Consider the following 69,640-nt stretch of genomic DNA (forward strand, 5'->3'; position numbering starts at 1 on the left):
AGGGCCACCCGCCACCCAGGGCACACCAGAGCCACCCCGAGGTGACGCTCGGGGACACTCAGGGATTGGGGACAAGAAGAGGGGACTCAGGGAATTGGGGGATGATCCCTTCCCTGTCCCAGCGGGGTGAGGAAATTGGGAACTGAGGAATGCGGCAAAATGGGGGAGAAATTAATAATTATCCACAGCTCATCGCTATCACTGCTCATCAAAACATTCCCGAGCTCCATCCCAGGCTCCTTTCTTCTCCCTGCCTCCAGTAAGTGCTTGAACATCCCTTTAAAAATTAAAGGAGGAGGGTTCTGGAAGAGATAAGGGATAATTGCCTGGCTTTGACTGCGGCATTGATGTGAAAATAGGATTGGAATTACTCACTCCGGTTGAAAGGTTAGTTGAAGGTTATTACAGGAAAATTGTTATTCATCCATTTTTTCTGTGCCGCTGGATAGCCCCAAAGATTAAATCCGGGGAGCGCATAATGACCCATCAGGGCGGACAATGGTGGGAATAATCTCCAGAGGCTCCCGAGAGCCTTCCCTGAATAATTCATGGCTCAGCAGCCCTCCCTCTCTCGCCGGCAGATTACACGGGAGTTTTCTTTGGGAAGAGATCATTTAAAGGAGCTTTAAAAACCACCGCGCTTTTGGACGGAAGTGGAATTACCGGCAGCATTCCCGAGGTTTGTTTATGCCTTAATAAATCTCCTTTCCCGCTGACCTCCGTGCCATGGGAACAAAACGCCGCGGGATAAAGGGAGCCTTTGTTGGGGACGGAGCTGGAGGAGCTCCCGTGGGGCTTTTTCTGCTTTTTCTGCTGCGGGCAGAGACAAATCGGGGCTGCTCGGTCACCTGCGAGGAGAAATTCCTGCTGGCCCCCCGTATTGCCCCCCTAAATCCATCGGGAATGAATTCCTTCTTTCCAGGAGGAGCTTGGTGATGTTCCTCATCCCTGAGGTCCCCAAAGTCCCCTCTGGTCCCCGTCCTGCTGATCCATTCCCGGCTTCTCTCAGCTCAGCAGAGCTCAGTGATGAGGAGGATGAGGAGGATGCTCAGGCCATCACCCCTGGATCCCGCTGGATAACCCAGGAGCAAGGCTGGGATGTCACTTCCCGGCCTTCCCGCTGCTCCTGTGGCTCCTCCAGCTCCTAAATCCCGGCCTGGCTCCGGTTAATCCTTTAATTTCCTCTCCTGGAAGAGCTGTTATGTTTTAAAAGCTGATTGCTCGTTAAAAATCCCAGGGTTTCTGGAGGTTTGGGGATGTGGGATGCACATCCCTGGCATCGTTGGGATCCTGGAAAATAATTGAAAAAAAGATCCTGGATAATAATTGATATTTACAAAACACTTCATAGTTATCAGATGGAAATTAAATCCTAATTAAACCTTCTCTGGGCTTTTCCAGCCAGGAGGATGAGGAAGGATGGCATTACTGCTGTGGGATGAGCAGGGAATCCTCTGGATTGGGAATTTGGGGGGGTTATCTTGATTTTGGGCAGGTTTAGCTTCATTTAGGATAGGTCTATCTTCATTTTGGGCAGGTTTAGCTTCATTTGGAGCAGGTTCATCTTGAGCTGAAGGGCTCTGTGGAGCTGAAGTGGCTTCTCCAGGCCTATCCCATCCCAGAATTAATTAAGGGAAGATTTTCCCGAGGGAATGGAGCAGGTACAGAGCTGCTCCTCCCTCCCTGCCAAGGGAGAAGGGTTGTTAGAAATAATCCTGGAGTTTAAGGATGTGAGCGAGGACTTTTATGGATTTAACAGGAAGCTCCAACATAATTTCCCACTAAAGCTTGTGTCAATAAATCATTTTTTAATTATAAGCTCCAATTATCAGCTAAGCTCGGCTTAATGATCTCTGGAGTGGTTCCTCCTTCAGAGGCCCGGGAAGGAACTTCTCCTCCTTCCTTTGGAGCTGCTGCTATTTTTTCCCAGCTCCTGGAAAATCTCCCCCCTCTGCCAGTGCCCGTGTGCCTGATGGGATCCGGGTGAAATCCAAGCCTCTCCTAAATCAGGGGCTGTCCAGGGGCGCATCCAAAGGCTCATCCAAAGGCTGTGGCTCGGTTCCACCCCTGGCACAGGCCCTGAGCCCGGGGTTGATTTAGGGCTGCTCCGGGATCGGGTCACACTCCTGAGCATGCCTGGGGCAGTGCAGGAGCGCTCAGGTGCCCTGGGGGTTATTCCAGGGTTTGGGACACGTGGCAGTGCCTGGGAATCCCCGGGAGAAGGGGCTGGATGGCTCCCAGCTCCCACAGCTCCTTGGGATCCAGCGGATCCCGCAGTTTGCACTTCTCTTGTCTGTGCTCCGGGATCCGGAGAGGGATCCTTCCCATTTTCCATCAGATCTGGGCTGGGAATGACAGCAGAGTTTGGGAGGAAGAGTTAACAAGCTGGGAAAAGAGGAGATAAATGGCTCTGGAATGCTCCAGCCTGTTCATCCCCAGCAGCTCTCAATGTACCATGGATGATTCCTGATGGGACTGAGCTGGGATTTGAGCTGGGATTTGAGCTGTGTTCCGTGGCTCCACACCCATCCATGCCTTGGGAAATGGGTCGTCTGCCATGAACATCTCGGGATTTCCATGTGGGAACGGTGCCTCCCCTCAGGCTGGATCACTCCTGACAGGAGACAGATCCCAGGGCCTTGTCCTGGTGCTTCTTCTGCTCCTGGAGTGTCCCAGTGCATCCAACATGGATCCAGAGATTGCATCCAAGACGGATCTGGAGTGTGCATCCCACATGTGCTCATTCCAATGGGTGCATCCAACGCTTGTGTCCAGCACGTGCAGCTGTGGGATTCCTGGAGTTTGCACCCAATGTGTGTCCAACTGCTCATCCATGGGAATCCAATGCAAGGTCCCGGTGCATGCATCCAAGGAATGTATCCAGCATTTCCATCTGTTGGATTCATCCAACATTTCCATCCAATGGATGGAACCAATGGATGTGTCCAACATGCACATCCAATGGATGTATCCAACATGTCCATCCAACTGATTCATCCAATGTTTGCTTCCAACGGATGCATCCAAGGGATGTATCCAACATGTGCACGGCACCAATGGATGCATCCAATACATGTGTCCAACATGTGTATCTACGCGTGTCCATCATGCTGCGTCCATGTTGTATCCAACATGCGAATCTCATGCATGGAACCAATGGACGTAATCAGCTGATTTATCCAAAATGTGTGTCCAACACGTGCATCCAACACTTGTGTCCACCTTGTGCATCCAGTGCCTGTCCCCAGTCCACACATCCATTATGTGCATGCCACTCACATTCCAGCGCAGAATTCAAGCTCTGAATCCCGCCAGGAGCATGTCCCAGTGTGGGATCCTGCAGTGTTCCCCCCTCCTCATCCAGAGGCTGGGAATTTCTGCCCACCTGCCGTTTCCAATCTGCCTCCCACCTTTCCATGCCCGGATTTCCTCCCTGGCTGCTCTGGAGAAGGATTTCCCATCTTTCAGCAGGGTCATGCCAAGGGTAACGGCATTCCAGTTTTTCCAGGATGGATGGGACTGATGGAGCAGAGCTTCTCTGTCATTTATCCTCTGGATTTCCCTCCCCTGGATTCATCCCCTCTGCTTCCAGGCCAGGAGACAGCACGGGTAGATTTTCTAAGATCCTCTCTCTTCCATAAAAAATATTGGATAGGGGCATTGACAGAGCTCCGGGTGTAAAAGGACAAGGAAATATTTCCAAATGGTTTCTCTGGCAGCTGGGAATTCCAACTCCTGTCGCTTATTGACCTCTAATTGTTTCCAGTAGGAGCAGGAGACAGGAAGATCAATAGGAATTGGAGAGACTTAAAACCCTCCCGGTGCACTTCACTGTAGTTAGGAACCACTGGAATTCATCTTCCCGGGATTTCCAGCGGTAATTGGAACATTGGGATTGCTCCATGTCCTGGATTCTGTGCAAAGCACTAATTCCTTCCCCAGTCCCGCTCCTTGCCTGGTCCCAGGGCTTGGAGCAGCCTCGTGGCTCTCCAGCCACCCTTCCCCGCTGCCTTGGAAATCCAGGAGATCCAAATTTGGGTGGAATTCCAAAGGGGCAGGAGGATTCTGGCAGCTGGAACTCCACAGGAAAGAAGGGATGGATCAGTTGAGTGAGGAGAGCGAAGATACGGGAGAGGATGCGGGAATGATGTCCTGGAGAGAGGCCTGGGGATGGAGCGGGATTTTCCCACAGGGAGCTGCTGAGTTTAGGAATGTTCTTGGTGATTTTGGTGTGGGGACCAGGTGGCCGCCACCGAGTTGGTCCCATCCCAGCCACCAGCGTTTCCCTGGGAATTGCGCTCCCCTGGGAGCTCCTCCAGTCAGTCCGTGGTGGTGCCACAGGGGCCGGTGGTGCTCCCGGCTCCCGATGGAAGCTCCCTCTTCGTGATGGAAGCTCCTGGCTCCTGATGGAAGCTCCCTATTCCCAATGGAAGCTCCCTGTTCCTCTTGGAAGTTCCCTATTCCCGATGGAAGCTCCTGGCTCCTGATGGAATCCTGGCTCCTGATGGAAGCTCCTGTTGGAAGCTCCCTGTTCCTGTTGGAAGCTCCTGTTGGAAGCTCTCTGTTCCCATTGGAAGCTCCCTGCTCCCAGTGGAAGCTCCTGATGGAAGCTCCTCGTTCCTGATGGAAGCTCCTGATGGAAGTTCCCTGTTCCCGATGGAAGCTCCCTGTTCCCAATGGAAGCTCCTGTTGGAAGTTCCTTGTTGCCCATGGAAGCTCCTGTTGGAAGCTCCTGGCTCCTGATGGAAGCTCCCTACTCCCAGTGGAAGCTCCTGATGGAAGCTCCCTGTTCCCGATGGAAGCTCCTGTTGGAAGCTCCTGGCTCCTGATGGAAGCTCCCTGCTCCCAGTGGAAGTTCCTGATGGAAGCTCCCTGTTCCTGACGGAAGCTCCTGTTTCCCACTGGAAGCTGCCTGTTCCTGTTGGAAGCTCCTGGCTCCTGATGGAAGCTCCCAGCTCCCAGTGGAATTTCCTGATGGAAGCTCCCTGTTCCCAGCGGAAGCTCCTGCTTCCCAATGGAAGCTGCCTGCTCCTGTTGGAAGCTCCTGTTGGAAGCTCCTGGTGGAAGCTCCTGGTTCCCATGGAAGCTCCTGTTGGAAGCTCCCTGTTCCCGATGGAAGCTCCGGCTCCCGGCGCTGCTGTCACCGGGAATCAGGGCCCAGCCCTAATCTGTCATTAGCGCATTCAGCACTAATTGCTGGCAGGGTGCCACGCGCCTATTTTCCCGTTTTAACAAAACATTTATGCATGGAAGATTTAATGCCAGGTATCAAGCATATCATTGTAAATTTACCACTAATTAAGCCTAATTAAAATAATTAAATGGCTGCCGAGTCACAATGTGAATGAAAATCACATTTCCTCTCGTGTGCTCGCCCCTCTCCTCGCTGGCCTCGCTCTGGATTCCTGACATAAATATTTTCCCATTTGGATGCAGGAAGAGAGGAGTTCCATCACGACCATAATGTTGGGATCTGGGGGGAAAATTCTCCAATTCCAGGACCTCTGGAGATTTTCCTTTCTGGGGATGAAGGATGGACAATCTGACAAATCTGTTCCTCTCGGAGCTTTTGCATATTCATCACTGCTCGGATTTTTAATCAAAGCCTGGGCCATGAATAATGGATGGGGATGGGGTGGGATGGGATCCAGGAGCTCCAGAGGATGTTCTGGGCAGAGGCTCCGGGGAAAGCTCTGGCTGGAGATCCAGGAACTCCTGGGGATGCTCTTGGAAGGGCCTCCAGGAGAAACAGGGACTCCAGGGGATGCTCTAGGAAATCCAGGGGATGCTCTGGGCAGGGATTCCAGGAACCCCAGGGAGGGGAAGGAGGGAGGCTGGGCGGGAGAGGGAGGGAAGGAGGGAGGGAAGGAGGAGCTCACCGCCGGGCCAGTCCCCGTCCCCGCCGTCGCCGTCCCCTGTGTGGTCCCAGTCCGGGCTCACAATGGGCTCAAAGCCCCTTTGTGCTCCGGCTGCGGCCGAGCTGCATTTTAGGCTCGGCTCATTCAAGGCCAGCCTGGCAAAGCTCCGATTAACCTTTGCTTTCCCAGGCACGGCCTCATTCTCCCTCGCGGCGGGGTCCCGGCACCCTCGGCCCGCCGGGAAGGGCCGGGAAGGGGCTGGGAATGGGAGAGTGGGGATGGGAAGTGTGGAATTTGCTGGGAATGGGAGAGTGGGGATGGGAAGTGTGGGATTTGCTGGGAATGGGGGAGTGGGGATGGGAAGTGTGGGATTTCCTCTCTGTGCCCGCTGGAATCGCAGGAATACCTGATGTGCTGCCTGCTCCTCTCCTCCTCTATGGGTCCTGAGCTGAGAGGACGTTCCTGCTTTGTTATCCCAGGAACGAACATCATCCTCCTGCCATGACATCATCATCATCCTGCGGCGACATCGTCATCATTGTAATCATTGTCATAATCCTGCTGTGACATCATCACAATGCTGTGACATCATTATCATCATAATTGTCATCACTGTCATCATCATCTTCTTGCTGTGACATCATCATAACCCTGCCATGACATCATCACCATCATCCTGCCATGAAATCATCCTCCTGCTGTGACATCACCTTCTCCCGATGACATCACCCCCAACAACATCCTCGTACCATGACATCATCCTCCACCATGACACCATCATCCCAATGATGACATCATCCTCCACCATGACGTAATCCTACACATCATCCTGCCTCTGTGACATCATTCCACCACAACACCATTTTAGTGCAATGACATCATCCTTCAGGCATGATGCAATCTCCCCACCATGACATCATCCATCTGTGACATCATCCTCCTGCCATGACGTCATCCTTGCTTTCCCATGCCCATTTTCAGGGAATCACATCCTTCCCCAAGGGACACCAGCAGGGGAGTCACTGCCCAGCTGTGCCCCCTCTTTGTCCTTGAGCCCCCCCTGGACCAAACATTGGTTTTTCCATGGATGACCATTTTTTTTCTGGGAATTGACCCCTTTGGCATTCCCAGATCCCTGGGCAAACAGAGCTGTTTGTCTCCGTGTTTGCTCATTTCATCCCAAATATTTGCCTGCCAAGCGAACGCCGTCTCCCGGGATGTGCTATTAATGGGATAATTAGGCAGCTGCTAATGAAAAGGGTTCCTGGGAATTATGGCAGGATTTGTTTTGGCATTTGGAGGCTGGAGTGCTCCAATCTACCTGAGAGTTAATTAGTTAATTAGTGCTGGTGGAACACACCTGGAAAAACAGGGCAGCCACAGAACGCTTCGGTTTATTTTCCAGGAGCTGTTGGAACGAGTTTTTCCATGGGATATTGGGGAAGAAAACCAAATCCTCTTTCTTTCAGGTGTTGGGATCTCCAGGAAAGGCTCAGATCCCGGCGATTTGGGGCGTCCTGATCCTTTTGGGGTCTCTGTGGTGTCGCTTTGGGGGTTTGGCCGGGAGCGGTGGGAATGGCCGTGGATTTTCCGGATCTTTCCCGGTTATGTAACCCCTCCCTGGCTCCCGCCGCGCTCCGGGTGCCGCCGCTGGTGACAAACCCCGCGTGGGGCTGGCCCCGCGCTGATTAATTAGGAAATTACATTTATATAACCCCTAATCCCCGGCTGGGCCTCGGGAATTACATCCAGATTAGCTCCGGGCCCGAGAAAACCCCAGGCTGGAATTATTGCCCAGGCACACATCGGCAAATTGGACCGATCCGGGGGAAAACGGCCAAAATTCAGCTTTTTTGGGGTTTTATTTTCCTTAATTCCCTCCTCCCACGGGGCCTGCGAGGGGTGAGAGCTCCGCGCAGCCGGAGCCGATTCCGGCTGAACGTGGCCTTCGGTTTTCCCAACAAAATTGCTTTTATCCTTGCCAACATGTGTTCCCAAAGATTACAGGGCTGTAATCCCACACGGCTTAACCAGGGGGGGGCTTTGGGAGAGCTCTGGGAACGGCGGCGCCGGAATTCCCCCCCTGGCTGATCCGGGACTGGGAATCCTGGCCACGGAAACAGAAAGAACCTTAAGGGATAAAGGATTGGGAAGGAGGGATTGGAATACTTGGGGGGATTTGGGAGAGCCAGGCGATCACAACAAATCATTTTTAAAGTGTTTTTGTGGATTTGGTTTGGGGTTTTGTTTTTTTTTTTTTTTTTTTTTTTTTGTGGAGGGCTGATTGGAAAATAGGTCATGGATTGATCTGGGTGTGATCGTTATAAAGGAGGAGTTTTGCCTGTAATTATAGGGACACATCCAGGAGGGAGCCTTGAGGCCTTGGGAATGCTCCACTAATGGACAAAGAGCCCTGCCTGGCTTCCCTGCTCCGAGGGAATTTTGGGATTGATCCATCCTGGAAAGCACGGGGAGCTGAGCACATCCCTGGGAATGTCCTTCAGGAGGGGTGAAATTCCCAATGGATTTGGGATAGGCCAGAAAGCAAGGAAAGGACTCGAATCCTAGGGATTCTCGCTGCTCCAGGGAGTTTGGAGCTGCACCCTCTTCATCCTGTCCTGGTGATGGGATCTGGCAGGAAGGGGATTAATTCCAGGTTTGGGATTTGCTGGAGGGAGGAATTGCGGATCCTGAGGATCCTCTTGTCTGGGATAACTACTGCTGTCCCGGGATAATTCCTGCTGTCCCGGGATAATTCCTGCTGTCCCGGGATAATTCCTGCTGTCCCAGGATAATTCCTGCTGTCCCTCTCCCTAAGGGAATTTAATCCCGTGAAGATTAAACGAAATCACGAGACACAAATTCCAGCCCAGATCTGATTTTCCCCTGGGAATCAGGGTTAAAACTTTGGGAACTGGAAACTTTTCCCGTGGCCACTCCAAAGGGGGAATTCCCACCAGCCAGGCCTATCCCGAGGTGCTCGGAGCAATTTTGGGATTCCAAACCCCAACGGGATCAGCAAACCCCCCTTGGATTCCCTGATCCCACCAAAGCGCTCACACGGGGATGGGGTTGGATTTGGGGTTGGATTTGGGGCTGGTTTTGCCCTTCCAGGACCCAAATCCTTTCAGACTCCCCATAAAACGTGGCTGGAATCTGCCCATGGATGCAGGGACACCTCCCACCATCCCAGGGATGGAGCAGCCACGGTTTCTCTGGGAATTCCACCCCAGCCCCTCCCAGGGAAGGATTCCTTCCCAATATCCTGGCTATCCCAATTCCCCATCCCTTGGGAAGGTGGGAATAAACCCCTGGCCCCACCATTCCCTCCAATCTCCGGGATTTTCCCCTCCAGCCCTGGAAAAATGTCATTTTTTGGCCCCAGCAGCAGTGAAGTCTCCGAGCTGTGGTTTTTCCTCCTGTCAGGCAGAGTAAGGAGATTATCCCACTGCAAATCTGATGGAAAAGATTCCCTCTAAAGTCACCGACAGAGCTCAAACACAACGAGCTGCGGGGCTGCTTCCAGGAGATAGGGGAGCAGAACAAACATCCCAGGGGTTGTTACTGAAAGGGAAAATAACCCCAAAAACTGCATTGCTGACAAAACCTTGGGGTTCTCCGGGTTTGGGGCAGATCCCAAATTATGGGTGGAGGTTTATCCCCATCCTCCTGAGAGGGGACAGAAAATAAAGGAGATTTAGGGTGTTTGTGGGAGAAGAAGAAGGACTTGGAGGAGGAGGAGGAGATGTAGAAGAGGAAGGGGAAGGAGAAAGAGGAAGGGGAAGGAGAAAGAGGAGGAAGAAGAAGGGCAAGAAGGGCAAAAAGGGCAAGAGGAAGGAAGAGGAAGGAAGAGGACAAAAACGAGGAGAAGGAGGAGGAGGGACAAGAGCTCAGCAGAATTTTGGATCAACAGAATTTGGGATCAGCAGAATTTGGGCTCAGCAGAATTTGGGATCAGCAGAATTTCCCCTCGGACACCGGGAATGGCCACGGGGCCACCCAGCTCGGGGCTGCCCCCGGATAATCGATGTCCTCCCTCCTTCCGACCCGCAGGAACCGGGGCTTTGGGGAGGTTTTTCCCTTTGTTTTTGCCTTTCCCCTCGCGGGCCGCCGGCGCTGCAGCTCCATTGGAAGCCCGAGGGATTTATGGCCTCTCCAGTTTATTGTTGATACAGATCTTTATCTGCCCCGGGCTTATAACTGACATTTAAATTACACTGCAAACAATGAATCAATATTTATGGATTAGCGCGCCAATGCGAGTTGTCCCGGGATTCTGGCTGCCGGCAGAACGGGACAATGAGGTCAAGGTCAAGGCTTTGTCTAATGAGGGATCGGCACAGACAGGAGCTGCCAGCCGGGTATTGACTTCCTAATAGGAATGCATTTATGGCCGGCATTTGGCCCCCGCCTCCATTTCCCGTTCCTGCCCTTTCCCCGCCGATAACTCGGGGTGGTTCCAAGCCCCGAACCCGGAGTGTGTCCCCGTGCCTGGAAAAACCCGGGGGAAACACCAGGATCCTCACAGCGCCCTGCTTTTCCAGCCCGGGTTTTCCAAGGGGAAAGAGCCCGAGCTCCATGGAGGGGGATGAGAGCTTGGGAAATTCATCCCGGGCTCCGAGAACCCAGAGGAGTCAGGATCAACCCTGCACCCCTTAAAAACCTCCTGGGATGGAGTCGGGATCATCCCTGCACCCCTCAAACTCTTCCCAGACTGGATTTGGGATCATCCCTGCACCCCTCAAACCCTTCCCAGACTGGATTTGGGATCATCCCTGCACCCCTTAAACCCTTCCTGCCTTTCAGCTTCCAATGGCAGCTTGCTCCCTTTTCCTACCTGAAATCAGGAGTCAAGCTGGCCCAAAAAAATAAAAAAAAATATTTTTTTTATAATTATTATTTATATTTTAGGGGTTTTCCCGGCCCTGTTGCTGTCTAATTCCAGCAGCAGGAATGTGGCACAGGGGACGCGCCTTGACAGTGCTGGGGGAACGTTGGAGTGGAGGCTCTCAGAGGAACAATTCCCGAATTCCACGATTTTAACCATTCCTTACAGGCCGGGTACCTGCTGCTCGCTGCCTGCCGCAGTTCCCGGCCATTTCCCTCCTGGAACAGCCGCGGGCGATGCTCCCGGTGGGATTCCTCCCCCTGCTGCCCCCCGAGCGGGAAATGGGGGCAAAAGGAGGGATTTTGGGGCCTTTTTTGGGCGCTGTTTTTGAAGCCGTGTTTATCCCCTCGTTAAAACCCAGCTGAAAACTTTCAGCGCTAAACGAGCCCCGTCCTCCTCCTCCTCCTCCTCGCCGCGTTTATTTACATTATAATCATCCCGAGCCTGCGAATTGTGTCAATTATTCTTTCCTCGGGGCGAGCCAAGGATTCTTTGTTCCTCGCTGGTTTACAAAAGTGAAATATAGGTGAGGTTTCGGACCTTTTAATCCCCCGATGTAATTACTGCTCCCCGCAGGCTCGGCCGCGTTTCGGCGGCGCTGCCGGGCTCAGATTAGACACACAAAGTCCCTGCTCTCCATCAAAGGCTTCCTTATCTGCCCGAGACAGCCGAACAACAAACGAGCCCCAAATCTCGCCGGCCCCGCTGTTTATTTGACCAGGCCCGAAATAAATAAATCGGCCGCAGCCAAACAGGCGCTTTCGCCTGAGAACGGGCGCCTGGCTGGGAATTTCCAGGAGCGCCGAGAGGGCCCGCGACTACAGTGGGCCTTTTGAAGTGCTTTTTCCACGTTTTAGGAGCCCAAAATGAGGATGAAACTAAAATGACACGAAGAAATAATCCCCCATTCAGCCCTGAAAGGATTATTCTAATTACTTTGATTATTAAAGATCAGACAGATTTTTTTTTTCTTTCTTTCTTTCCCCTCCTCCTCCTCCTATTTTTTTTTTTTTTCGGCCGGCAGAAAGTAAACCAAGCCCCGAAATCCAAATCCTCGCTGGGAATTGAGGAACGTCTTAAGTAAACAGCGGGAACAAACGGGCAGTGTGAGGGCGCGGGGGGGCCCCTTTGTGCGGCCTCAATGGGGGCTAAACGCGAGCCCGGGGCCGCGTCTCGCCCCTTTCTCATGCAAATCCCGGGGCTCGCCTTCATCCCGCTCCGAGCCGCCGCCGCCAAGCTGCGATGGCCGCCCGGGGCCGCGGGGGCTCGCCCGGGGGCGCAGATGGTGCCGCGGCCCCCCCGGCACCACGGCAGCGATGCCTTTAAGGGCTCTGTTTGTTTCTGCTGATGAGGGCTGTTAATTTGCGCGGCGGTCTCATTAGGCCTAAACCACCAATTAATTTCTTTTGTTCTCGTTAAACGGCTGATTCCGAAACATTTTTTTCGGCAGCCACAATGGATGGCTCCGAGCCGCAGCCCCGGCATCCTCCCCGCCGGAGCTGGCAGCGTTCCTGGAGCCCCGGCAGCCCCAAAATCCCTGGCACCGGCCCCGGATCCGCCCGGGTACCTCGGCATCCTTCCCTGGGTACCCCAACACCCGCCCCAGCGGCGCCAGCGTCTTCCGTGGGCGCTCCGCATCTTCTTCGGCAGCCACAGCATCTTCTCCAGGCAGCCCTGGCATCCTCCTGGCAGCCCTGGCATCCTCCCCTGCAGCCCCAGCGCCTGCCCCTGGTACCCGGGCATCCTCTCTGGGTACCCTGGCACTCCCTGGGTACCCTGGCGTCTCTTCCAGGTATCCCAGCATCTCCCCCAGCTGCTCCGGCGTCCTCCCAACGCCTCGGGCACCTCCCCTGGCAATGCTGGCATCCCCCAGGCCTCAGGGGGGGCACCCCGGGTGCTGTCCCTGCTCTCCAGCCCGATCCCCCCGGGCAATCCGGGCACCGAACGCTCCGCTCCTGCCCCAGCTGCGAACGGAGCATCCCCGGCTCCTGGAGCGAGGGATGAGCCAGCCAGGCAGGCAGGGCAGAGCCCCGAGCTCTCCCCTTCGTTTCCCAGAATCAAAAATAAGATTTGGGGTGGGTTTTGGTTGTTTTTGGGTGTGTTTTTTTCTCCTCTCCTCTCCTTTCTTTTTTCTCGGGCCGGGAGGATCTGGGAAATGGGGATTTGGGGATGTTTGGGACGGGGACAGGCAGGGCCTGGCTCGTCCCAGCCTGGAGCTGCTCTGTCCCCGTGTGTCCCCAAAGCTGGGCTGGCTGTGGGACGCTGTGTCCTCCTGGATGTGCCCCTGGTGAGGCAGAGGATGCTGCATTCCCAGCTCCAGGAGGATTCCCAGGTAGATTCTACATTCCCAGCTCCACGGGAATGTTCCCAGAGGATGCTGCTGCATTCCCAGCTCCAGGAGGATTCTGCATTCCCAGATCCATGGGAATATTCCCAGGGAAATGCCGCTGTCCCCCGCTGCACCTCCGGGCACATCCTTGGATTCTCCGAGTCCCATTAAGGTTCCGGGAGTGCCCCTGGTGCCAGCGGCTTCCCTGGAGATTTGCTGGTGCTCTGTAAATTCCATGAAAAATTTATGGTCGGGACAGAAAGGAAAAAAGGGGAAGGAAAGAAAAAAACAGAAACCAAACCAAGGCAGGCTCCAGCTGAGCCTCCCCATAAATTACCGGGATTTGCTTCCCAGGGTGGTCCGGGGAGCGCTGCCAGAGCCGCCGCCCTCAGGGGGAGGATCCGGGGTGAAGCCTTGGGAAAGGGGAGGGGAGAGCGGCGGGTTCGGGGAGGGCTGGAGAGCCCTGCATTGCACTCAGTAGCTATTTATTTGGAGGGGTTTTGTTTGTTTTGGGGGGTTTTTGAAATTTTTTTGGGGGAGGTTTTGGTTTGTTGTTGTTGGGTTTTTTTTGTTTTTTTTTTTTGTTTTTGTTTTTTTTTTAATGGCCAAACCTACAGATTTTTACTCTGAATCCTACAGCATTTCATTTCTTATTTATTTCTTTTTTTTTCTTATTTTATTTCTTTATTCAAATATGTATAATTTATTGCATCTTTTCACATCAGGTACTCACCATGGGATCTTTCCACAAGTGATGCAACAGGAGAGGTCCCTGGGCTGCCGGGGATTGTCCCCAAACCCATCCCTGTGCTCCTGGTCCCATTGGGGATGCTGTGCCTGGGAATTCCATACTGGGAATGCCGTACCGGGAGTGCCATGCCCAGCAGGTGCTGTGGAAGCAGCCCAGGAATTCCCAGTCATCCATCAGCCCCCGTTCCCCTCCTGCAGCATCCCAGGTGTGCCTGGGCCCTCGGAGCAGCTCCTGGGCTGTCCCTCAGTGTCCCCGTCCCCAGCCCCAGCTTTAACGGGGCTTGGGTGGCATTGCCACCAGCAGGAGCCCCTGGAGCCATTCCAGAGGCCCTGGAGCTGCTCTGCAGCCGGGATGGGAGAGCTGGGAATGGATCCAGGGGGAGCTCGGAGCCCTTCCAGGGCCTGCAGGGCTCCAGGAGAGCTGGGCAGGGACAGGGATGGGGATGCAGGGCTGGGATTCTCCGTTCACTCTGCCCTTCCACCCTGCATTCCCCAAACCCACGGAGCTGCTGCTCCTTTCCATCCTGGCCCTTTCCACCTGGAATATCCCACGTCCATCCCTGCACATGCCAGGGGAAGCAGAGGGGACGCGGTGCCAGCCAGGTGCCACCAGCCCCTGCCCTGGGTGCTCTCCCGGCCTGGAAACGCACAGAGTTCCATTAAATCATAAAAATCTCCCAGATCTCATTAAGGCCCAGCTGCCCCCGCAGCCCCAGCAGTATTTTAATGCCATTTTTTTATCTTTTTGATGAACACTGAACTGCTCAGCCCTGGGGACGCCCCAAAGGCCCTGGGCTCACCCCCAGAGGGTGACAGAGGCGCCTGGGCTGGGTTTCCCAGCTCGGGGCTGTCCCTGCAGCCTCTGGGGCTCCCTGGTTTTCCCGAGGAGAACAAGGCCTCCGTGTGCTCCCGGTTTGTGTTCGGGGCTGGAGCTGGCTCCGGAGGGAAGTGTTGTGTGAGGGTGTTGTGGAAAAGCCTTGGCTCCATCTGGGAGCTGTCAGGAAAAGGCTGAGCTCAATCACACGTTGTTATGAATAGCAGCGTTTGAGCCTTTAAAACCTTCGCTTTTTGTTTTTTTTCCCCTCTTTTTTTCTCATTTTTTTAATATTTTTTTTTCCCTCCCCGAGGTGAATTCCAGCTGGGATCAACACTCCCCAGGAATTCCCCCGGAGGAAGTTGGCTGTTCACCAACTCGTCTTGTAAAAAAAATATAAAAATAATAATAGTAAAAAAAAAAAAAAGATTCATTGATTCATTATTCCTGTTGAGCCGAGATGAAACAATTCCCTGGAATTAACGAGGCTCCTCTTGGCCAAGTGAGGTTCTGCTCCAATGAAAGTTTTTATTGTTGCCCAGAAAAGCCAAAAAAACCCAAAATTAAATCCCCCAGGGGTGAGAGCGGGGCTGCACTTGGGGCTCTCCAAGAGGTGCCCCCAAACCCATCCCAATCTTATCAGCATTCCCAAACCCTGCATGGGCAGTGCCAGGCACAAACCTGGGGTGCTCCGGGCTCAGCAGGATGAGGGAGGCTCGTCCCACATGGGCTGGGGACAGGAGAGAGGATTTAGGGCAAATCCAACCCCCTGAGCAGGGTGGGACACGGGGCAAGAGCCTGGAATGTCAGGGGACAGCCCTGGGGACAGGAGGGGCGATGCCAGGGACAGGAATCCAGGGAAAAGGGGGTTTTGGTGGGTGGATCATGGAATCCTGGACATGGAAGGACATCCAGGCCCATGGCAGGGACAGCTCCCACTGTGCCAGGGTGTTCCTTGGGCACTGCCAGGGACCCGGGGGCAGCCACAGCTCCTCTGGGAATGCCATCCCAGCCCTTCCCACTCTGCCAGGGAACCATCTCTAATTCCCAAAATCCCATCCCTCCTGCCCTCTGGAGTGGGATCCATTCCCTGTGTCCCGTCCCGTGTCCCCAGTGCCACCAGCCCTCCGTGCCAGCCCCAGCTCGGATTTTTCCAGCAGGGTTGGGATTTTTCCTGTTTTTTTTCCTCCTGCTGTTTCGCTTTCCCCCCCGGCTCTGCTTGTTAATGTTTTTATATTTTCCATTTTGGATGAAGCCAAAGGGGTTTTGCCCCTTCCCCGCCGCGTTCCAGCGGGATCCCGGGCAGAGCAGCGCGGTGAGGATGCGAGGGCAGGGCCGGGGGAGCCCCTGCAGGCGATGCCACCCCCGGAGCCCGAACAAAGCGGCGCGGCCCCGCACAATCGCTCATTACGGCTCAATTACTGTAATTAAAGCTGCAGAGGCAGAGCCGCCGAGGGGAGCGGTGCCAGCAGCAGCTGAGGGGGTCCCCGAGCGCCGCCACCATCTGTCCCCAAGCCGGGGTGGCACCCGGGAAACCGGGCTGGGGACGGAGGGGAGGGATGGGAAAGGAATGGGAAAGGGACTGGTAGGGATGGAAAGAATGGGAAGGGGATGGAAGGGATGGGAAGGGTTGGGGAGCAATGGGAAAGGTTTGGAAGGGAATGGGAAGGGTGGGAAGGGATGGGAAAGGGGATCCTGTTATCGTGGATTCCTTGGTGGGCAGATTGTGTGGATGTGCCTGGGCACAGCTGGATGTGCTCTGCTTTGTTGCTGGGGTGGGCATGGCTCAGCGTGGAACAGGGCACAGAACCTGGCACGGGACACACAGCATGGAATGGGACACAGAACATGGCACGGGACACGGAACATGGCACAGAATGGGACGGACACAGAACATGGCATGGGACACAGAATGTGGCACGGGACACAGGGCATGGAATGGGACATGGAATGAGGCATGGGGTGGGACACAGAGCATGGCATGGGACAAAGAACGTGGCATGGGACACAGAGCATGGCATGGGGGAACACAGCATGGCACAAGACATGGAACATGGCAGGGAACACAGAACGTGGCACGGGATGGGACACAGAGCATGGCACAGACATGGAAAGTGGCACAGGACACAGAATGTGGCATGGCCCAGCACGGCTCTGCTGCCCCCACCCTTTTCCCAATGTTCCCCTTCAGGGACACAGCCCCAGCCTGGGAAAAGCCATTTTGTCACTCCAGGCCCAAATCCCTGCCTGCCCCCACGGGAGCCCTTCCGTGCAGGAATCCCACACTCACATAAGGAAATCACAAACAAGAAGAGGGCAATGCCACCCAAAACTGCCGTGTGCCAGGCTGCCACCTTCACATCCTCAGGATCCTGGGGAATCCATTCCCACGTGGTTTTCTGGCCATTTCCAGCTCTGCCTTCCTGGCAGCGTGGGCCAGAGTACCTCTGAGAGTACCTCTAAAAAGCGCTCATGGATTGATATTTTAAAATTCCAGCATGGGTGGGAATAATTGAATTATAAAATTTGAGAGCTGAGCAGGAGAGCCCAGCAGCTCCTCCCCAGCAGAATCCACCCCACGGAATGCCCAGGGCAGCTGGGGAGGGGTGGGAATCCCTTCCTTCCCTTTGCTGGGCAGGAAGCAAAGCCAGAGCTCCCTCCCCATCTCCCAACAAAGCATTCCTCGCCATTCCGACCTGTGAATGGTGCCCGTGGCAGCCCCAGCCTGCAGCGGGATGGAGATGTGGAAATGCACTCGGGAGCACTTCCCTGCCCATTACCCATGGGGCGGGCAGAGGCTGCTCCTGCCTCCATCCCTCCCTCCATCCCCTCTCGCAGCAGGTGCTGCCAGCTCGGATCCAGCACGGGAGCCCCGCTCAGGGCAGGGCTTTGTCTGCAGCAGGGGGCTGGGGAATGCAGCGGGAGGCACTGCCCGGGGCAGCACTCCCGGTGCCAGCCCTCTCCTGCATCCCAAAATCCCGGCAGGAGCAAAGGGCCAGAAAGGGAGGGATGGGCTCTGGGATCCCATGGCACGGGGGAGATGCCGAGGGCTGGGAATTCCTCCCATCCATCCATCCTGGGCTCCATCCCACCTCCAGCATCACCCCCAAACTCGGGGGTGCCTGTCAGGGCTGTCCTGTGCCCCCCAACCCTCCCCTCTCCTGCCTTTCCCACCCCTCAGTGAAATTCCATGGATCAGAGGGTTTAGAGACACTTTGCTTGCGGTAGAGCTTCAGTACATTGACTTTTTATTCTTTTTTTTTTTTTTTTTTTCTCTTTTTGGCCCTTTTTTACAAAAACCAGTGGTAGTTATTAACAGCTGTACAGATTCTGCTACATACTTTGGTGTGAAGTTGAGAGCCTGGCTCCGGGCGGCTCCGGACACGCAATTCCTGCATTTCACTCCTGCCATTCCGGGGGGGAAAATCCGAGCTGCAGGGCCCTAAGGGGAGCCTGGGGGACACAAGCTGGGGGTGGCCCATGCCAGGGGGGCCCTGGGCACAGGGCAGAGCCCCCCAGCCCTTCCCCATCCGTGCGGAGCTGGGAATGCCATGCCCAGGGCCAGAGAGGGGCAGAGCTGCCCCCCCAATCTCAAAAACTGACCCCAAAACACCCCTGGACCCCTCCAAGGCTCTGCTGGTCCCAGGGGAGTGGTTAATCTCAGCCAAATCACCCTAAAATGCCTTTCCCTAAAAGCAGCTTTAGAGAACGTTTCCCTTCTTGGATCACCGGTGCCCCAAACTGATCCCACCCTCTCATGCAGCCACCCCCGGGTCTGGAACATTCCCCCAGGTCAGCTGAGAACCCTCCCATGATGATGGGAACACCAGAGAGGAACAGCAGGAGAGCTCTGCTCCTCCTTCCCAGCTCCTCTGCCCGCCCTGGGAGCGCCGGAGGGATGGGAAGGGATGGATCCCTCCGAGGGATGGGATGGGATGGGGGCTCCTGGGAGGGCTGCAGTTCCAGGTCCCACCTCTCCATCCTCCTCTCCCCCCTCTCCAAACCATTCTCCCCTCAACCCCTCAACAAAAAAAACATTTGTTTTCTTTTACCTTTTGGACCAGATCCAACTCGCCAAAAATAATCCATAAAAATGTGGTATAAAAATCCTCTGCCGTGTGCTACGATACAGGTGAGCACTTCTGCTACACAAATACTTTTATTTTCCCGTTAGGTCTTCGTTTTGCTTTTTTTTGTCTTTTTTTTTTTTTTTTGTCCTTTTTGGAACCCTTTAGTACAAAAGGCCTGTGGGGGGAGGGAGTTGCTCCATAAAACCAGAAGACACAAGACCATAAAGCCCACAAGGACCACAAACAGCCCCCCACCACACACAAACCCTACTTGTTAGTAAACTTTTCGCTTTTAAAAAAAAACTGTATTTTTTTTGTCTTTTTTTTTTTTCAAGGTTATCAATTCTAATTCTTTACTTTCATTTGAATACAAAACACATAAGTTTGCTATTATCTTTCGTGGCTCCCTGAGCTGAATTTTCTAAGCTTTCTTTGAAATCACTCCTCATTTGCTTCTGTCCGAAGACCAAGAAGGGCTTGCGTGGGCTTCCCCTTTTCTTCAAACATCCAAGCACGGAAAAAAAAAAAAAAAAAAAAAAGGATAAATCCATAAATCCATCTATAAAAAACAAACCCCAAGGTGATTGTGTTGATGTCCCGTCAGTAGCTGAGGATCCGAGCGATTCCCCACCATCACTAACACACGACGCACGACAGGAGGAACAACTTTTCACCAGTGGACATCTCTGCTCAGCCTGGATGGCAAAGTCCCCACGGACGCTTCCGGAGGGGGGAAGGAAAAGGGGGGAAAAACCCCCAAAAAACAAAAAAAACAAAAAAAAAAAACCAACCAAAAAAACCCCCAGAATAAAATTGCCACCACCAAAACCATCAGTGGAATACAATTACAGCAGACAAAAATACACAACTAAGTGTACTGGGAGGGTCCCCCCTTCCCACGCTATTTCCTAGTCCAGTATTTACATTTTTCACAAGTCTTATGCAGGATGCACAAAAAAAAAAGTCCCAATAAAAAAAAGGAGTCCTTTATAGTGCCACCAAAGCCAGACGGAAAGAACCGGAAAACCAAAAAAAAAAAAATAAAAATCAAAAGGAACCCCAAAACCTTAAAACCAAATAAAAATCCGTTTAGGGCTTCCATGTGTGCCAGAGTTGCTGCAGATCTCCAAATAAATCCGAGTGTGGCGGGTGGTGCCGGGCGCAGCTGGAGCTGGGCCGGCCCGGGGCCTCCCCTGGGCGTTCCCGGAGCTTTCCGAGGGCTGCACGTCCCAGCATCAGTAGATGACCTCGTAGACCGTGGCCTTCTTGTCCCCAGAGCCCGTGACGATGTACTTGTCATCCGCTGAGATGTCACAGCTCAGCACGGACGAGGATTCCTTGGACTGGGAACAGCAGGAGAGAAACCATCAGGGTGGGAGACAGAACCCAGCAGGGTGGAACAGAGAATCCAGCAAGGTGGGATAGAGAGAGAAAACCCAGGAGGGTGAGAGAGAGAAAACCCAGCAGGATGGGAGACAGCAAACCCATCAGGGTAGGAGAGAAAACCCAGCAGGGGTTGGGGACAGAGAGAACCCAGCAGGGTGGGACAGACAGAGAGAACCCAGCAGGGTTGGGGAGAGAGACAACCCAGGAGGGTGGGATGGATGCTCCATGCTCCCAGCAGCATCCCACCATTACCCCGCACCCTGACACCAACCTGGCCATCCCAAAGGAGCCCCATTCCCCCTCCAGGAACGGGAACCCGGGAGCAGCCCCCACCCCGTGCCCTTCCCAGGCTCTCCCACCTGGAAGATGCTGGCTCCGTAGGGCGTCCTCCAGGCGTTGAGCAGGTTGTCCTTCCCAGTGCTCACAAACCACTTCCCTGCGTTGGGAATTTGGGATCAGCAGCTGAACCCTGCTGGTGCCACCTCCCCAACCCTGCCCTGTCCCCTCAAGTCTGTCTGAGCCCAGAGATTTGGGAGAAATAGGGAAACCTGGAGGTTCCCTGCCCAGCCCTACTCTGCTGGGACAATCCAAGTGCTGCTTCCCACCTCCAGTGGTGCTCCATGGCTGGCTGCAGCCAAAACCAGGGTGGGTTTATGGGAATAACCCTGCCAAAACCAGGATGGGTTTATTGGAATAAACCCTGCCAAAACCAGGATGGGTTTATGAGAATAGACCCTGCCAAAACTAAGATGAGTTTACAGGAATAACCCCCACCACAGCCAGGATGGGTTTATGGGAATAACCCAGGGAATAAGCCCTGCCAAAACCAGGATGGGTTTATAGGAATAACCCCCACCACAGCTGGGATGGGTTTATGGGAATAAACCCCAAGTGCAGCATCCATGGGATGGATCCTGCTGGAAACATCCATGCTCAGCCCCTCTAGCTGCATTGAGCATGGTCCCTTCCTGCAGTTCATGGCCATCCCTGTTCCCCATCCCTGGAAGTGTCCATGGCCAGGCTGGATGGGGCTTGGAGCACCCTGGGATGGCGAGAGGTGTCCCAATTTAAGGTTCCTTCCAACCACAAACATTCCATGATTCCACGATCCCCACCCATGAGGATCTCCTGGGGTGGGGTCAGGAGGGAGGTGCCCCAGGGATGAGCTTTAAGGTCTCTCCCAACCCAGCCCAGGACTGCAGGGTGCCCGTCCCTGCCCTGCTGCTCACCGCAGTAGGCGAATTTGAGGGAGAGCACGCAGCTCTCGTGCAGGTGCAGCTGGTACTTGTCGGGCTTGGTGTGGTGCAGCACCTCCACGTTGCTGCTCTCCATGCCCACCGCCAGCCACTCGCCCGTCGGGCAGTATCCCAGGGAGAAGATCTGCGGGTGGAAGTGGGATATGGGGAGATCAGTGGGAATTCCTGGCCCCCTACAGAAGGGTGGGATGAGAGATCCTCAAGGTGCCTCTCCCAGCCCAACCATTCTGGGATCTGCTGGAGCTGCTGGCCAGCCCCAGACGGATGGAGCAGGTGGGGAGAGGCAGATCCCTGGGCTGGGACGGCTCCATCCCCATGGATACTGCTGCCCTTGCCAATGGGACACCAGGTTCCAGCTCCGCCCCTCTGGATCAGGCTCTGCTGGGAGGAGGCAGGATCCTGATCTCTGATCCCTGCTCTCATCCCACCCAAGGGCACCCAGAGAACCCTGTTACACCCACAGGTATCCCATGAAAACAGCTGCTTCCTCAACAGCAGCCTCATCCTGCAAGGATGGAAAAGAGGAGCTGGCACCAGATCCAGGCAGCCCCAGCATTCCCGGGCCACCCCGAAACCAGTGGGAACAGCCACGCTCGGAGCTCCCGGGGCCGTTTTCCCAGCAGGAAAAGGCCCTTCCAGGACCCTCTGTTTCCCATGGGGATGGATCCCTGCCCCCTGCAGCCCCGTGTCCCCTGCCCACCTGGGAGGTGAAGTCGTGCTGCTGCAGCTGCCGCCCTTCCCGCAGGTCCCAGGAGCGCACCGTGTTGTCCAGGCCCCCTGTCCACAGCTTCGTACCATCGTGGGAGATGTCTATGCAGCTGGCCCCGTCCGTGTGCCCTTGGAATTGCCTTGGGAGCAGAAAAAAAATCATGGAATTCTGCAAGGGCAGTGCTAGAAAGGGCACAGAGCTGCATTTAAGGTGCTCAGATGATGTTTATGTGGCTCGTCCACAACAAATATTTCTGAAAATCCATCCAGGAACATGGTGAGCTGAGGAGCACCAGCCTGGCCAAGGACTGGGCTGGTTTAGGGATGAGCAGCAGGAGATGGTGCAGCATCACCAGAGGGTGTTCCTGGCTTCCGCCCTGAGAGGGTGGGGGACTCCCTGTCCCTGGAAGTTTAAGGCCAGGTTGGATGGGGCTTGGAGCAACCTGGGATAGTGGAAGGTGGTTTTGCCCAAGAAAAAGAGGAAAGGGACATTGAGGGGGGGTAGAGGAAAAGGGGCCGTGACGGAAAGAAGAGGAAAGAGATGGCAATGGGGTGGGGAAAGAGGAGAAGAGACACTGATGGAAGGTAGAGGAAAAGGGACATTGACAAAAAGAAGCGGAAAAGAGACACTGATGGAAGGAAGAGGAAAAGGAATGTTGACAAGAGGAAAAGGGACATTGACAAAAAGAAGCGGAAAAGAGACACTGATGGAAGGTACAGGAAAAGGGATGTTGACAAGAGGAAAAGGGACATTGACAAAAAGAAGCGGAAAAGAGACACTGATGGAAGGTACAGGAAAAGGGATGTTGACAAAAGAAAAGGAAGCGGGACACTGACAAAGGGAAAAGGGACGTTGATGGAAGAGGAAAAGGGACACTGACAAAGGGAAAACTGACAAAAGGAAAAGAGATGTTGAGAAAAAGAAGAGGGAAAGAGACATTGATGGAAGGAAGAGGAAAAGGGACACTGACAAAAGGAAGAGGAAAAGGGACGTTGTGGAGGAAGGGGTAAAGGAACACTGGCAAAAACAGAAGAAAAGGAGCATTGTAGGGAAAGAGGAAAGCGAACAGGAACACCGACAGAAGACAAAAAGGAGCGTGACGGGATAAAAACAACCTTCAAGGCCCTTCCCACCCCATCCTACCCCCGGACCCCGAGCAGCAGGACCCGCCGGGGCTCACCTGACGAGGGTCTGGTTGTGCAGGTCCCAGACGGCGATGTTGCCGTCGCTGCAGCACGAGAAGCACACCTTGGCGTCGGGGCTGATGGCCAGCGCGTAGCAGGCGGGCGCCGAGGACGTCAGCTCGGCCTTGATGCGCGGCGTGGGCGACGCCAGGTCCCAGATGGTCAGCGTGCTGGCCTCGCCCCCCACGATCAGCGTGCGGCCGTCCGGCAGCAGCTTGCAGGAGCGGATGTAGTTATCCCTGTTCTGGGGACACAAGGGACCGTCAGGGACAAAAGGAAGAGGAAAAGGGGTGCGGAGAGGGAAGAGGAAAGGGAGCGCAAGGGGGTGGGGAAAGAGGAACAGGGACGTTGACGGGGAAAGAGAAAAAGGGACGTTGATGGGGAGAAGAGCAAAAGGGATGTTGGTGGGGAAAGAGGAAAAGGGACGTTTGATGGGGAAAGAGAAAAAGGGATATTTCATTAGCTAAGAGGAAAATAGACGTTGATGGGGAGAAGGGGAAAAGGGATGTTGATAGGGAGAAGAGGAACAGGGATGCTGATGGGGAAAGAGGAAAAGGGACGTTGTTGATGAGGAAAGAGGAAAAGGGACATTTGAGGAAAAGGGACGTTTGATGGGGAAAGAATAAAAGGGATGCTGATGCGGAGAGAGAAAAAGGGACATTGATGGGGAGAAGAGCAGGGATGCTGATGGGGAAAGAAGAAAAGGGATGTTGATGGGGAAAGAGGAAAAGCGAAATTTAAAGGTAGAAAGAGAGATAAAGAGAGGAGGAATAAGACAATAACAGAAGACAAGGAGTTGGCAATGGGAAAGAGCAACAGGATGTTAAGTGGGGAAGAAGAAAGGGAGGGCAGTGGGGGTAAAAAGGAAACAGATGGCAATGTGGGGAAGAGCTGTTGGTGTTACTGGGGCAAAGATGATTAACAGCATCAGAGGTGAGTGGGGACAGGGTACACAGTGGTGACGGGGGCTGCAGCCCTCACCAGGCAGTCCAGCTGTGAGATGGGGCTCTTGCTGCCGGGCTGGCTGATGTCCCAGATCTTGACGCAGCCCTTGCCGCCGGTGTAGACGTGGCGGGTGGGGTTGCTGATGGTGACGGCGCACACCACCTCGCCGTGGCTCAGCGTGTTGATCTGCCGCGCGTGCCGCGGGATGCCCGGCCCCGCCAGCGCGTCGTGCGGGAACGGCACCGGCTGCATCTGCCCGTCCGCGCTCACGTGGAACGAGTACGCCCTGCCGGGGTGGGAGAGGGGCTCAGCGCCAGGGATGGGGCTCCTGGGGCTGTCACACCGTGCTCGCGGTGCCAGCCCCGGGTGAAGGCTGCCCTCGTCTCCCTCCCGGCCGCTCGTCCCCTCCGAGCCCACAAAAATCCAAGCGGGACTTACGGTTTCCCTCCGGGGATGGACGCCAGGCTGGAGGGCAGGCCTGGGGCTCGCATGGGTGGGTGAGGGTCAAACCCGACCTGCCAAGAGATGCACGGACACGGGTGAGGCCGGGAATGCCACACAGCTTCCCATCCATGACCCCTGGGGACGCTGGGCAGCTCCTGCTCTTCCCCTGCTGCTCAAAGCTGATTGGCATTTCCCCCTGGCAGGAAGGGGAACCAGCCAAAGGGGTCTGCAAGAACCAGGTGAGACACGCTCCCTCCTCCCTGTGTTGTTCCCAAGCCCCTGGCGATGGGATCAACCACCTTGTGCCTGGCACCCTGAGGGTAGAAACCCCAATCACTGCTTTAATGGCAGAGACCCCCGTCTCTGCTTTAATGGCAATGTTTGACTCCTTGTTCTGCCTTAAAAGAGGAGTTTAGTGAGAGGAATGGGAAGGGGGTTGAGGAATGGGATAAGGGGCCAAGGAAGGGGCAGGAGAAACCCCAACCCAGCGGCACATGCACATCACCCCATGAAGAAGCATCTCCATCCCCACCCCTTCAATCCAAATCACAGCTGGCTCTGAGGAGCAGCCCCAGCCTCCCAGCCCCCAGGAGCCCCCCCAGGCCTCCCCCCAGCGAGAAAGGAGCTAAAAGTGCTACGTACAGCTCCAAAGCTCACCATTGGCGACCGGCCGTAGGCAGCGGCGGCGGCGGCGGCCGCGCTCATCTGCGGGGGGAGGTTGTGCAGCCCCGCGTAGGCGCCGGGGCTCGTCAGGGACCCGTTCATCTCGTGGTGCCCCATCATGGCAAAGGGCGCCGCGTACGAGCCCGCGATGGAGATGGGCGTCCGCAGGGCCGAGGCTGTGAGAGCGGGGACACGGTCAGGGCTGGGGACAGGGGCAGGGCATGGCTGGGGACACACGGGCAGGGAACAGAGCACAGCCACAGAAAAGCCCAACACCGCCGAGTCCAATCCCTGGCCCAACACCACCTTCCTCCCATCCCAGCGCACTGAGCGCCACATCCCAGGATTCCCTTGACACCTCCAGGGATGGGCTCTCCACCACCTCTTCCTGGGCACCTCTTTCTCAAAGAAATTCCTCCTGATGTCCAACCTGAACTTCCTCTAGCACAGCTTGAGGCTGTGTCCCCTCATCCCAACACTGCTCACTCCATGACCAGACCTCCCTCTCCACCCCATTGGATTAGGTCCCCCATAAACCTGACTCCCCATAAATGCAATCCCCCCCAGAGCTGCTGCTCCCTGTGGACAGGGACGAGCCCAAGCTGTGCTGGGGACACTGGTGACACTGCAGTGACACTGGTACCCACCCAGGGGGTCCATGCCGCTGGGTTTGCCGGGCATGGGCCGCAGCCCCGGGGTGCTGCTGGTGCCCGGGGTGGGAGCGTCGTTCCTGGGCGTCGGAGTGTTGGACTTGAGGCCGGGCGTGGAGGATTTGTCGTTCTGCGGGGAGAAGGGATGGAGAAGGAGGGGTGAGCTCCAGCTGCTGGGAGCCACAGCCTGCCCCAGGCACCCCAGAGGGGACGTACGTGGCCCAGGTCCTTGGTCTTGGAGGAGGGAGTGCTGCTGGAGGAGGCCACCGAGGCCGGGCTGTTGGGAGCGTCGCCCTTCTTCAGCCCGCGCGCTTTGTCCAGGCCGTTCTCCGGGGGCGAATGCGCCGGGCTCACCCGGGGGGTGGCAGGGTCCTGGGAGGGGGGAAAAGCCTTGGAATTGCCACAGGGGGAAGGAAGGGCTCCCTCCTTCCCTCCTGGCTTCCCCTTGAGGCCGGTCACCTCCCGCATGCCAAACCCAGAGCTCACCTCATTGGAGACATCGACCACCAGGTCATCGCTCTTGTCACCATCGCTGTCCTGGAACACAAAGCGTGTCACGCCCCGCAGAGAGCTCCAAAAACTACTCCCCTGAGGAGCCAAACCACCCCCAACAGCAGCAGGACACTTGGGCTGGGGATCAGGGGGAATTCTTCCGTGGAAAAGGTGGTCAGGTGTTGGAAGGGGCTGCCCCGGGCAGGGTGCAGTCAGCCAGAGGAGTGGATGTGGCACTTGGGGACGTGGATTATGATGGCCTTGACAATGCTGGGGGGCGGTAGGACACCATGGTCTCCAAGGCCTTTTACAGCCTGAATGATGCCACGGTTCTCTGCCCCAGCTGACCCACATCACAGCAGGAAAGCACCACCCCAATCCCGCTTTCTGCCCCCAGGTGCTGCCCCAGGTGTCCCCGTGGCCTCAGAGCTGTCCCTGTCACTCACATATCGGCTCATGCTGTCCTTCTCCTCCGCTTTCCTCTTCTTGGAGTCGATGCTGTAGTCTGTGGAGCTCCGGTGCTTCTCGCTGGCCCGCAGGCTCTCCGAGGGGGACACGGAATTATTCTGTGGGGATGGGAGAAGCTTTGAAGGGGAACAGAAGGAAACGAGACTCCACCAGCAGCACAGCCCTGTCCCAGCAGGGATGAGACCCCCTGGTCCCCCCATGCCACAGGATCCAGATCCACAGGGGACAGCTCAACATCAGCCTTGCTGGGAGCACTGGGAATGCTGTGAGGATGCCCAGGGACACCTGAGCTCCTTTGCTGCAACAGCAGGAAAATGCAGGAGAAGGTTGTTTATAGAAGCCTGGGAGACGCCAGCATTCCCAGGGAACAATGAAGGAAAACACAGCAGCACAACAAGGAGGATGCCTGGCCCTGATCCTGCACATTCCCCCTCCCCAGTCCCCGGGAGCAGCAGGATCTATCCCCATTCTCTCCCTCTCCCCTCAGTCCCTGGGATCAGTAGGATCCATCCCTGCTCTCTCCCTGCACATTCCCTGCTCTCTCCCTGCACATTCCCTGCTCCCCTGCCTGCCAGCCCCGCCGTGCCCGCCTTTCTTCCCCTGCTGAAAGGGAGAACCAAAGCAGTTCATGTTTCTCCTCGGTCCCCACTAAGCAGCTTTGGATAACACGGAGCTCTTTCTTCCCAGGCAGTCATGCTGAAAACCCTCGCAGCTCCCAGAGAATCATGTCAGGCATTTAGAGGCATCGATCCATTCAGCCCCGCTCCTGGCCCGCCGCCAAGGAACTAAATATTTTTTATTGCACAGGCAAAGGCTGGGGAAAATATGAATGACTAACGCTGATTATCGCACACATTAAACCTCCACGGGGAATACCCCGGCTCGCCGTTTATGGATTGGGAAGCTGCCCGGCTCCGACGGCCCCCTGCCCGCCCCAGGAGCGGGTTAATGATGCCCAATTCCCCTCTGCCTCCCCCCCTTGCAGAGCACTTCCCTTCCCCGCGCTCCAAAGGGCCGTTTGTGGGCTCGGGGCTGGCAGGAAATCGCTGCCAAGCCGCAGCTCGGCCGCCCTTTGTGTCCTGGCAGCTTTTCACACGGAACGCTGCGCTGGGGAACGAGCTCCGGCATGGCCCAGCCCCACCTGGACCCGGCCCCACCTCACCAGCGGCACAGAGAGCTCAGGGACACGGCCAGGCCCTGCTTGGACACCTGCAGAGCCTCCCTGCGCTGCCCCTTCCCACGTGTCACAGCCCTTTCCGTGGAGGAATTCCTCCCGATGTCCCATTTTCCCTGACACTGGGCTGGGAGGTGCTGGCTCAGCCCCATTCCAGGAGCAGGGCAGCTTCCACCTGGCTCCTGCCTCCCTCCACATCCTCTCCATCCCAAGAGCAGCACTCCCTGCTCCCAGGGAATCCATCCCAAGGGCAGCCTCCGAGGTGGCTCCAAAATCCAGGGATTTCCCTGGTTGGGAGCTGCTTGAGCTTCCAAGTCCTGCATAGTTTGGAGAAATAACCAACCCCCTCCCAGATTATGGGGGAATGATCAGGAATGAAGCAGCTCCCCTGACCACCCAAGGGATCTGGTCTGACCACACTCACTCAGCCTAAATGATGGAATTTCCTGATGTTCTTTGCCACAAGCAAAGGGATTTAAATCACATTTCCAAACCGCCACCACGGAGAAGGTGACTCCTCTCACCCCAGCACAGCTCTTCCAGGCAGGACGAGGGATTTTATTGCCTGGTTTATTATTTAATAAGACCTGTGCCAAAGGCAGCCCTGCAGCTCCCAGCCACCAGGTGGGTTTTTAAGGGATAAATAAAACTCAGCCAGCAGAAAGTGGGAGCAAAAGGAAGGAATGGCACTTACTGCACTTGAGTCTCGCTCTTCAGGAGATGCCAGGGCACAGGGGAGGGCACGGCCAAAACAGAGACAGGAAAATAAAGCAAGTTAGGATAAGCCTTAAACCAGAAAAATAAATGCAGAACCTCCTCGTGCTCTTAAACCCTTAAACCCCAGCCCTGTCTGGGCTCTCTCCAGCTTTAGAATCACCCTCCATCCATCTCTCCCAACCAATTCCTGCCCTTTTTGTCCATGTGATTTATCTGGCCAAACACAGCTGGAAATGCCCTGGATGCACAGGGAAAGGCAGCAGCCCCAGGTGTCTGTCCCTGGAGTCACAGCTCCACAGGCAGGAGGTGGTTCAGCCCTTCCTCTGTACCCAAACTGCCCATTTCCCCTGGGATCTCTGCAATCCGAACCCGCGCAGGAGAAGGAATGGAGCAGGAGCACTGCTACCCCCAGTTCTGTCTCACTGCTCTTTTTCCACCCCAAATCCCCCAGCAGAGCCCAACAGCTCAGAGGGGCTGTGGGAACCTGCCCTGCAATGGGAGAGTGGAAATATCCCAACCCCTCCTGTGCTGGTGGGCAGGGGGATCTGCCAGGACAATCCTGGTTTGCAGCTGGATCCACAGATCCTTCCATCCGCTAACAAATGCTCAGATCCCAAATAATGGGAAAAAGCACCAAGCTCCTGCTGCACAGAGCTGGATCCCTCACCGTGAGGGAGAGGAGGACGGTGAAGGCTGCTTTCCCATTAAGGCACAGCACAGGAATTGCAGCTGGGCTCCACCAAAGGCTGAGCATCGTTTTAGGGAATTCTGCATCCCTATGAGGGCAATCCCATGATCTGAAGGCAGCTGACCCGAGGGATGGGGTGGTGGGAAATGAGTCACGACACGACCAAGGTGATCCCCCAACATCTGAGGGAACTGGAGCAACTCCTGAGGAGGGCACAGAGCTACTCCAAGGGCTAGGAGAGCTGGGAATGCTCACCTGGAGAAGAGAAGGCTCCATGGAGAGCTCAGAGCCCCTTGCAGCGCCTAAAGGGGCTCCAGGAGAGCTGGAGAGGGACTGGGACAAGCCAACCTCACAGCAGGGCCACCTTCTCATCCAACTCATCTCTACAGCCCTATTCTCCACAATACCAGCAGTTTCACTCCGAACTCTACGAGTTCTCTTCTTACTAACTATCCTAGAGGGACTGGGACAAGGGACAGGAGACCAGGAATGGCTTCATAGTGGAGAAGTGGAGATTTGGGTGGGATATTGGGAATTAACTGTCCCTTGTGAGGGTGGTGAGACCCTGGCACAGGGTGCCCAGAGCAGCTGGATCCCTGAGTGTCCAAACCCTGTTTTGTGGAGATAACCAAAACTCCACAGCTTTGTGGAAGTTGTAAAGCTGGTATTTTTATTACAGTGCTGGAGGCATGTGGGAATCGTTCCCCTAAAATGACTTGGGTACCCCTGGGAACTTCAGGCCCCTTTTTATCCCCCTCTCAAATACATATACATGCAATTTCACAACGGGGTCATACATATTCATTTTTATGAATTTTGCGTGACATTTGCTGCTAGTTCTTTATCAGAAAGAATTCCTAGGTCAGGCTGGCCTGCTCTCACAGCGGTCCCTCTGTCTCTCTTTATCACCCTCTGTCTCCCCCTCCTCCATCTCTGTCCTTCACTGAATCAGCATCCCTGAGCCTAGGCCTTGCACTCAGGCTACATAGCTACGTTTTTTAAGTACAGACTCAAAGATTTCACCTAAATCAAAACGGATTTCTACTCCGGAAAATTTTCCCTTTGCCTCAAGCCAGCTCGGAGCCCCCCCGGTGTCACGTTTAACCTTCCCCTCCCTTCCAACCCCCCCACCCCACGGCTGTGACCGCAGCTCCAGCATCCCCCTCCTCACCTCTGTGGTCCAGGTCGTGGTGGTTCTTCTCGTCCTTGACGGCCAGGTGTGCCTGGCTGCCCAGGGCGCCGAGGGCCAGCAGCCCCGAGCTGGTGCCGGTGACGGGCGGGATGCCGGGCGGCTGCAGCCCCGACGGGTGCGGCGGCAGCTGCACCGGGGGGCCGTGGGCGGCGTGGGACAGGTGCTGGGCCTGGAGCTGCTGCTGCTGCAACGAGAGCACCGGTGAGCTGGGGGGGGACGGGACGGGGGGGATGGAAGGCGTGCTCCGCGATGGGACGCACCGGGAGCCGCCCCGCCGGACGCCTGCAAGGAGAAGCCCCGTTAGCAGGAGGGCACGGGGGCCCAGGGATGTACCCAGGCCTTACCAGGAGGGCCCAGGGGCCCAGGGATGTACCCAGGCCTTACCAGGAGGGCCCAGGGATGTACCCAGGCCTTACCAGGAGGGCACAGGGATGTACCCAGGCCTTAGCAGGAGGGCACAGGTGCCCAGGGATGATCCATGTGGTTAGCAGGAGGGCACAGGGATGTACCCAGGCCTTACCAGGAGGGCACAGGGGCCCAGGGATGTACCCAGGCCTTAGCAGGAGGGCACAGGGATGTACCCAGGCCTTACCAGGAGGGCACAGGGGCCCAGGGATGTACCCAGGCCTTAGCAGGAGGGCACAGGAGCACAGGGATGTACCCAGGCCTTAGCAGGAGGGCACAGGGGCCCAGGGATGTACCCAGGCCTTAGCAGGAGGGCACAGGTGCCCAGGGATGATCCATGTGGTTAGCAGGAGGGCAGAGCCACCCAGCGATGTCCCCAGGGGTTGGCAGGAGGGCAGAGCCACCCAAGGATGTCCCCAGGGGCAAGCAAAAGGGCAGAGTCACCCAGGGATGTCCCCAGGGCTTAGCAAGAGGGCAGAGGTGCCCAGGGATGTCCCCAGGACACAGCACAGCCCGTGGCAGAGCACACACAGCCCTCTTCCCAGGAAAATCCTGCGTTCCCGGAATGCTCATCCCCAAGGACATGGTTAGTTTGGCTTTTCCAGCAGTAAAAAGGATAGAAACCCCCCCCCCCCAGGGATCCCACCCAAAAGGCAGAGATACACCATGGCTGGAGGGCAGCAGCTAAACCAGTCAGAGGGAGGAAATTCCAGCAGGCAGGAGCCTCCCAGGCAGCTCAGCACAGGGAAGTTCTGCCCACTTGGTCAGGAGCAGCTTCCAGGTGCTTCATGGGGGGAGGAAAACTCCACACAATGGCCTGATCCCATCCCAGGACCCTGCTGCTCCCAGCCCCTTCTGAAACCAGAAATCCTGCAGGGATCCCCCATTCCCACAGTGGGGTTGGATATAACCCCCCACATTCCCTGGAGCTGCAGCCCAGCCAGGATGGCTCAGGGCTCCCAGCTGCTCCCAGGGGATTTTTGGGAGTGAATCCCGTCCATCCCAGCACTCCCCCAGCCATGGAGATCCACTGCCTGCTGCAGCTGAGCTGGGAAAAGCTGAACTGCAGCTCTGGGGAGAGAAGGGAAAAACAGACACACTCCCTGCTTCACACACAGTCCTGGAAGAAAACCAGCTGGGATCCAAGGAGCCACTTCAGAGAGCCCCCAGGCCTGCCCTGGTGCAGCCAGGAGGGTCCTGGAGCTGCTGCTCCTGCCTGGGACCCTCCTGCCTGCACCCACAGCCCCTCCTGCAGCATCCCAGGGAAATCGCATTTGGGCATCTGAGCACAACGGGAACCACGGGCTGGGGACACCCAGAGTGAGGGGACACCCAGAGTGAGGGGACACCCGGGCTGCAGCAGAGCCCCCCAGGTGCCCACAACCAGCCTGGATCAGGATTTGTCCCAGGGCACTCTGAGGGGCAGGGATGGACAGCAGGACCTGCTGGCACAAGGGCCAGCCCAATGGACACCCCCAGGAACACCAAAAACACCTCCAGGGATGGAGGGATCCCCAAAACAACATCCCAGGGATGCAGCCCAAAACACCCCAAAGCAGCACCCCCAGGGATGGAGGGCTCCATCCGTGTTCCCACCAATTCCATCACAGAAATTTCCAGCACATCTTGCCCAGAGCTGCAGAAGGTGCACCCAGGTGCCCCTGGATGCCTGGCAGTGCCCCAGGCCACGTTGGACACTGGGGCTTGGAGCAGCCTGGGACAGTGGGAGGTGTCCCTGCCACGGCAGGGGTGGCACTGGGGGGGCTTTAACCCCAAACCATTCCATGATTCCATGATAAGTATCCCCACATCAAGTCCAGGTTTTGGAGGAACAGCCCTGACCCGTTCCCGATGCAAGGACCCATTTTGGGCAGCAGAAGGTGACGTCCTGTCCCACTCCACGGACACAGCAGATGGAGCAGGCCCTGGCTGGGTCACCCACCCCTTCCAGAGCTGCTCTGGGATGGAGAGGGAAATCCCCATGCAGAAGAAGACTCCAGGTGGGAGCTGAGGGCAGCCCCAGGCACAGCAGATCCACGGCAGCAGCTCTGATATCCCAGCTGCAGCAGGAGCCACACGGAGAAGGCCATTGGCCTCTGCTGCAGAAATCCATAAATCCCTTAGCCTTCCAAAGCAGGACTGGTTCTGCCAGCAGGATGGGAAGCATCCTCAGGACGGACATTCCACAGTGTCCCCAAACACGGAGCAGAGCTGGGCATGAGGGGCACAAGGTCGGTCCCTCAGTGCCAGGATCAATCCTCTGGCACCAAAACAAACGGAACAGATCCCTGGGGCTCTTCCCAATCCCCATTTCACAGCATTTCCACCCATCTGAGGGAGAGGCAGGGCCATTGGAGCAGAGCAGCATCCCAGAGAACGGCCCCGGGTGGTTTTCCAGCACCTCCAACATTCCCACACTGCTCTCCTGGGAGCTCTCCATTGGTATTTCCATATCCCATCCCTGGAACACACCAAGATCCACTGGTTTATCCTCAGCCATCTCCAGCTTCCACAAACATCTGCAGGCTGTAACTCATCCCAGCAGCTTTCCACCCAAAAAAAGGGACGCGGCCTGGTGGAACAGCAGCACTCCAACTCCCAGGGTGTGGATGGCAATTCCAGCCCTGGAGCAGCCCAGGGCACAGCACAGCCCCACCAGCAGCGAGGCAGCAGCACCGTGGGGACAAGAATCAGCACCTGGAGCTGCTCCAGCAGAGTAGAACAAACTGGGATTTCTTCACGGGTAAATCCATCCACAGGCTCGGTGAGGAACAGCCCCTCGCTGGACACAGCAACATCTCCGGGTGGGTTTGGTTTCCTCCCCTCTGGCAGCGAGAGCAGAATCCCCGTGGGATGTCCTGAAGCCTCATCCCCGTGTCCTGGGGTAGCCAAGGTCCCAAAGCAGGGCTGCAGAGCTCCATCCGTGTCCCAGGCAGGTCATTCCATGGCAAGGAGAGCAGGGCGAGGAGCCAAGCAGCCTGGGGTTCATCCTAGGGTGGTGCTGCAGAATTCCAGGTTCCCAGTGCACCATCCTTCCTGCACATCCCTCTGGAACCACGTCCTGGAGGCTCCCAGAGGGGGCACACAGCCCACCTGGCACCGGTGGCACAGAGCTCCTGCCTGTCCCCAGTGTCCCCTGCTGGAAAGGGCCCATCCCATCCCTTATCCCATCCCTGGAAATGCTGGGTTCCAACAGCACCACGGGGTGAGGGCTTCCTGCAGCAATCCAGGCATGGGGAGGCTCTTTGGGAACCCCAAACCCCCCTGCCCAGGGATGAGGTCCTGCTGGACAAGTGGCACACAAGGACAAGGTTTGGAGCAGCAATCCAGGCATGGGGAGGCTCTTTGGGAACCCCAAACCCCCCTGCCCAGGCACTGAGGTCCTGCTGGACAAGTGGCACACAAGGACAAGGTTTGGAGCAGCATTCCAGGACCATGCAGTGACTGAGCCCATCCACAATCAGATCCCTCAGGGTGCTGCCCTGGGGCTCCAGCTGAATTCCAGCAGCAGTTTGGGCTCCTCCTGTGCTGGCAGGACCCCAGAGTCCCAGGAAACAGGGGCTGGGGAGGGACAGCAATCCCAGATAGCAATCCCAGATATCAATCCCTGCACACCCAGCCCGGGGCAGCGCCCTCGGAGCCCCTCAGCGGTGTCACACAGAGATGGGGACACGGGAAGAGGCTCCAAATTTGGGAGGAAGGCTGGCAGGGAGTGTCTGCTGGTGGAGTGGCTTTAATTGGATTATGTCCATCACGCTCCATGCCTTTGTTCCCGATTTAATGGTTCAGCACTTCAGTTCAGCGCCGGCGTTAAATTTAGTGACGGAGTTTAATCATTTCCAGGGCTACAACCAAATCAAGGCTCCATTTCAGCCCAGCCTCGAGCGCAGGAGCTGAGAGACAATGGCCCAGATGCATAAAATTAACAGATCTTGACCTCAAAAGGGGCAAAAAAGGAGCTTTGCACCGTTTGGGGGGGAGTTTGGGTGCTGTAGCATCTGCACTGGGGTGTTGGGGCAGGCTGGGGACAGTGGGGACACCCAGGGACACCAGGACACCCCAGTGCTGAGCAATCGGAGCCAGGGATGTGCCCATGTGGGCAGCCCTACAAAAACAACCTGCTGAGGGCAGGGCAAAACACCAAATCCTCTGCATTTTGGGGATCTGGGCTGGAGCTGCCACCCAAATCAGCCCCATGCTCCAGGAGGAGCCTGGAACCATCTCCAAAAACCACGGGAGGCCAAGGAATCACCATCCCCTCAAACTGTGGAATCACCATCCCCTCCTGCCCGCAGCAACCCTGCAGTAACAAACCACTCCATGCACAGAGGGGAGGGGAAAAACCCCAAATCCTGTGGATTTTGTGTCTTTGTGGGCACAAATCCTCCACCTGAACCAGTGCCATGCTCTGGGATGAGCCTGGAACCATCTCTGAAAGCCAGGGAGTCACCATCCCCTCCTGCCAGCAGCAACCCTCCAGTTACCAACCACTGCCTGCACAGAGGGGAGGGAAAGTGGCAAAATCCTCTGGGTCTTCTGCCCTGCAGCAGGTGCAGGAGCACAGAGCCAGCACCCAAACCCACTCCCCATGTCTGGCCAAGGCAGGGGAGGCCGTGGGACCGGTGAGCAGCAGCGTGTCCCTCCCTGCTGGGCCAGCCCAGGGGAGATGCCAGTGATTCCTCGTCAGGGAGGTGATTACAGGGCTGGGCTGGCTGGTAATGACAGCAGGGCCTCGCTGTGACCCGGGCAAGCAATTATCCAGGGAATGGGGGTCACGGGCTCCTCATCCACCTTAACTGAATTCCAGTATCTGCCACTTGCAGCAGCTCCTCTCCATCCCCAGCCCACCCTGACTGGGTGAGCAGCAGCACGAGGGTGCAGTGTCACCCCAAAACTCAGCTGCCATTCCTGGGGCACTTCCCAAGTGGCACCAGCCCCACCATGAGGGCTCCAGCTGCTTCCTCATTCCCAAAAACTGCAGGAGCCCAGGGCACGATCCCGCAGCGGGTGACACCCATACAACACAGGAAAATGGATGGAAGAGCAAGTTAGACACAGAGAATTACAAAGATCCTTGAAGCCTACAAAGTGTAAATCGTTATCAAAAAATACAAATAATTATAAATCAGTATTTCCTGGGAAACAAAGCCAGATGAGCTCTGGAGCCACCTGCCCAGGATGTGGATGGGGAATTCGATGTCCCGGGGTTTGCTGCAGGACCAAGGCAGTGACAGCAGGTACAGAAACGATCAGAATTGTTAATTCTCAATCAGAACCCCTCAATCTGTGCGGGGAAAGGGTCAATGCATGGAACAACAACTCTGCCGAGGGCACAGCACATTGCACACCAACAGCCCTGCAGAGACAAGCCTGGCCTCAGGGGCTGGGGAGGCTCCCACCCCAAATCCCCCCAGGAACATCCCACTGCAATCTGGAGCTGCCAGGGAGCAGCTGTCCTGATGGGGGCCAGATCGGGGCAGTTTTGGGGTTCTGGGACAGCCAGGAGCTCTGGGACTGGGGCACTTTTGGGGTTTTGGGACAGCCAGGAGCTCTGGGACTGGGGCACTTTTGGGGTTTTGGGACAGCCAGGAGCTCTGGGAGTGGGGCACTTTTGGGGTTTTGGGATGGCTGGGGTCTGGGAGCCGCCCTGGGTGCCCTCCTGAGCGCAGGGTTGCCTCTGGATATGGTAAATGATAGGAATAAAAGGGGAATACACACGGTGAGAGGCAGATTGGGAAGTCCACGTACCCCGATGATAGCATTCAACTCCGTCATTGTCACTTGCTTGGCACGTTCAACAGCCTGGGCCACCTGCTGTTGGTGCTGCGGGGACACAGGGCCTGGGTCAGCCACAGCCCAGGGGCAGGACCCCCCAGGCATGGTTCACCTGCTTTTGGGCCCTATTTTTCCCATTTATCCCTAATTTTTTGCCCATTTTCCCCTAATTTTTTGCCCCATTTTCCCCTAATTTTTTGCCCCATTTTCCCCTAATTTTTCCCCCATTTTCCCCTAATTTTTTGCCCCATTTTCCCCTAATTTTTTGCCCCATTTTCCCCTAATTTTTTGCCCCATTTTCCCCTAATTTTTTGCCCCATTTTGTGTGCAGCAGCCCAGGAGCACCTCCCAGTTCCTCAGGGAAAAGGAGAAGCCCCCCGCAGCCCTTTGGGCTCAGTGCAGCCCCCCAGGCTGAGCAGAGCCCCTGCAGGGCCCAGCTCTGCCCATCCCAAAGGTTCTCCAGCATTCAGGCAGGATTTAAATCCCATTTCTCACATCCAACCCCCACCCAGCACTGCCTGCAAGGGAGGGAAAACCCCTGGGAGAAGCTGCACCCCCTCAAAGAGGGTGTGGAAAAAGTCCTCACTTACCTCTTGTGACAGAAAAGGCATGATCTGGGCTAAAATCGTGTTCAGTCTTTTAGCAATTTCTGTCTGAAAAAAGGGAAGAAGAAAAAGCAGCAGTCAGCACCCGGCAGCAGCCTCCCACGGGTGCCACGAGGCTTCCTGGCAGCAGAGCTGTGTCCCCTGCCTGTCCCTTCCCAAAAAGCCCCTCCCGGTCCCCTCCCAAAATCCCCTCTCTCTGTCCCCTGCCACTGATCCGCTCCCTGTCCCTTTCCAAAACCCCTTTTCTGTACCCTCTCCCTGTCCTCTCAAGCTCCCCAGCCCAGGGACACCTCCATGCCCTTCCCATCACAGGATGAGTGTCCTGGCAGTGTCACACCAGCCTGGCCTGCCCTGGCTCCAAGCAAACAGCCAGGCTCACTATGGGAGCAGCTGCTGCATCCCAGGAAATCCAGGGTTTGGTGGCCCCTCCTTGTCCTCCCGCTTGGCTCTGCTCCCTGTCCATGGGTGGGATTCCCTCTGCCAGCCTCACATCCTGCTCTGGAAACAGCCCTGGATGCACCAACGCCTGCCAGCTGCACCCTGATGGGGCTAAACTGGGGGAAAAACCCCAAAGGACACCCAGCCCTTGCTGGGGATGGCTGGGACACGCTGCTCCTGCTACACAAACAACACAACAAGCACCACCAACATCCCCGGTGGCACCAGGGAATGGAGACACCAGGAAAATCCTGATCTGCCCCAGCATGGAGGGAACAGCCCCACAGACCCCAGAGCTCTGGGTTCTGCTCCAAGGGGTCCCCAGAGAGCTCCCCATGGGCTGCAAAGCCACAAGAACGTTCCTGGCCATCCTGTTCTCCAGAAACACTTCTGGAGATTGGGGTGCACCCGATGCTTTCTTAGGAATTAGCTCTGTGGGAGCTTCCAGGGATGCTCCCAGTGGGATGGCCGTGTCCCAGCCCAGGGATGCTCCCAGTGGGACAGCCGTGTCCTGGCTCCCAGGGGTTAACCCAGGCTGCTCCTGGCCGAGGCAGCTGTGAAAACAGCTCCAGCTCCAAGTCAAACACGGCGCAGCGGCCGCGAGGATGCAGCGCCACAACAATGGCCGGGGCCGAGCGCTGGCGGGGAATCAAACGCCCCGAAATTCCTTCCGCCAGCCCCGGCAGCTCCTTATCAACAGCACGAGCGATTAGCCGGGAGAGCTCCGGCCTCCTGCTGGCAGGGAGCTCCTTCCCAGGACAGCCAGCCCCGCTCCCAAAGCCCTGTGCTCCCCACATCACCCCAAACCCACCCTGCGGATCACACAGCTCAGCTCCTACAGAACCTCGCCCAGCCAAACCAAAGGAGCACTCAGCTCCACCTGCTCTTGAGCGCTCCAAATATCCTAATTTGGGGGTGAAATCCCAATGGACACCAAGTCCTTGCTGGGTGTCACTGCTCCTGCCGCACGAGCAGCACAACAAGCACCATCAACATTCCCAGCAGCACCGTAAGCAAGGAGACACCAGGAAAATCCTGACCTGCCCCAGCCTGGAGTCACCCCCATAGAGGGAACAGCCCCACAGACCCCGGGTCCTGCTCCAAGGGGTCCCCAGAGAGCTCCCCGTGGGCTGCAAAGCCACAGGAACGCTCCTGGCCATCCTGTTCTCCAGAAGCACTCCCGGTGATTGGGTTACACCTGATGCTTTTCTTAGCAATTCCAGAGGCAGGGAGCGTGCTGGCACACCGTGCCAAGGCAGGGACGGCTGGAAGTGACCACGGCTTGGACTCAGGTACCCTGGCCACAGCCACCAGTCAGTGGGATCATCACGGCCCCGAGCGTGAGGATGCACAGATCCAGCAGGCAGCCAGGGATCATGGTCTCCTGGAACAGTTTGCTCAGATGGGACTTCAAAGCTCATCCAGTTCCACTCCCTGCACCTTCTAGGAGCCCAGACTGCTCTGACCTGGCTTTGGACTCTTCCAGGAACGGGGCAGTCACAGGCACCAGTGTCCCAGCCCCCTTCCCAGGATCCTGCCTGTCCCTGCCCTTGGCACAGAGAGGCCACTCCCTGTGTCCCATCACTGCAGGGACACTGCCACGGTGACCCCATCCCCAGGCTCGGGCCAGCACAGCGACACTCCAACACTCCCACACCACCCGGGCTGCAAGCTCCAAGTGCCAAACCCAGCCCAGCCCTGGCGCCGTGGCTGAGCAGCCAGGCTGGCACCACGAGTGCCACCAGCCCCCGCGGTGCCACCGCCGTGCCCTGCCATGGGAAAAGCTCCTTCCAGGCTCTTTGGCACTGGCACTTTGATCAGATTATATTTAGCTGCAGCTGCATTAAAGATTTATTCCTCCAGCTCCAGCCCTTGGATTGGGATGCAGCGAGTGCAGCTCCAGGAGCTCTGCCCTGGCAGCTCCGGGTTCTAGAACAAATCTGATCCATGTTCCAGGGGACAACACCAGCCAGCCTCCCTCAGCTGCACCCTGGAACAACACAGCGTCCAGCCAGGCTGATTCCATGGAGCAGGAAGGGACGGAGCTGGGTTTTCCCCACACCAGCAGCACACGTGATGCTTCCACCTCTAAATGCAAAATTTCCAAGCGAGACGTGAAGCCAAACTCCCCATTCCACACAGAAAGAGACTTCCCCACGTGGGATCAGGCACAGAGATATTGGGTGTCCAAAATATTATGTTTACAACCGTCAGGTTTCCTGTGAACACGAGATTCAATCGTCTTCAAATATTTGCTCACTTCCCCTCTTCCCATTCCCTGGCACATTAAACTCCAGTTGTCCCCATTAAAACTCGAACTGGGAGGGAAGGGGATTCTCTGGAACACTGGGAACAGGGCAGGGCTCTCTGCCCGACACCTTCCCCTTCCGAGGGCTCACCCATCACCTTGCCCAGAGCCCCGAGCCCCACCTCAGCTGCTCCTGCCAAGGAAAGCTCCATTCCCGCCGCGGGTTGCCATGGCAATCCCAGCTCCGCATCCCCTTCTGCCGCCCTGCATCCTCCCCGGACCAGGGCGGGCCAGAGCGAGGAGGGGGCACGGGAGAGGCTCCCAAACACCTCCCGGCTGTTAAAAAGGGCAAGGAGCCGGGAGGAGCCGCAATCCCAGCTAATCCCCCTCCCTCGCCGCGTGCCCCTGCCAGGAATGTGCCCTGCTCCCTGCCCGGAGCCTCCCGGCGTGGGGCGTCAGCGAAACCAGAGAAAACATCTGCACCGGTGATAAATCAACACGGCACCGCTCGGCCCCAAAGGAGGCTCCTGTCACCTGCTCTCCAAACGGCCAGAGCCACCAGCAGCATCCCAAGCACTCGGGGACACGGGGAGCTGCTGCTGGCACCGCCTGGGAGAGGCGGCAGCTCGGTGTTAAATAGCTGGGGCTGGCTGGGCCCCGCAGCTCCTGCACTCCCATCCCTACACCTGGATGGGGCAGAGGGAGTTCAAAAATAACCCCCCCGGATGTCAGTCACGGGAGAGGCAGAGCAGCCTCAAAACTGACCCAAAAGCTGGGAGTGCAGAGCTCCAGGCTGGATCCAGGGTGTGGGGGGGACAGCCCAGACAGGGCTCTGGGCACTGGGGACACTCCTGGTGCCAAACTGTCTCAGCTTGGGATGTCCAGGAGGCAAATGGGAGCTGCAGGGATGGGCCAGACCCGGGGTGACCCCCCCAGACAGGTCCCAGCATCCCCCCCATGGCACAGGACAGGACACAGATCCCTCCTGGCTCCCTGCTCCTGGGAGGATAGAGCTGTCTGCAGGAACCAGCCCCACAGGCATGGCTCAGCATCCCAAAAAACCTTGCACAGGACACCCCAAAAAAACCCTAAACAGCAGAGAACACACCAAAAAAAAAACCTGCACAGGACAACCCCAAAACACCCTGCACAGGACAACCCAAAAAAAACCTGCACAGGACAACCCAAAAAAAACCTGCACAGGACAACCCAAAAAAAACCTGCACAGGACAACCCAAAAAAAAACCTGCACAGGACAACCCAAAAAAAAACCTGCACAGGACAACCCAAAAAAAAACCTGCACAGGACAACCCAAAAAAAAACCTGCACAGGACAACCCAAAAAAACCCCAAACCTGCAGACCACACCCCAAAACACCCTGCACAAGACAACCCCAAAAGCCCCTGCACACATCACACAGCCCTCAAGCTCTCTCCCAAATGGAAAATATTCTCCGTGGGGAAGGGAATCCCACCAGGCCATGGCAGGTGGAGATTTTGGGCCACGCCAGCCCCAAGTCCAGCCTGCCCTTGCTGCTGGGTTTATGCTGTGGGATGAAGGATGGGGAGAAGGTGCTGGACACAGAACACTGCACAACACCCCAAAACATACATAATATATTTATATCCTCAAATCCTGGAATCTCCAGAGGTGGGTGCTGAACACAGAACACTGCAAAACACCCCAAAACACGTATAACAGACTTATAGCCTCAAATCCAGGACTCTCCATGGGTGGGAGGGAACACCAGGATTATCCAAGGCCCTGCACGGACACCCCACCAATCCCACCCTGTGCCCCAGAGCGTTGTGCAAACGCTCCTGGAGCTCTGGCAGCCTTGGGAATGCGACCATTCCCTGGGAAATGACAAATCCACCTTTGGGGCACCCTAAACCCCCGCAGGGGCTACAGCTCCCATGCACAAAGCCCCAGCCTTCTCCCCATCCCCAGAGCACACACAGCCCGCGGTGATTGCCCAGAGGCTCTGCACCCCACAGCCCCCTGCAGACCCCCCCAGAGCCCCCTCCCCCGGCAGGAGGAGGAGTAAATCACACGAGGCGTGAAGCACCAGCAGCATTTGTTGAAAACCAGGATATTGTCTCTTTAAGCACATGAAAATCAGGCCCTTGAGCAGTGTGGTTCTCACTCGGGCGCACAATTATGGGTACTTTCAGCTGTCTACCACTATTTCAAGTGCTCTCTCCAAGCGGGCTGTCAATGGCATGTTGAAAGCTATTTGTGGCTGCTATCGTTATTAGCAAAGTGGAGAGCCTGGCTGATGAGAATTAAATTCAGGGCGGGGGTGTGGAGGGGCAGGACACAGCCCCTCATTAGGGAATTACCACCAGCCATGGGGTAAAGCTCGCAGAGACCCCCAAAACTCAGCCGGGAGCCCCCAAAATTCACCCAGGAACCCCCAAAACTCAACCAGGGAAGAAAGAATTCCCCTCTGCCTTGGGAGTGCTGAGAGCACAGCTCACAAATTACCCGGCTTCTGAAGTATTTAGCAAATTATTACCTGGCACTCCTTGCTAACGAGCACGACAGAAAGGATATTGTGTTCCTGGAATATTCTAGAAACGCACACACACACACACACAAAAAGCTGCCTCTCTCCCCTGGAAGTGTTGGGGGGTTCAGGCTCGCTGCAAGCATTAGGCAGGGAAACAAGAAGCGCTTCTGTGGAGCGTTCTCAGCCATAACAAGGAATCAAAGGCAGCACAAAGGTTCTGTCCGCCGAGGTGTCCCGTTTCCCCACGCAAAATGAGTTTTCCTTTTGGAATGGTTATTGCCCTCGGCGATTATCCACGGGGATCTGCACAGAAACAATGCGCGGCCGACAGGGGAAGGGAAGTTTCTTTTGGAAAAATCAATTAACCCGACCGAAAAAAAAAAAAAAAAAAGGGAAAAAAAAAGAAAAAAGTTTTGTCGGGGTTTCAAAAGAAAACTCCTGATTGGAGCCGGGTTTAGGAAAGCTGAGCCCGGGCAAGGAGTTGAGTTCAGCAGGAAGACTGATGTAAGGAGCAATTCTCTGCAACCGACTGGGGAATCACTTCCTAAATATTTCCTTGCATATGGAGTTGTTTATGAAACTCCGTTTTTTTTTCCTAACGAGAAACAAAAACGAGAAGAAAGAGGGGAGGGGGGGGGAGGAAGGCCAAAAAAAAAAAAAAAAAAAAAACCAACCCCACACGCAGCCACATATGCACACACTTAATATTCAGCGTGGAAGAGATAATCTGTTATATAAGCCCACAGACAGACAATCCCCTTTTGCTTAAAGATGAAGTATCCATCAATGTTTGTCTGGAGCAGATGTAATCACAAGCAGTCAAGTCTGGAGGGCAGGACACTGCATGAATAATTCAAGCACTTCAGTCTACTTGATTGTGTGCAGATAAACACAAGTCAACCGCTAAACAGGTCAGCTGATAAACTTGTTTGTTCAGGACCAGCCACCCTCAGCCAGATGCCGGCAGGACCACGCCGCAATTAGCGGGATGCCTTGCGGGATGCCCGCCGGGGGGATGCTGCCCAGGGATGCCTTTCGGGGGACGCTGCGGCCCGCGGAGGGGGGAAAGCCCTGCCCGGGCTCCCCCTCGCCCCGTTTGCGCCCGCAGCCCGGGCCGCTTTGTTTGTTTGCCGTCAATTAGAGAGGGAGACGGCTCCGGCTTCCCCCGGCAGCGGGCACGCAGCAGATGGCACCGGGCAGCACGGCCCGGGCGGGCACGGGGTGCTGCGGGAATGGCTCGCACGGCTCCCGGCAGAGCGGGCACCGGGAACCACCGGGGACCGAGCCACGCCGGGAGTTCTGCGGCTCCCGGGGCAGCCCCGAGACCCCCGCGGCACACGGAGGAGGGGCTGCTCCACCCGCACCTCCCAGCGCTGCCAAACCTCGGGATGCACCCGGGGAGAACGCCGGGGAACGTCCTGGGAATGGCACCTGCCAGCGAGGGAACCAACACAGCATCCCATTCCAGCATCTCCTGCTGAGGAAACCAACCCAGCATCTCCCAGCGAGGGAACCAACACAGCATCTCCTGGTGAGGGAACCAACCCAGCATCTCCCAGGCCATTACTCCAGCACCTCCCGGTGAGGGAACCAACACAGCATCCCAGAGCATCATTCCAGCATCTCCCAGTGAAGGAACCAACCCAGCATCTCCTGGTGAGGGAACCAACACAGCATCTCTCATGCCATCATTCCAGCATCTCCTGGTGAGGGAACCAACCCAGTATCTTGGAGGGTCATTCCAGCATCTCCCCTAGCATCCCAGGCCATCACTCCAGGATCTCCCAGCGAGGGAACCAACCCAGCATGTCCCAGGCCATCATTCCAGGATCTTCCACAGAGGGAACCAACCCAGTGTCTCCTGGTGAGGGAACCAACCCAGTATCTCTGGGTGTCATTCCAGCATCTCCCAGTGACAGAACCAACCCAGCATCTCCCAGGCCATCATTCCAGGATCTCCCAGCACCCAGGTAGGAGGAGGGTGGGCACAGGAGACCCTCTGCCCCAGGAGCCTGGGCTGGGGTCCCTCCAGGTGACCCCAGAGTCCCCCAGCTGTTGCTGAGGTGGCCGTGGGCTCCGTGTCCCTGTGGCCACACCAATGCCGTCCCCTCCGGGCAGGAGGCCGGGCCTAGCCCCCCAATCCCCAATTTTGGGGTGTTCCCCAGCACCCCAGCTCAAAGCTGCCCTGAGCTCAGGGGTCCCACAGCCCCTGCACAGCGGCCCCCGAGCGCAGAGTCGGGATTATCTGCGTGGAAGGAGATATTTATATAAAACTGAAGACTAAGCAGGAATTATTTTCGCTGCCCCGTGACTACGGCGCAGCAAGGCGAGGGGAGGAAGAGAGAGGCGCATTCAGAGACGCTGCTTTGCATCTCATCAGCGCCCTGCGAGCCTCCGAGGAGGAGGAGGGCGATGCCGCTATTAAGCCAAACCACTTTGGAGTTGAATGGGGCTGATTTGCGAGCGGCAAAGTTGATGTCAACTTCTATCTGCCCTAAGTTCTTAATTAGAACTCCTTCTAAAACCAGTAAGCAGCAGCAGCACAAATAATCAGGTCTAATCTCAATAATAACTTTATTCCTTTAAGTTTTACCATCATGTGCGCAGCCTTTAGGCTCTTTACCGATAATCTTATCAAGGTAGCACACCACATTCTGCTGGGGCCTTCTCTATTTTTTCCTTCAGGCAAGTTACACATTAGAGAAGACTGGAAGGGAGGGGTAAAAAAAAAAAAAAAAAAAAAAAAAAAAAAAACCAACAAAACCAAAACCCCAACCAGCCCCAAACATTGCTTCACTTCCCAGATGCAAAGACAAGTCCGTGCCATTGAGCAACACACGGTGAGCTCTGGAGATAATTCCCGGCTGGGTCTCACGCTCCGGCAGGGCCGGGAGCAGGGGACGACCTTACAAACAGCCCTGCTGTACCCACAACACGAGCAGAGGCCGGCGCAGCAGCCCCTATCAGTGTTTTCCGAGCCTTGGGAACGCGCTATCCCAGGTATTGACCTCCCCGCACGGCAGGCGAGGCTGTTCTCACCTCCCTGCACAAACACTCTGCCTCAAACCGAAATTCCTCGTGAATATCGACGAAATAACCCCACCGAGTGCCATCAACCCGCGGCTGCCAATTTAACAGCCGGGCCGCGGGATCCCACCTGGAGTCACATCCCTGCCTCCAGCACTTATTCCCTATTTAGTGCAATCAGGGCCGATTTTACCTCAGGTGGAGGAAAAGGGCAACAGGAGATCAATCAATCACAACTTCCCCCCTCGAAATTACTCACCTGTTTGTGCATTTCAATATTCAAACCGTACGACATTTCGTAGTACTGGGGAAGGAGAGAAAAAAATAGAAAAAAAATTCAATTAAACACCAGAGCCAAGGAGAATTTGAATTCAATTCACAGAAGGCATTTGCATAAGGTCATTACCAAAAAGCATCCTGGGCAAAACTGGGCTTAAAGCACGGGTAGCCAAGGAAATTACACCTTATAATAAGCAGATGTTTATGGGTTTAACTGGCAGGCACTTAACGAGGGGACACTCCTTTTGACTCCTGTTTTCTCCTCCTAAGCTACTTAGAAAAACAAAGAGGCGCAGAGCTGGGTGACAGGCGTCTGCTCAGCCCTGGCAGAACAGGTACAGCCCGGAGTCTGGCCAAAAACCCAGCTTCTCACCGGGGGGGGGGGCTGATTTGGTGATTTGTTTCCCCCCCAGGGAGCTGGGGAGCGGCCGGGAAAGGGGGTGCAGGGCCCGGCCAAACCCACCAGAACCGCCAAGGAGCCCACCCGGGGGCCCGCCATGCTAATTTAGCTTTAAACAGAGCGTTTTGTGGCAACAAAAGTGCCCATTTCCCTCGGGAAGGATGAACAGGAGCGGGGGAGGAGCTGCCGTGGCTCCCGGGTGGCCTCGGGGCGAGCAAGGGGGGGACCCCCACCGGCACCGGGGATCCCCCCCCCGAGCTCGGGGTCACCGCTGCAGCCCCCCCCCCGCGGCCGCAGCCCCGCTCCAAAGGGGTTAACAGGAAACTCGGGATGGCGCTCGCAGCCTCTGGGGCTCGGAGCGCCGGGCACCGCCGCCCCCCCGGCCCGGGGGTCCCCGGGCAGGCGGTGCCCGTGCCGGGGGGGGGTTCCCCCGGTCCCCCCCGTTCGCCGGCTCGCAGCTAATGACATTTGCAGGCTGATCCGAAATCTGATTAAAGTCTCTCACCATAACGTAATGGCGCTGCATTTCGGTCTTCTCGTTCGCCAGCTTGTCATACTCCACTTTGAGGCTGGGGGGGGATGAGAGCGCACGGTGAGACCCCGCGGAACCGGGGGGCTCGGGGCGGGGAGGGGGGCGGCCGGGGGTGCCCCCGGGCTCACCTGTGGTACTGGGCCTGCAGGAACTGGAACTCGTCCTTGATCCGGTCGCAGGACTCGGCCACGGTGAATTTGAAGCCCGGTTGGCCCGGCTGGTGCGGAGCCTGCGGGAAGCGGCCGCGGGGGTTACCGGGGGGGTTACCACGAGGGGGGGGCGCAGACCGGGGGGTACCGGGACTCACCGGGTGCCGGCCCTGGGGGTACATGGCCGGGCTGGGGCGCGGTCACTGGAAGCAGCCGCGCCGAGCCTCGCTACGGCGATCGCGACGTGCGGAGCTGCCGCTGCTGCCCGCCGGCCTCGGAGCGCTCCCGGAGAGGCCGAGAACTGAACAAAGGGACGAGAGGAAAGTCCGTGCGGGGGGCGGAGGAGGGAGGGCGGAGGGGTGGGGGGGGGAGCGGGCCCGGCCGGTTCCCCCCCGCACGTTCCCCCCCCCCAGCCCGGCCCCGCACCGCCGGGGAGGCGCCCGCGGAGCCGAGCCCAGCCCCGCAGCGCCGGGGCCAGGTGCCGACCCCCCCGGCCGCCGCGCTCCGCGGGCCTCCGCTTCCTCACCCCCCCCTCCTTCCGGCACTCGCTGGCGGAAAATAAAAAAATAAAAAAAAAAAAAAAAAAAAAAGAGAAAAATCAGACCCCCCCCCCCCCCTCCCCGGAGAAAAAAAAAAAAAAAAAGGAAAAAAAATAGATCAAAAAGCCACAGCGACAACAACAACAACGCGGCGGCGGGAGGAGGGTCCCGCGGTATTCCTGCGGCCGGGAGAAGGGGAAGCAAAGCCAGGAACTAACGCCGGAGCACGACGGCCATGGAGGAGAGGAGGAGGGGGAGGAAGGCCGTACACATCCGACTTCCCGGGCGCCGCGGACATGCGAGGTGCGAGCGGGTCCCCCGCCCGGGGGCGGCCGTTCAGCTGCGTCCAGCCGGGATCGCCGTAACTCCGGGAGCCATCGCGGAGCGGGCGCGGAGCGGGGCAGCGGCGCCCGAGCACGCGGTGCCGCCACAGCGCCCGGGCGGAGCGGGGCGGCGGGCGGGGGACAAAACCCGGGCGGCCTCGCCGCCGACAGCCAATCGGAGAGCGCCTCGCCCACGTGGGGCCGCCGCCGGCGGGTGCTGATTGGGCGGCGGTGGCGTAACGTCACAATGGCAGCTTGTGTCTGACGGAGGGGCGGCCGCCAGCCACGCCCACCGTGGGCCCCGCCCCGCGCAGGCCCCGCCCCGCCCCGCGCCCCCCGGCCCGGCCGTGACTCGGGCCCGGCGCTGCCGTAACCCTGGCGGCCCGGTTCGGGCGGTAAAACAAACACGGGCGCTTTGGCAGCGGAGCGCCTCCGCTCCGCACCGGGAAAGCGCTCGGTACGAGCCCCCCGAACCGGCGGGCGGCGGCAAGGCCGCCCAGCCACCCCCGGCGGCCGCGCGGCCCCTTTGATGTGTCGTGAGGGCCGCGCTGCTCCCCCTCCGCGCCTCCCCTCGCGCCTGAGGGGCTTTAACGAGGAACACGGGTAATGGCGTTAACGTCAGACCCTCCCGCCGCGCCCGCGGGACACCCGGCTGCGCCGCCGGGGGGGACTCCACGGCCGCCACAGCGGAGTGGGAGCAGCCCCGGTCCCGGCGGGCCGGAGGGAGCGGGGCCGCAGCACCGGCGGCCCCACGGGCGGGCCGGGCCCGGCCCAGCGCACAAAATGGCCGCTCGCCCGCGCGTCAGACGGAGCCTCCGCCCCACGTGGGGCCGCGCGTCGCTCAGCGGCTCTCCTCCAATCAGGGCGCGGAGCGGGCCGCCGCTCCGACGCTATTGGCCGGGGGGAGCGGCGCTGTCAATCAAAGCCACGCGGGGCCGCCGGCGCGCAGCCCCCGCCCGCCGCCCGCCCGCCATGGCGGCGTAATTAGCCCGGGCCGGCGCTTCCTCCAGCTCAAACAATCTGTCACCGCCGAGCCGGGCGGGTCGCGGCACCGCCGCGATCTCTGCGGCAACGCCGCGCCTCGCCGCGCTCTCGACAAGAATGAAACGCCGCCGCTTAAATAACAAACAGCAACGGGCAAAGCGCCCCGAACGCCGCCCCGCTCCTCGCTCCCCGGCGCGGGGGTGCGAGCGCCCCGCTGACCCCCGGGTGCGGAACGGGGGTGCCCCGGCCCCCCCCCTCACCCCCCCCGCCCACCGCTAATTGGGCGCGTTCCGGTTGTTGACGTGACGAGCGCTGTCAGCGCCCGGCGCTGCCCATTGGCTGCTGCCGCCCGGCCACGCCCCCGCCCCACGTGGGGCGCGGCCGGAGCGCCGCAAAACGCGGAGCGGATCGAGCTCGGAGCGGAGTCACCGTGCGGCCGCTGTCCCCGCAACCTTCCCGCCGCCTCTGCCATTCCCAGCTCTTCCCAATTCCCTCGTTTTGCCGCTTTTCGGCTTTTTTGGGGGGCTTTTCCTCTGTCCAGGCAGGGGCTCTTTGTGAATGCCCTGCACTGCACGGGGTACATCGGGGTGATGTTGGGGGATCCATTGGGGTATCCACAGGATCACCCATCGGGGTGGACAGTGGTTGTCCGTTGGGGTGTCCATCCCTTGGGCTATCCATTGGATGACCCATCAGAATGGACATTGGGGTGCCCATCCCTTGAAGTATCCACAGGGGCACCCATCAGGATGGACATTGGGGTGTCCATTGGGGTTCCATCCCTCGGGGTATCCATTGGAACACCAGTCAGAATGGACATAAGGTTGTCCATCCCTTGGGGTGTCCATTAGAGCACCCCTCAGGATGGACATTGAGTGTCCATTGTGGTTTCCACCAGGATGTCCGCTGGTGTCCTTCGAATGACCCATCAGGACCCCATCGTGGAGCAAATCCCCCCGTCAGGCAGATGCTCCCGCTGGGACAGTGTGGGAGCACAGCTCCCCGAAGCACTCGGAGCAGGAGCAGCTCCTGGAGGTGCTGGAGAAACAACAGAAATTAATGGCGAGGAGCGAGCCTGGAAACCTTCCTGGTCATTCCCCCTGCACAGTGCCCTTTCCGAGGGGGCCCGAGGTGACAGGGGTTTAGTGGGGGGACATGGCCGAGCTCCCGGTGCCACACACTGCCATCGCTCCCAGGACATCCCAAAGGGAACAGCAGCTGCGAATCCTCTCCTTGTACAGGCCCGGGATTGGGGCACGCTGCCCTTCCTCAGCACTCTGCCCTTCTCCCAGCTCGTTCCTGACAGGAAAGGGGGGATTGTGCCCCTGAGACCTCACTGGATCCCCACATCCGAGGGACCTGGAGCTGCTGCAGCAATTCCTGAGGAGGCCACGGAGCTGCTGCAGGGCTGGAGCTTCTTTGGAGCCCAACTGGGAGAGATGGGGATGTTCCCCTGGGGAAGGGAGGGATCCGGGCAGAGCTCAGGGCCCGGAGGGGCTCCAGGAGAGCTGCAGAGGGGACAGGGATGGAGGGACAGGACACAGGGCATGGCTCCCGCTGCCACAGGGCAGGGATGGATATTGGGATATTGGGAATTAGGAATTCCTGGCCGGGCTGGAATTCTGCCCAGTCCTCACTCTGTGCCCCCTGAGCTGGAAGATGTGGAAAAGGGGGCGATTCCCGTGGTGGGTCTGAGCCAGACTCTCTGTCCCAGGGACTTTCCGGGGCCAGACTCAGGGGACGCGAGGCCACTGGGAGAGGAACAGAAAGCGGCGATTTTGCACTGAAAATTCTCTTTATTGCTCAAAATAGAAGCCATTAGCTGGGCTGTGCCCCTCCCCCTGTGGTACTTATGGACAAATTCTGATTTTTACTTAATGGTTTCCCTGAAAAGGTTGTAATTTTCTTCCCATTCCCATCGAGCCGCAGCTCTAGCGCTGTTGTGGTGAACTCCAAGGGCCGAGGATGGCTCTGTTAATTGATATTCCTCATGCTGGGACTGCACTGAAGGAGGAGATGTTTTATTTTAGCTTATTAAAACTCACCTGGTTGGGGGAAAGAAAAAAATCAAAAGAACGATTAGGGGTGAAAGGAAACGTTCTGGTTCATATTGATTTAAGGTCTGCTTAAATTGATATTTGCACATCCCAATTAGAAACCCGTGATCTTTTCCCAGAACTTATTTCTCTTTTTCCGAGCTGGGTTTTCTTTTTCTTAGGAAGGATCTTGGGAGAAGCCTCAGAGGGAGAAGCTGCCGTGTCCTCTCCCAGCTGGCCTCGAGTGGGGACATCAGTGGGGACATGGTGTCCCCCTGTCTGGAGGATGGAGCCCCTCCAGGTGGGGATGAGGATGAGGATGAAGGCTTTGAGTGGCGCTCAGTGTCACCATCCCCTCGCTGTGCAAGGAGCAGCTCCCCATGGGATGCTGTCCCCACGGAGGGCAGGACTGGGGCTTTGGGGACGATGTGGGGATGTCACAGCTCCGAGGGTGGCCCTGTGAGGTGGCACGGCCGGGAAAGGAAGCTGGAGATGTTCCCTCTCCACATCCGGGGAGAAACCTCGGGCTCAGCTGCTGGGCACGGGGTGTTGTGACACTTGGTGACGCCGTCCTGTCCCCAGCAGCCTTTCGGGGAAACCGCCCGAGCTGCCCTTCCTTCCCCTTCCTCCCCCTTCCCGAAACCCCTCTGTGGGACCGGCCCCCGTCCCCATCCTCCCTGCCACTGCCACTGCCACCGCCGGGGGTGTCACAGCCCCCCAAAACCCAGGAGGGACACAAGGGAGGGACAATCCCTCGGGATGAGGGCAGGGACTTTGGGAAGGGTCCGAACATCCGCACCGCCACCGCCACCCCTTCATCCTGCGGGACACGGGGCAGGACGGGACCCCCGGAATGTCCCTGTGTCACAGGACCCCCGGAATGTCCCTGTCATACAGGACCCCTGAAATGTCCCTGTCCCACGGGACCCCCGGAATGTCCCTGTGTCACAGGACCCCCGGAATGTCCCTGTCCCACGGGACCCCCGGGATGTCCCTGTCCCACGGGACCCCCGGAATGTCCCTGTCCCACGGAACCCCGGGATGTCCCCCCGGCTCAGAACGGAGCTGCCTCTCCCCGTTGCGCTGCGGGTTTGCTGCGGGCCCGGAGGCGCTGGCCGGGCGCACACGTGCGCGCACAGACACCGCTGCCAGCCGCTCCCACGTGTGTCCCCGGTGTCCCCCGGTGTCCCCTCCTCCCCGAGGCGCAGCCCGGCGTGACGGGAGCCGCCCCAGAGGTGCCTTTATCGCTGACAAGGCGGTGGCAGCCCCGGTCACCGGTGTGTGTTTACACTGCAGGTGACACTCTCTGCCCTCCGCGCAGGGCAGGACCCTGCCTGCCAAACTCCCTTCAGCTCGCACGGTTATCTAAACAGCGAGCTCGGAGCGGGCAGGCAGCGCGGCGCTCGGGAGCCTGCGAGCCCGGAGATTTGGATATTTATTTGGATATTTGGATATTTATTTGGATATTTATTTGGGAATTTATTTGAATATTTGGATATTGGGATATTTGGATATTTGGATATTGGAGTATTTGGATATTTGGATATTCGGATATTTGGATATTGGGGTATTTGGGTATTCGCATATTTGGATATTTGGGTATTCGGATATTTGGGTATTTGGATAGTTGGCTTTGCGGGGAGCTGCGCTGTCTCTGCTCTCGGCACCGAGGTTTTCCAGCTGCCCTGGCAGAGAGGGCTCAGCCCTGCGCCCCTCTGGCCCCGGGGCTCGGTGGTGGCCCCGGGACGGGGCGGGAGCAGCACGCTCGCAGGGCGATGTCTCTGCCGAGCCCGTTGGGGTCCCTTCCCCCCGGAGCATGCCGAGGTGTCCAGGCGGGTGCCGCTGTTGCCACAACAGGCCCCGATTGCTTTCACAAGCCCGGCTGCCCGGAGCTCGCCCTCAGCCGCGGGTTTGCGTGAGCAAGGCCAGAGCCCGGCCCGGCCCGGCTGCTGGGCACGGCCCGGGGGGACCCTGGGGGCAGCACCCCGGCCCGGGACCCCCCGGAACCCCCCGAGCCCCCGGCACCACACACGACACTTCTCTGCCTGGATATTGCAGCTCCAAAGAGCGGGAATTGCAAAGTTCTGCCCAGGGTGGGGGACAGCAGGGAGGGGGATCTGCCCGGGACTCACACCGCAGCCCGGGCCCCATCCCATCCCAGCAGCTCCCGTTTGGGCTGGAGAGCCCATCCAGCGCCACCATGGCAGGGACACCTCGCAGTGTCCCAGGGTGTCCCGAGCCTCGGGCAGCTTGGCCTGGGACGTTCCAGGGATGGGAATGTTAAATCCTCTTGGGGATGTGGGAGAGGGAGGCAGGTTCAGCTGTGCCCTGCACATCCCACTCATGCCCTGTGGCTGGAGCCAGGGCACTCTGGGATCCTCATGGATGCTCCTGGGAGCTCCTGGGTGTTCCTGAAACCTCCTGGGTGTTCCTAGACACTCCTGGGTGCTCCTGGGTGGGCCGGGATGTTCCTGGCTGCTCCTGGATGTTCCTGGATCCTCCTGGGTACTCTCGGATGTTCCTGGATCCTCCTGGCTGCCCCTGGATGTTCCTGGCCGTTCCTGGGAGCTCCTGGCTGGTCCCGAATGCTCCTGGCTGTTCCTGGCCGCTCCTGGGTGCTGTCCCGTGCCCGCCGCCCCCGGATCCCGGCCCGCGGTGCCTCGGGCTCACCTGCCCTCCCTCCCTCCCTCCCCTGCCGGGGCAAACAGCTCAGCCCCGGCTTTTGCTGAGCTCTGTCTAATTATAGATATTATATTGCAAATGGCTTTTGGGCCTGCTAATGGTATTACTGGTGTTATTCTTCTACTTGTTAATTATCACCAATTTGTTTGGGATGCCTTCCCAGTTTTCGGCTGTAATTGCTCTCCCCGTTCCCCGGTGGCTGTGACTCAGCAGAAACTCCGCAGTTTCGCTCAGGGATGAGGTTTCTCTGTGTCTCTCCTGCCAAGCGTGGCTGCGGACGCTGCCTGAGCGGCGGGCAGGGCCGCGGGACGGCGGGGCCGGCACCGGCACCGGCACCGGGGCCGCAGCCCCAGCTCCGCGTCCCCGAGCGGCTTCGGGATGCTCGGGAGGAGCCGCGTCGGGGCTGTGACCCCCGAACCATCCCAGGATCCCGCCCGGGAAATCCCAGCGAGCTCCGTGCGGCCAAAGGCTGAGCCCGGGGACGGGGGCGATATTGAAGCGATTGTTTTCTTTTTCTTATTGCTAAATTCTTAAGGAGTTTGCTCTTCTCCTCCGGCCGGCATTAACTGCAGATAAGTTATTTGGAAAGCGAGTATTTCAGCAGAACAGCCGCTCAAGTAGCCTAATACACACATTAGAGTCTATTTGCACTTAAAAGAAGTGGGAGGTATTAAATCAGCCCCTGGCCAGATAGGCATTGTATAAACAAGAGCTGTTAACTCCTACTTGATAGCGATGATAGCGAGGGAAAGCAAAACAGCCCCGCAGTGTCACCGCCGGCCTGACACGACTTGTTGTACGTCTGGGCAGAGAAGGAAAACAAACCCCGGGGCTGCGGGGAGGGGGGACGGTCCCAAACCCCCCCCGGCCCAGGCTCCGGCACCGCGGCGACCATCCCAAAGCCCTCCCGGCCCAGGGCTTTGGGCGGACACGAGGTGGACACGAGATGGACACGAGATGGACACGAGGTGGGCACGCTCAGGGACCTGCGGAGGCCAACGGGAGATGGGGACAGGGGGTCGGGACAGGGGGTCGGACAGGGGATCGGGACAGGGGGTCGGGACAGGGGATCGGGACAGGGGGTCGGGACAGGGGGTCGGGACAGGGGGTCGGGACAGGGGATCGGGACAGGGTGTCGGGACAGGGGGTCGGGACAGGGGATCGGGACAGGGGATCGGGACAGGGGGTCGGGACAGGGGGTCGGGACAGGGGATCGGGACAGGGGGTCGGGACAGGGGGTCGGGACAGGGGGTCGGGACAGGGTGTCGGGACAGGGGGTCGGGACAGGGGGTCGGGACAGGGGGTCGGGACAGGGGATCGGACAGGGGGTCGGACAGGGGGTCGGGACAGGGGGTCGGGACAGGGATGTCGCCCCTCGGCTTAGCGGGGTTTCCATCCCGGATCCCGCTCCGGCTGTGTGCGAGGCTGGGGGGATGCTGCTGCTGCCTGGCTATTAATGAAATTTCTGAGTCAGAGCGAGCAGAAGAAGCTGTTTTCAGCTGACTTCACTCACCACTTCCTCTCGTCGCCCTCGCCTCTCCCGGCAGCCGCGCTGATCCCGGCCTGGAGCGGTGCCCGCCGCCCCTGCCCGGTGCCGCTCCCGGGGCGCTCCGCTCCCTCCCTCCGTCGCTCAAGCACTCTCGAGTTGTGCTCTGTGGCTAATCAAATGTCAAAACAAGCTGCCCCTGCGATTTGGAGAGCTTTTAAGCAGGAAGACTTTCACCGCCGAGACACGAGAGTGCCGGCAGCGGGAGCGGCCCGGGCTCAGCGCTGCTCCCGGGACCCGCTGGGCTCCTTGGGAATCTCTCTGTTGGGGGATTGCTACTGTGGAGCTGGTAGCACTGATCCCATGGCTCATCCAAAGCCAGCACTGCTGGGATTGGGGCATCCATCCATCCATCCATCATCCATCCATCCATCCATCCATCCATCCATCCATCCATCCATCCATCCATCCATCATCCATCCATCCATCCATCCATCCATCCATCCATCCATCCATCCATCCATCCATCCATCCATCCAGGTGGGCAGCACAACATCCCCCAGTGCCATCTGTGGGGCTGGCAGGGGGCTGTGCCCGCTGTCGCCGTGGGCAGAGCACTGGGAGCAGACAGGGAGTGGCTTTGTCCCCCTGTGGGACGAGGAGAGCCCTGCGGGGTTGTTTTTGGGCAAATGAATGGATTTCAGTGTGTGACCAGCACTGCGGGGAATGCCAGGCCTGGGGATTTGGCAGCACGGCTGGCACTTGTCAGCTGAGGGAGGGAGCAGCCTGCTCTGCCCTCTGTGCTCCCCTCTGTCCCCTCTGTGCCCTCTGTGCTCCCCTCTGTGCCCTCTCTCTGAGGGCAGTGACTGTGTGGGGCCATTCTGGGAATATCCAGCAAATCCTCACGAGTGCTGCATCCCAGAGAGCTTTGTCAGCCAGCCGGGCAGTTTGGGAGGGACAGGACACTGCTAGGAACGGGTTTGGGAGCACAGGAATCGCTGTGGCATCCCTGAGGAGCCTGGGAGCCACCGTGCCAGCCCAGCGCCAGGAGCTTTCCACGGGGGCTCTGGCACGGCCCAGCCCGGCCTGGATGGGGATTCCCAGGGGAACGGCCCAGGGAACGGCAGCCCTGCTCCCCGTTCAGCCTGGCGAGGCAGGGCTGGGAGCTCCTCAGGGCCCGCGGGTGATGCTGCGGCAGGAGCTGAGCCCAGCCCGCGGAGCAGCCCCGGCCCCGGGGCCCAGCCCATCTCCCAGTGAATCATCCCGGCCATGGAGGCCGTGCCCGCCTCTGGAAGGGCAGAGCTGCCTCTCCCTGCGGTGTTTGGGAGCAGCTCCTGAGGAGCCAGGGCTCTCCAGTCTGTGTCAAGTCACAGCACCGTGGGATTCCCAATGGTTTGGGTGGAAAGGGGCATTAAAGCTCGTCCCATCCCATCCGTGCCACGGCAGGGACACCTCTCACTGTCCCAGGCTGCTCCAAGCCCTGGCCAGCCTGGCCTGGAACATTTCCAGGGTGGGCAGTCGCAGCCTGGGCTGGGGAAGGGGTCCCTGGGTGCGCTGGAAGGCCTTTGGATTTCCCTTCCAACCCAAACCGTTCCGGGGTTCTGGGATTCCAGGGGGAGCCCTGCTCCTCGCCAGGGCCAGGCTGGCTCCTCTGAGGGCTCTGGAGCTGCTGGGCTCTTTGGGGCCTCCCTTTAGGTCCCATCACCCTCGTGCTGCGGCACCATCAGCCCCTCCAACAGCTCTGTCTCCTCAGCTCCAGCTCATTGAGGAGGTTTGGAACACAACCTGAATGGCCCCCAAAGCCGAGGGAAAGGATAAAACACCAAGTGATGCCTCTGGAGCACGAGAAATTCCTGCTTGGATGATGAACGTTCCTATTTCTTGCTTTGAGAGAGCAATGAAAGCTGCCCGAGCCAGCATTTATCAGGGGTGCCTGCAAAGGGGCACCAGATAAATCCCAAAATAAATGGGATTACAGCCCTGCTGTTCCACCTTCGGATGCTCCCTCGCCTCGTCCTTCTGGGCGGGCTCAGAGTGGCCGTGAGGAGCCTCCCGGGTCCCTTTCAGCTCCCTCATTAGGGACATCCCAGGCTTGGAAAATCCTTCCCGGACAATGCTCTGGAGGAATCCGCTCTGGACATCAGAGAGGCCTCGTTCCCGCGCTGTTATTTCATTAAACCATTAAAAGGCACTTCTTTAATAGCTCCAGAAATACCTTATTTCTTTTTTTTTTTTTTTTTTTTTTTTTTCTCTCATGTGGCCGGGGCTGCTCCCGCCTGGAACCGGCACAAATGCTCCCGCAGGTTCAAAGCTGTCTGGCTCCTGGGGATCGGGGATAATTGGGACGAGCGCGTTCAAAGGCGAGCGGGGCTGGCCCGGCCCGGCCTGGCCCGGGATCGCTGCTGGCCCAGAGCCGGGCCCGGAGCCCGCAGCGTGCCCGGACGCGCCCTGGGGCTGTGGGAGATGGCAGCCCCAGCTCGATGCAGAAGATTTGATTTTTGCCCTGGCTTTGGGAAGGCAGAGAGCCCCCCGGGCAGAGAGCGGCTCCCTCAGAGGTTCCAGCAACCAGGACCCGCGTGTGTCTGGGACGGGAAGCGCTGCGGCTGGGGCCATGTGCGAGGTGTAATTTAAGCTCCAGCTCCGGGCCCAAATGTTCTCCAAGCGCGGAGGTTTTGGCACCGAGGGTTTGGTTTGGTCCCAGCTTTCATGGCAAATTGAATAATCACAGGAGGGGGAGGAACGGGGAGAGAGCAAGAGAAAAAAAGAAAAAAAAAAAAAACCCAAAACCCAACAACACTCGACAGTTCTTCCAAAAGCGGAAAGAACCAAAACACATTTTGGCTTCCTCAGCCCTGAGCCGGAGTTATTTCCCTCTAGATCTGGAGCAGCTTTCCCAACAACCCCTTTTCAATTTAGCTTTTTATTAAAATCAAGCCGTGCCCTGGCAGATCCGTGCGGAGCTGCCTCCTCCTGCCAGGGCCGTGCCCGGCTCTGCAGCTCCTGCTCTGCTGCTGGCACCTGGACTGGCACCCCCTGCCCCTGAGACAGCCCTGGGCACGTCCCCCCATCACCCACCCCTGTGCTGACTTTCTCTATCTGTTAATTGTTCCCATGTTTGGGGTTTGCTGCCTGTTTTTCCCGTTTTCCCCCGACAATTAGCTGAGAATCAGGGATCAGGGATGGAGCTCAGCGCCGCAGCCCAAACCTCTCTGCTGCCATCACCCTGGGACACTGCGAGGTGTCCCTGCCACGCCAGGGGTGGCACTGGGTGACATTCAGGTCCCTTCCCAGCCCGACCATCCCAGGATTCCGGCCCTCCCAAACATCAGCATCACCCCAAATATCAGCATCACCCCAAATTCCAGCCCTCGCCTGCAGCCGGGCACGCCCCATTTCCAATCCCCACCTGTACGGCCGCACCTGGGGCTCTGCAGGGAGGATTTTGGGGTGCAGGGGGGTCCCACCAGAGCCCCCTCCACCCCTGGTTAGGCAGCAGCACCCCCGGGATGAGGCGGGAGGTCGCTGTTAATCAGCTACAAACCATTAAGCCATCGGCCCCAGCGCTTGGCTGCTGCTCCGGCGAGGAATTAGGCCTCCATAAAATCAAGCAGCATGAATCTCCGAGATTTACACGCTGCTTTCTTAACAGTTTTCAGTATATTTCAGTAGTTAATAAAACTAAATGCTGCTTTGTGTAAAAGGTAATAGATTACGATCGGGGGGGCTTTACTGGCACTCAGTGTGCTCAGCCAACACCTCATACGTTCACCTCGGAACCCACGGAAAGCACTCCGTGCAGATTAAAAGCAGATTTATCACAGATGTGCCTCAACATTATGCTTGGCTTGAACCATTAGACTCCTGGAGTTTAAAGGTTAGGCTTTAATGACTTCAAGGAAGTCGGGTGCTTTTTAAAGCCTTAAATAAGCAGCTCGGAAGGTGCTGGCATTCCCAAACAGGGCAGACTGGTTACGGGCTGCTCCGAGGATGCACAATTCCCACTCTGAGCCTTTGAAGCAGCCCCGGCTCAGGAGCTGAGCCCTCATGCAAATCCACCAGGAATTATTCACCAGATGAAAGGGCTGCCCTGAAAACTTTGGTGGCGGAGCAGCTTCACATCCCCATGGATGGGATGGGATGGGATGGGATGGGATGGGATGGGATGGGATGGGATGGGATGGGATGGGATGGGATGGGATGGGATGGGATGGGATGGGAGACATGGGTTGTGCTGGAACGGGACATTAAATCTTGTCCTGTTCCATGGAAAAGGACAGCTCCCACTGTCCCAGGCTGCTCCAGCCTGGCCTGGGCCACTGCCAGGGATCCAGGGGCAGCCCCAGCTGCTCTGGGCACCTGTGCCAGGGCCTCATCCCCTCCCAGGCAGGAATTCCTGCCCAAAATCCCATCCAGCCCTGCCCTCGGGATGAGGGGACAGCTGGATGAGGAGACACCTGGATGAGGGGACACCTGGATGAGCGGACACCTGGATGAGGGAACACCTGGATGAGGGAACACCTGGATGAGGGGACACCTGGATGAGCAGACACCTGGATGAGGGGCAACCCTGGATGAGCAGACACCTGGATGAGCTGCCAAGGCGCTGCATGCATTTTCCATCGGCTCCCGAAGGATTTTGCCCCGATGCTCCGGGCCCTCTCCGCACTCCCCTGTGCGGATTTTGGGTTCCCCCGCCCCTGTCCCGCCTCTCCCCGTGCCGGGGCAGCTCCGGGCCCCGCCGAGCTCCGCCTGCGGCCGGAGCATCCCGGAGCTGCCGGCGGAGGATTCCGGCAGAGCAGCCGCGCGTGTTTGATGTGGTTTAAATTAACCTCCATCGCTGTCTAATATTTTAAAAAGACACTTTTTCTAACATGCGGGAATAATGTAGGAGAACTAATGTTCCCTCCTGAAACGCCTTTCAGGATGGTGATAAAAGCGCGCTTTAATCTGCTGTGAGAAGGCTCCGGGAGGGAGAGACGGCACCCGGACAGGTGGAATCGTGGAATAAATACACTCATTAATGAGGAGGAGGAATTTGCATCTCCCGACTTTTCCACAACACCTGCTCCGTTGTTTTTTGTTGTTGGGTTGTGTTTTTTCCCCTCCTGAGGGTCAGGAGAACGCGGGATTCGGGATTGTGGCCGTCATTAAGCGCCGATTCCAAAGGCTGTGAAATGTCAGGGGAGCAGCGCCTGGGAACCGAGGGCTCCATTAAGTTTTTCCCTGTGAAATTAAGCACCTCTATTGCCTGAAATGAGACTTACAGCCTAATGACGGCCCCATGCAAATCCTCAGCAGAGTTCCCGGGCCGAGGGCAGGGAGGGAGGAGCTGCGGGAACGGGAGCGCTCCCAGCCCAGCCCCACATCACGGGGAAGAGCCCGGAGCTGTGGGAACAGAGGGATGTGGGGTGCCAGGTGTGGGGCAGGAGGGAGCTCTGCCTGTCCCCAGCCCTCCCGCAGCAGCAGGGATCCCGGGGCAGGGGATAAATGCTGGTTCTGGGGGCTCATCCCGGCTTCCCACTGAGGTTTCTCCCGCTGGGATGGTTCCCAAATTCCCCCAGGGGTGGTGGGTGCTGTGGGCATTGCCAGAGAGCTGTGGCCACGGCGGTGTCACCCCCAAATGTCAGCGTCATTCCCAAATATCAGTGTCACCCCCAAACATCAGCGTCACCCCAAATATCAGTGTCATTCCCAAATATCAGCATCATCCTGAAATACCAGCAATCAATCCCAAATATCAGCATCATCTCCAAATATCAGCATCATCTCCAAATATCAGCATCACCCCCAAATATCAACATCATCCCCAAATACCAGCATCAATCCCAAATATCAGCGTCAATCCCAAATATCAGCGTCAATCCCAAATATCAGCATCATCCCCAAATATCAGCATCATCCTGAAATACCAGCATCAATCCCAAATATCAGTGTCAATCCCAAATATCAGCATCACCCCCAAATATCAGTGTCATTCCCAAATATCAGCATCATCCTGAAATACCAGCAATCAATCCCAAATATCAGCATCATCTCCAAATATCAGCATCAATCCCAAATATCAGCATCACCCCCAAATATCAGCATCATCCCCAAATACCAGCATCAATCCCAAATATCAGTGTCAATCCCAAATATCAGCATCACCCCCAAATATCAGCATCATCCTGAAATATCAGCATCACCACCAAATATCAGCATCACCACCAAACATCAGCATCATTCCCAAATATCGGCATCACCCCAAATATCAGCGTCATTCCCAAACATCAGCATCATCCCCAAATATCAGTGTCATTCCCAAATATCAGCATCATCCTGAAATATCAGCATCATCTCCAAATATCAGCATCACCCCAAATATCAGAATAATTCCCAAACATCTGCATCATCCCAAACATCTGCATCACCCCCAAATATCAGTATCATCCCAAACATCTTCATCATTCCCAAATTTCAGCATAATCCCCAAACATCAGCATCATTCCCAAATATCAGCATCACCCCCAAACACCACCATCATCTCTAAATACCAGCATCAATCCTAAATATCAGCATCATCTCTAAACATCAGTGTCATCCCCAAATATCATCCCTCCCAAACACTGTCATCATCCCAAAATATCTGCATCATCCTCCAAATCCACCAACACCCTGAAATACCAGCACCATCCCTAAATACCAGCGAGACCCCAAACAGCAGCACCACCCCAAACAGCAGCATCACCTCAAACACTGACATCATTCCCAAATATCAGCATCACCCCAAACACTGACATCATTCCCAAATATCAGCATCACCCCCAAACACTGACATCATTCCCAAATATCAGCATCACCTCAAACACTGACATCATTCCCAAATATCAGCACCACCCCCAGCACCAGCACCATCCCCAAACAGCAGCATCACCCCCAAACACCCTGGGAAGAGATGGAGGGGGCCAGGGGTGGGATGGGGGCACATGGAGAGGTGCCAGGTCCTGAACAGGATCCCAGGTGGAGACTCCATGTCCTGGACAGGGATCCCAGGCTCTGAATAGGGTTCTGTGTAAGAGATCCCAGGCTCTGGACTGGGGTCCCAGGTGCTGAATCGGGGTGCCTGTCAGGGGTCCCAGGTCCCAGGTAGGAGCCCCTGTCTCACTTTGGGGTCCCACGGGCTCTCCCCATGCCCAGGACCCCACAGACCCCGTGTGGGGCAAAGCCCAGCAGGGCCAGCTGGGGGTCCTCAGTGTTTCCTCAATGCTTCCTCAATGTTCCCTCAATGTTTCCTCAATGTTCCCTCAATGTTCCCTCAATGTTTCCTCAATGTTCCCTCAATGTTTCCCTCAATGTTCCCTCAATGTTCCCTCAATGTTCCCTCAATGTTCCCTCAATGTTCCCTCAATGTTTCCTCAATGCTTCCTCAATGATTCCTCAATGTTCCCTCAATGTTCCCTCAATGTTTCCTCAATGTTTCCTCAATGTTTCCTCAATGTTCCCTCAATGTTCCCTCAATGTTCCCTCAATGTTTCCTCAATGCTTCCTCAATGTTCCCTCAATGTTTCCCTCAATGTTCCCTCAATGTTCCCTCAATGTTCCCTCAATGTTTCCTCAATGCTTCCTCAATGTTCCCTCAATGTTTCCTCAATGTTCCCTCAATGTTCCCTCAATGTTCCCTCAATGTTTCCCCAATGTTCCCTCAATGTTCCCTCAATGTTTCCTCAAAGATCCCTCAATGTCTCCCCAAAGTTTCCTCAGTATTTCCCCAATGTCTCCCCAATGTTTCCCCAGTGTTTCCCCAATGTTTCCCCAGTGTTTCCCCAATGTTCCCTCAATGTTTCCCCAGTGTTTCCCCAGACCCAGGAGGAGAAGGGAGCAATAACCGCGGGGAGTTTGCCCCGGGCAGCGCTGGCAGAGCGGGCAGGGCACAGCGGGAGGGGAAGCGCCGCTGCTCTGCCCGTGCCCGCCCAGCCAGGCTCGGCTTTCATGGGCTCGGTACCGACAAGGCGCAGCTGACAACAAAGATGTTCCGCTAAACCTAACACGAGCGGGAAACAGCTCCGGCGCGCAGCGAGTAATTAGAATCTAATTAATTTGCATTTCACAGGAGAGGCAGGGATGTCGGAGGGAGAGGAAAATTCCCCTCCTCGCCGAGATTAAAGGGCTGGCGGAGGGGAGCAGGGGCGCCTCGGAGCGCTCCCCCCGAGCGGCATTAAACGGGAGCAGGTGGGAAGGTGACAGGTCTGGGAGCTGCGGCCAGCGAGGGTGTCTGCGGGTCAGCAGAGCCGTGCTGCAAATACCCAAACAGCGGCTTTTCCTGGGGGCCGCATCCCCTTCCTCCCGCCGCCCAGCAACCGAGGGGGAAAATAGAAAAACACAAAAGGTGACCATGAGGGGTCGGCAGCCCCCGGCCGGGCAGCTCCTTCCATAAATGAGCCCTTGCAGTGTCTCAGTCCCGGTGTTCCCCAGCGCGGCTGCTCCCGAGGCGTCCCGGGGCTGCACCGAGGGAAGATTTGCAGCTCCTTTCCATGGTGATGACACCAGGCAGGAGATTCCGCTGTCAGAGCCGCTGGCGCAGCCTCGGGAGCCCTGGGGAAGGAAAACAACCCTCAAACCCCGGAGAGCTCCGTGACTGTCATCACGGTGGTGTCTCTGCTCCATCCCTGTTCTGTCTTTGCTCCATCCCTGCTCCATCCCTGCCCCATCCCTGCTCCATCCCTTCTCCATCCCTGCTCCATCCCTGCTCCATCTCTGCTCCATCCCTGCCCCATCCCTGCCCCATCCCTGCCCCATCCCTGCTCCATCCCTGCTCCATCCCTGCCCCATTCCTGCTCCATCCCTGCTCCATCCCTGCTCCATCCTTACTCCATCCCTGCTCCATCCCTGCCCCATTCCTGCCCCATCCTTATTCCATCCCTGCTCCATCCCTACTCCATCCCTGCTCCATCCCTGCTCCATCCCTGCTCCATCCCTACTCCATCCCTGCTCCATCCCTTCTCCATCCCTGCCCCATCCCTGCTCCATCCCTGCTCCATCCCTTCTCCATCCCTACTCCATCCCTGCTCCATCCCTGCCCCATCCCTGCTCCATCCCTGCTCCATCCCTGCCCCATCCCTGCCCCATCCCTGCTCCATCCCTGCCCCATCCCTGCTCCATCCCTGCTCCATCCCTTCTCCATCCCTACTCCATCCCTGCTCCATCCCTGCCCCATCCCCGATCCATCCTTACTCCATCCTTGCTCCATCCCTGCTCCATCCCTGCTCCATCCCTGCCCCATCTCTGCTCCATCCCTGCTCCATCCCTGCTCCATCCCTGCTCCATCCCTGCTCCATCCTTACTCCATCCCTGCTCCATCCCTGCCCCATCCCTGCCCCATCCCTGCCCCATCCCTGCCCCATCCCTACTCCATCCTGACTCCATCCCTGCTCCATTCTTACCCCATCCCTGCTCCATCCCCGCTCCATCCCTGGGGACCAACATCTGGCACATCTGCACGGGGAGGGGCAGCCACACCCGGGGGGAGCCGGGGCTGGATGCAAACCCAACCCAAATGGAGCCAAGGGCGGATGCAAACCAATGCAAATGGGGAGCCTCGGGCAGGCAGAGGGCTGCAGGGGGGCCTGGGGGACACCGGGGACACTGGGGGACACCGGGGGACACAGAGGGACACAGGGATCTCCAAGCCTAGCTGGGGTCTCCCTCCCCAAGAGCAACCCCCAGGGCCCCTCCTGCCCCATCCCAGCCCCATCCCAGCCCCCAGAGCCCTCCCCTTCCCTGTTTTCCTGCCCCTTTCTCGCCCTCCAATCGCGGCGTGTTCGCGGCCCCAAATCAGCTCTGCAAACACGCCGAGGGGGGATTTATTTCTCTTGAAAGCAAAACAACTAAACAGCACATCAGAGGGAAGGCATTTAGCTCAGCCGGCTCCTTGCCTTTGTTGGGAATCAAAGCGATGAAGCTTTGAGCGGGTTTCTGCCAGGCATCCCCACCAAACGTGCGGCAAAGGCGGCTCCGGCTCCATCCCCTGGGATTTGGGGTGCTGGGGACAGGAGATAAGGCTCCTGCTGCTCCTGCGGGCCAGGGGGGCCACAGCTGGCACGGCGAGGGATGGGAGGGATGCTGGGAGCAGGAACATCCCCAGGGAGCGTCCCAGCAGCGTGTTGAAGGCTCCCTCCTGTCTTCTTCCCAAACCAAGCCCGGCCCAGCCTCCCCACACACTCTGCAGCCCCTCTGCCCCATCCTGGTCCCCAGGCATGGAGCCACCGGGCTGCAGCTGGAATTGCAGCGGGATGGGGCTGTGAGGCCTGCAAAGGCTGGAGCTGAGGGCTCGTGTGGCTCCCAGGGACACTTAGGAGCTCCTGAACCCATGGACGGTGTGACAGGGACACTGAGGAGCTCCTGTCCCCATGCACAGTGTGACAGGGACACTGAGGAGCTCCTGTCCCCACACACAGTGTGACAGGGACACTCAGGAGCTCCTGAACCCATGGACGGTGTGACAGGGACACTGAGGAGCTCCTGTCCCCATGGGAGGTGTGACAGGGACACTCAGGAGCTCCTGTCCCCATGCACAGTGTGACAGGGACACTCAGGAGCTCCTGAACCCATGGGAGGTGTGACAGGGACACTCAGGAGCTCCTGTCCCCATGCACAGTGTGACAGGGACACTGAGGAGCTCCTGTCCCCATGGGAGGTGTGACAGGGACACTCAGGAGCTCCTGTCCCCATGGGAGGTGTGACAGGGACACTCAGGAGCTCCTGTCCTCATGGAAGGTGTGACAGGGACACTCAGGAGCTCCTGTCCCCATGGGAGGTGTGACAGGGACACTGAGGAGCTCCTGTCCCCATGCACAGTGTGACAGGGACACTCAGGAGCTCCTGTCCCCATGCACAGTGTGACAGGGACACTCAGGAGCTCCTGCCCTGAGGTGTTCCCTGCCTTGGGGGCATCATGGGGACAATTCCACCTTGCCACATCCCATCGCTGGGAAAAGGGGACGTGGATCTCTTGGCAGTGCCACATTCTGGAAAACGTGGGGATGTGGCGCTTGGGACATGGTTTGGGGGTGAACATGGCAGCGCAGGGCTCAGTGATGTTCACAGGGCTGTTCCAGCCCATGGATGGGCAGGGCACAGGGGTGGCTCTCTGTGCCATCCCATGGATCCAGGGCTGATTCCATGGATCCCATGGCAGTGCCCACGTGTGGCTCTCTGTGCCATCCCATGGATCCCATGGATCCAGGGCAGAGCTGTGGCTCTCTGTGCCATCCCATGGATCCCATGGCATGCAGGGCTGTGGCTCTCTGTGCCATCCCATGGATCCAGGGCAGAGCTGTGGCTCTCTGTGCCATCCCATGGATCCCATGGCATGCAGGGCTGTGGCTCTCTGTGCCATCCCATGGATCCAGGGCAGAGCTGTGGCTCTCTGTGCCATCCCATGGATCCAGGGCAGGGCTGTGGCTCTCTGTGCCATCCCATGGATCCAGGGCAGGGCTGTGGCTCTCTGTGCCATCCCATGGATCCATGGCAGGGCTGTGGCTCTCTGTGCCATCCCATGGATCCAGGGCAGGGCTGTGGCTCTCTGTGCCATCCCATGGATCCAGGGCAGGGCTGTGGCTCTCTGTGCCATCCCATGGATCCAGGGCAGGGCTGTGGCTCTCTGTGCCATCCCATGGATCCATGGCAGAGCTGTGGCTCTCTGTGCCATCCCATGGATCCAGGGCAGGGCTGTGGCTCTCTGTGCCATCCCATGGATCCAGGGCAGGGCTGTGGCTCTCTGTGCCATCCCATGGATCCATGGCAGAGCTGTGGCTCTCTGTGCCATCCCATGGATCCAGGGCAGGGCTGTGGCTCTCTGTGCCATCCCATGGATCCAGGGCCGAGCTGTGGCTCTCTGTGCCTTCGCTGCTGTGCCCGTGGCTCCAGCCCAAGGGAGGTGACACGGGGACAGGGTCGAGCCGTGCCAAGGCCGCTGTGGCACATGCTGGGGACACGGCAGGCCCGGGCATCACCCCCAGGATGAGCAGCTCCCCGGAAAGCCGTCAGAGCCGGCAGCTGGCAAAGGCTCCGGAACAGCCCCAGTGCCAGTCCTGGCGCGGCTCCAGCGCCGTCCTTCGGGGCCATTTGCAAACAAACCAGGCAAGATGAAAGATTGATGCCCGGCTCTCCCGGCAGCGCATCCCGCCCCTCCCCTGGGATTCGTGGCTCGGATAATTCATCGTTCCCACCTCGCCTGTCGCCGCCGCGCTCCGGAGCGATCGCGGGTGAGAATTGCGGGAGGTTCCCGGCTCGCCGCTGCGATTCGCCCGCAGATCTGTCACTTGACTAAAGACCCGAATTACTCCCGTTCGGGAGCCGGCTCCGCCGCTCCAACCTGCGCCAGCTCCTGCCGGGACTGGGGATTCGCAGCGGTAATTATGGAAATGGGGATGTGCCGACGGAGAGCTGGCAGCGGGAGCGGCGCTGAAATGTCTATTTATAGTGCAGGGGGAGGAAAATAAACCTCGCCTTCTCCAGGCAAACAGATGGGCTCGGCGGCAGACGGGCTCGGGGAGAGGAGCGGCGAGGGGATGGGGACAGGGCACATCCCGGGAGATGGGCACATCCTGAGCCGGGCACATCCCGGGAATCGGGCACATCCTGGGAGCTGGGGAACATTCCGGGAGCTGGGGAACATTCCGGGAGCTGGGGAACACCTTGGGAGCTGCTCCCAGGGATGGCTGCGGGCAGGGTTGGGCACCCCAGGGCATGCTGTGCCCTCAGTGCCACCCCTGCAGCCCCCGGCACGGGCCGGGCCTCGCCCCGAGCTCAGGTTGCCAACCTTGCTGTGCCCCTGCATGCGGGAAGGGAACCGGGACAGGGAGCTCCGGAGGGTGTTTGGGAGGCGTCCCCGAGATCCGGGGCACCTCTGCCAGGCACCCTGAGGGGGCTCAGCGGCCTGAGGGTGCCCTGGAGCTGCCAGGGAGGATATCAGGGTGTGCTGGAGATCTGGGATACCCCGGCTCCATGTCCTGGAGGCCTGGGACACCCCAGCTCCATGTCCTGGAGGCCTGGGACACCCTGGATCCATGTCCTGGAGGCCTGGGACACCCCGGATCCATGTCCTGGAGGCCTGGGACACCCCGGATCCATGGCAGCCCAAGGCAGGGTCCCCAGCCCTGGCATCGTCCCACGGCCTGAACCGCAGGCTGAGCACTCCCAGCTCCTCCTGGCACCGGGCAAAGCCTCCATCCCATGGGGAAAACCACAGCGGGGATCAGCAGAGCCCCCCCAGACCCACCCCGGCACGGTGCCCCCGCTCTGGGCTCCCAGCAGGATCCAGCCCGAGCCGCGGGGCCGTGCCGAGCTCCAGGCGGCTCCGGAGGGCTCGGAGCAGACACGTTCACCCAAACAGCCCCAGCGGCGGCTCCGGCAAGGAGGGAATAAATCAGCGCTGCCTCCCCCCGAGCCTCCTCCCAGCCATCCATCCATCCTCCCGCCGGGATCGCAGCCACTTTTATACTTTTATTTACCACTGAGCGAAAACAAAAGCCCCAGGGGAGCGTGAGGGATGGTGATGGTGGTGGCCACCCTGGCTGGGCCTGCTGGGAATCACCGGGAGCATCCATGGAATCGGGGAATGGCTGGGTTGGAAAGGAGCCCAAAGCCCATCCAGACCCAGCCCTGAGGTGGCACGGACGCCTCTCCCCATCCCAACCCCCTTGGACGCTCCCGGGATGCAGGAGCAGCCAATTCCATGGAAATCCTGCGCCAGGGCCTGAGGAATTCCTCCCCTGTTCCTCACCCCATCGATCCCCCCTTCCAGCCCGGCCCCTGTCAGGAGGGAAAATTGCCGAGCTCCGCTGCCAGCGAGGATTTGTGGCGTTCAATAAATATTATTAGAAAAGCGCAAGATAATAATTATGTCAATTAGAGGATGGGTAATTGGGCCTGCAGAAGAAAAGTGCTTTTCTCCCTAATTGCTGAGGCCATGTGCCTCTGATTGCATGTGTGGCTTCCAAAAATAAAAGGGCAGCCAGCGAGTGGGAAAAGCACTTTTGTTTTCCCAATGAGCTCCGTGGCAGGAATGGCAGGGATGGATTGGGGAGACAGAAGAGATTCCCTGGGCTGGGAGGGATGGGGAGAAGGGACCCAAAACTGGGGGAGAGGGGACCCAAAAGAGAAGGGACTCAAAACTGGGGGAAGAAGGGATCCAGGACTGGGGGCAGAAGGGATCCAAAACTGGGGGAAAAGGGACCCAAAACAGGAGGAGAAAGGATCCAGAACTGGGGGGGCGAGAAAGGGATCCAGAACTGGGGGAGGAGGGACCCAAAATTGGGTGGAAAAGGGCCCCAGGAATGGGGGGAGAAGGGACCCAAAACTGCGGGAGAAAGGATCCAGAACTGGGGGAGAAGGGATTCAGAACTAGGGGAAAAGGGATCCAAAATTGGGGGGAGAAGGGCCCCAAGAATGGGGGAAGAAGGGACCCAGGACTGGGGGAAGAAGGGACCCAAAACTGAGGGAGAAAGGACCCAGAACTGGGGGAGAAGTGATCCAGAACTGGAGAGAGAAGGGATCCAAAACT

The 69,640-nt window shown here is 57.8% G+C and overlaps 1 protein-coding gene and 1 long non-coding RNA gene across 8 annotated transcripts in view; both read right to left on the minus strand.

The window, feature by feature from the left end:
* LOC134425042 (uncharacterized) overlaps positions 1 to 639 on the minus strand; it is a 5,953-nt gene extending 5,314 nt beyond the window's left edge. Inside the window, exon 1 of the long non-coding RNA XR_010029579.1 lies at positions 376 to 639. This is a non-coding gene — a long non-coding RNA (uncharacterized LOC134425042). The remainder of the gene's footprint in view (positions 1 to 375) is intronic.
* An 18,122-nt stretch (positions 640 to 18,761) lies between these two features.
* TLE3 (TLE family member 3, transcriptional corepressor) lies at positions 18,762 to 47,996 on the minus strand. 7 transcript variants are annotated; one of them, XM_063170033.1, is made up of 21 exons: positions 47,806 to 47,996; positions 47,207 to 47,349; positions 47,028 to 47,128; positions 46,873 to 46,936; positions 45,948 to 45,992; positions 37,448 to 37,510; positions 36,801 to 36,905; positions 30,657 to 30,858; positions 28,775 to 28,791; positions 26,885 to 27,004; positions 26,433 to 26,483; positions 26,163 to 26,318; positions 25,944 to 26,076; positions 25,276 to 25,472; positions 24,628 to 24,704; positions 24,226 to 24,475; positions 23,241 to 23,488; positions 22,052 to 22,199; positions 21,325 to 21,475; positions 20,455 to 20,531; positions 18,762 to 20,052 (listed from the first exon to the last, which is right to left on the minus strand). In XM_063170033.1, exons 2-21 carry the CDS (start codon positions 47,228 to 47,230, stop codon positions 19,945 to 19,947), a joined length of 2,337 nt encoding a protein of 778 aa, XP_063026103.1. In that variant the 5' UTR covers positions 47,231 to 47,349; positions 47,806 to 47,996; the 3' UTR covers positions 18,762 to 19,944. The 7 variants fall into 7 exon arrangements, with proteins under 7 accessions (XP_063026103.1, XP_063026104.1, XP_063026102.1 ...); XM_063170034.1 differs by having other exon boundaries at positions 25,291 to 25,472; positions 30,657 to 30,861; XM_063170032.1 differs by having other exon boundaries at positions 30,657 to 30,861.
* Between the last annotated feature and the right edge of the window lie 21,644 nt (positions 47,997 to 69,640).

The sequence above is a fragment of the Melospiza melodia genome, chromosome 15 (genome assembly GCF_035770615.1).
Source record: "Melospiza melodia melodia isolate bMelMel2 chromosome 15, bMelMel2.pri, whole genome shotgun sequence".
In the NCBI taxonomy this organism is placed as follows: domain Eukaryota; kingdom Metazoa; phylum Chordata; class Aves; order Passeriformes; family Passerellidae; genus Melospiza; species Melospiza melodia.

Bases quoted from the DNA above. Each gene is read 5' to 3' on its own strand.
- TLE3 (XM_063170032.1), bottom strand. From the start codon at position 47,230: ATGTACCCCCAGGGCCGGCACCCG. The intron at 26,077-26,162 runs GTACGTCCCCTC...TTCTCCCCGCAG, and splicing joins AGACCAAGGACCTGGGCCAC to AACGACAAATCCTCCACGCC. The intron at 21,476-22,051 runs GTGGGCAGGGGA...TTCCACCCGCAG, and splicing joins AGCACGACTTCACCTCCCAG to ATCTTCTCCCTGGGATACTG.